Source organism: Salvelinus namaycush, chromosome 27 (assembly GCF_016432855.1).
Source record: "Salvelinus namaycush isolate Seneca chromosome 27, SaNama_1.0, whole genome shotgun sequence".
In the NCBI taxonomy this organism is placed as follows: domain Eukaryota; kingdom Metazoa; phylum Chordata; class Actinopteri; order Salmoniformes; family Salmonidae; genus Salvelinus; species Salvelinus namaycush.
The window spans coordinates 1,530,748-1,600,519 of NC_052333.1; the positions used below are offsets into that span (position 1 = coordinate 1,530,748).

A 69,772-nucleotide genomic window follows, 5' to 3' on the forward strand; every position below is an offset into this window, starting at 1 on the left:
TATTTGAGGTAGATATGTACATGAAGGCAGGGTAAAGTGACTAGGCATCAGGATAGATAATAATAAGGTATTTGAGGTAGATATGTACATGAAGGCAGGGTAAAGTGACTAGGCATCAGGATAGATAATAATAAGGTATTTGAGGTAGATATGTACATGAAGGCAGGGTAAAGTGACTAGTCATCAGGATAGATAATAATAAGGTATTAGAGGTAGATATGTACATGAAGGCAGGGTGAAGTGACTAGGCATCAGGATAGATAATAATAAGGTATTTGAGGTAGATATGTACATGAAGGCAGGGTAAAGTGACGAGGCATCAGGATAGATAATAATAAGGTATTTGAGGTAGATATGTACATGAAGGCAGGGTAAAGTGACTAGGCATCAGGATAGATAATAATAAGGTATTTGAGGTAGATATGTACATGAAGGCATCAGGATAGATAATAATAAGGTATTAGAGGTAGATATGTACATGAAGGCATCAGGATAGATAATAATAAGGTATTTGAGGTAGATATGTAAAAACCTTGGGACCCAAATGCATAATGAGTGCTCTGCCTCCCACTTGTGGTGGCCTGGAGCAATGACGCCAGTGACGCTGGGTACCTCTAAGTCCCGTGGTGCGAGCGCGCAACTTTTAAAGTAGGAACCACTGTATAATAATACGATTAATTTACTTCTTTACATTAAAAACCAAAGTCTATCAGAATTCCAGTTATTCCTATAAATGTTATACCCCTTGAACTTCAAGAATAGGACTTGGAAATATGGGAGTATAGATTTGCCAAATTGTTTTACGTGAGCATGACCCCAAAACGAAGGACTTATTAGCCAGTCTTACTCTGTTGTTTATGATTTAGTTGTCATGGAGGACTGATTGTGCTCATTGATTCCAGTTGAAAAATAAATGCTGTACTCATGGACTGGCATGCTTTGAGCACTACTGAAAAGTGCTATTTACATGTGATATATGAATGTCATATGCTGCATTTGCTATAGGCCTATTGTCTCCCTTTTAGTTGGTGACACTTTGATATCTTGATAATATGCAGCTGTTTAAAGGGCAAATCCACAGATGAAACCATAACAAAACGGCCGCCCCGTCTCTGTTTTGGTAAAAAAAAACTGAGGAATGGGCCTGGAGAAATGTAACCACTCTCAGATTTTCCGGATTGACTGACCTTCATGTCTTAAAGTAATGAGGGACTGTCGTTTCTCTTTGCCCTTTTGAGCTGTTCTTGCCATAATAAGGACTTGGTCTTTTACCAAATAGGGCTAATTCTGTATACCAACCCTACCTTGTCACAACACAACCGATTGGCTCAAACGCATTAAGAAGGAAATAAACTCTTCTTCCTACTCTGACTCACACATATAGACACACGCACACACAGACATAGCGCTTGAGGGAGGGAGGGAGGGAGGGAGAGAGAGAGAGAGAGAGAGAGAGAGAGAGAGAGAGAGAGAGAGGGAGAGAGGGAGGGAGGGAGAGAGAGGGAGAGAGGGAGAGAGAGAGAGAGAGAGAGAGAGAGAGAGAGAGAGAGAGAGAGAGAGAGAGAGAGAGAGAGAGAGAGAGAGAGAATGCATTTTCAAAAACTGATAAGATGGTGGACAGAGCTTCTCCAGGGAGAACGTCTAGACCACAATGCCATCAGAAATGTTGCCATGGCATTAAACCTCTGAAAGTCTAAGCCGTTGTGTGGGGTAATAAGCAGACATATGGAATTGTTTTAAGATGGTCATACCATGGATTATTTAGCTATTTGATTTTACATTTTAGGTGTGGTTTCTATTTATTTATTTATTTTGAGAAAATATTACATTTGGCCTTTACTGTTGGCCAAAAAAATACAAAGAATAAATCTCAAGGATACATTTATTTCCTTTATCTAGAGTTATAGGATATACAGTACCGGTAAAAGTTTGGACACATGTACTCATTCAAGGGTTTTTCTTTATTTTTTACTATTTTCTACATTGTAGAATAATAGTGAAGACATCAAAACTATGAAATAACACATATGGAATCATGTAGTAATCAAAAAAGTTTTAAGCAAATAAAAATAATTTGAATATTTTAGTTTCTTCAAAGTAGCCTTTGCCTTGATGACAGCTATTGACATTATCTCAATTAACAGGTGTGCCTTGTTATAAGTTCATTTGTGGGATTTCTTTCCTTCTTAATGCGTTTGAGACAATCAGTTGTGTTGTGACAAGGTAGGGGGGGTATACAGAAGATAGCCCTATTTGGTAACAGACCAAGTCCATATTATGGCAAGAACAGCTCAAATAAGCAAAGAGAAATGACAGTCCATAATTTTTTTTTTATTTTTTATTTTATTTTTTTTTCTTGGGGTGGATCAGCTTAATATTGCGGAAAGAATGTTGCTTCCAATGTAATTGTCTGCATCATTTCCAATCCCCCATATTTTTTTGGGTAAATATATATATCCATACACGCATGCATACATATATACATATATACATACACATACCTATATAGACATACATACTTTTTTAAAGAATATACCTTTATTATTATTCCCCGCAACCCTACCACCGCTCCCCCAATTGGAGTAAACTAATAAACACTTCTGCTTTTACCTTCAATTTATACATCTTATACCTATTTTACAGACACAGACTACTTTATAATAGTTCTCTCGTTTGTTCTTAGTCCTTCCTCTATTTCTGTTGTCCATCCAATTTTATTTCCACTTGTAACTGTGCTATTTCACAAAAGCTCGTAGGTAACAGACCAAGTCCATATTATGGCAAGAACAGCTCAAATAAGCAAAGAGAAATGACAGTCCATCATTACTTTAAGACATGAAGGTCAGTCAATCCGGAAAATTTCAAGAACATTGAAAGTTTCATCAAGTGCAGTCGCAAAAACCATCAAGTGCTATGATGAAACTGTCTCTCATGAGGACCGCCACAGGAATGGAAGACCCAGAGTTACCTCTGCTGCAGAGGATAAGTTCATTAGAGGTAACTACACCTCAGATTGCAGCCCAAATAAATGCTTCACAGAGTTCAAGTAACAGACACATCTCAACATCAACTGTTCAGAGGAGACTGCTTGAATCAGGCCTTCATGGTCAAATTGCTGCAAAGAAACCACTACTAAAGGAGGACACCAATAAGAAGAAGAGATTTGCTTGGGCCAAGAAACACGAGCAATGAACATTAGACCGTTGGAAATCTGTCCTTTGGTCTGATGGGTCCAAATTTGAGATTTTTGGTTCCGACCGCTGTGTCTTTGTGAGACGCAGAGTAGGTGAACGGATGATCTCCGCATGTGTGGTTCCCACCGTGAAGCATGGAGGAGGTGGTGTGATGGTGTGGGGGTGCTTTGCTGGTGACACTGTCTGTGATTTATTTAGAATTCAAGGCACACTTAACCAGCATGGCTACCACAGCATTCTGCAGCGATATGCCATCCCATCTGGTTTGAGCTTAGTGGGACTATCAATTGTTTTTCAACAGGACAATGACCCAAAACACACCTCCAGGCTGTGTAAGGGCTATTTGACCAAGAAGGAGAGTGATGGAGTCCTGCATCACATGACCTGGCCTCCACAATCACCCGACCTCAACCCAATTGAGATGGTTTGGATGAGTTGGACAGCAGAGTGAAGGAAAAGCAGCCAACAAGCGATCAGCAGATTTGGGAACTCCTTCAAGACTGTTGGAAAAGCATTCCAGGTGAAGCTGGTTGAGAGAATACCAATAGTGTGCAAAGCTGTCTTCAAGGCAAAGGGTGTCTACTTTGAAGAATCTAAAATAAAATACATATTTTGATTTGTTTAACACTTTTTTGGTTACTACATGATTCCATATGGGTTATTTCATAGTTCTGATGTCTTCACTATTATTCTACAATGTAGAATAATAGTAAAAAAAAAAAAAAAAAAAAAAATGGAATGAGTAGGTGTGTACAAACTGTTGACTGGTACTGTATTTATTTTTAGTTTGACACATATTTAACCCCTTATTTTTAACCCCACTCGTTGGTATGGGTTACCTTCAGTCGAGTCCCGTGACACCATAGAGTGGTCATAATAGTTTTGTAGGACAAACCACTCGGAAGCTACAGACTGTTTCCGTGATGTCTCACGGTCTGAAAAAACACCGCCGCGGCTCGGCCACCTGCTTCTCACGTCAACACGGGCACGGTTTGTTATCTCAGCTGATGGGTGTCAAAGTCCGTCAGTCCTGTCAATGTGTCCCGGGGTCGTTGAGACACAGATCGTCCTACACTACAGGTACGGTCTGTCTGACACTGATGACATCACTGACACACAGTGAAACCCAGTTTAACAAAATTACACCATCAGAGCAATGTTCCATCACAGAAGGTGTGACTTTAGACTGCTCTAGAGGTCAAAGTTCAATCCCAGAAGGTGTGACTTTAGACTGCTTTAGAGGTCAAAGTTCAATCCCAGAAGGTGTGACTTTAGACTGCTTTAGAGGTCAAAGTTCAATCCCAGAAGGTGTGACTTTAGACTGCTTTAGAGGTCAAAGTTCAATCCCAGAAGGTGTGACTTTAGACTGCTTTAGAGGTCAATGTTCAACCCCAGAAGGTGTGACTTTAGACTGCTCTAGAGGTCAAGGTTCAACCCCAGAAGGTGTGATTTTAGACTGCTTTAGAGGTCAAGGTTCAACCCCAGAAGGTGTGACTTTAGACTGCTTTAGAGGTCAATGTTCAACCCCAGAAGGTGTGACTTTAGACTGCTCCAGAGGTCAAGGTTCAACCCCAGAAGGTGTGACTTTAGACTGCTTTAGAGGTCAATGTTCAACCCCAGAAGGTGTGACTTTAGACTGCTTTAGAGGTCAATGTTCAACCCCAGAAGGTGTGACTTTAGACTGCTCCAGAGGTCAAGGTTCAACCCCAGAAGGTGTGACTTTAGACTGCTTTAGAGGTCAATGTTCAACCCCAGAAGGTGTGACTTTAGACTGCTTTAGAGGTCAATGTTCAACCCCAGAAGGTGTGACTTTAGACTGCTTTAGAGGTCAATGTTCAACCCCAGAAGGTGTGACTTTAGACTGCTTTAGAGGTCAAGGTTCAACCCCAGAAGGTGTGATTTTAGACTGCTTTAGAGGCCAAGGTTCAACCCCAGAAGGTGTGATTTTAGACTGCTTTAGAGGCCAAGGTTCAACCCCAGAAGGTGTGACTTTAGACTGCTTTAGAGGTCAAGGTGGAAGGTTCATGTAAGGTTTTGAGACACAGTAAAAAACATCAAATATCACATTGAGCAATAAACAATTATTAAACTATCACATGGTGTGTTTATATTACCCAGCCAACACTCAAATATAATATGTTATCATAATGCCACATCTGTCATGTCCGTCTGAATGGGGAAAGAGGTATTCTGGAAGGTAGGAAAGGGCGACACAATAGGCGGAGGTGGTGGATTGAGACACAGCCCATGTAACAACAAAAATTATATCTCTAGTATAAATTAACAGATATTTATGGGGATTTTGTATTGTGTTACTTAGATTGAAACATGGGTGCATCAATAGACTCTTAAGGATTTTAAGAGACAGAGATCCAAAGAGCAGAAGGAGGCCAATCCAGAATATGGTGTGTTAACATCTGTAGGGCAGGGCAGGGTGAGGTGCAGTCACTGGGATCACCAGGTTCAAATTACCATCAACAATTAAATCCAGCATGCAATATTGTGTACAGTCCCAGCACTGTGTGTGTGTGTGTGTGTGTGTGTGTGTGTGTGTGTGTGTGTGTGTGTGTGTGTGTGTGTGCGTGCGTGCGTGCGTGCGTGCGTGCGTGCGTGCGTGCGTGCGTGCGTGCGTGCGTGCGTGCGTGCGTGCGTGCGTGCGTGCGTGCGTGTGTGTGTGTGTTTTTTGTTAGCTTGTGTGTTTGATGGTTATGTGATATTTTAGTCTTCCCCTTTCCTACCTCCCAAAACACCTCTTTCCCCATTCCCTCCCATTCAGACTGATATTACAGACTTTCCTACCTCCCAAAACACCTCTTTCCCCATTCCCTCCCATTCAGACTGATATTACAGACTTTCCTACCTCCCAAAACACCTCTTTCCCCATTCCCTCCCATTCAGACTGATATTACAGACTTTCCTACCTCCCAAAACACCTCTTTCCCCATTCCCTCCCATTCAGACTGATATTACAGACTTTCCTACCTCCCAAAACACCTCTTTCCCCATTCCCTCCCATTCAGACTGATATTACAGACTTTCCTACCTCCCAAAACACCTCTTTCCCCATTCCCTCCCATTCAGACTGATATTACAGACTTTCCTACCTCCCAAAACACCTCTTTCCCCATTCCCTCCCATTCAGACTGATATTACAGACTTTCCTACCTCCCAAAACACCTCTTTCCCCATTCCCTCCCATTCAGACTGATATTACAGACTTCCCTACCTCCCAAAACACCTCTTTCCCCATTCCCTCCCATTCAGACTGATATTACAGACTTTCCTACCTCCCAAAACACCTCTTTCCCCATTCCCTCCCATTCAGACTGATATTACAGACTTTCCTACCTCCCAAAATAACTCTTCTCCCATTCAGACGGACATGACAGATGTGGCATTATGATAACAGATTATATATGAGTGTTGGCTGGGTAATCTCTATGGTCATGGCGTGACAGTACCCCCCCACCCCCAAAGGTGCGGACTCCGGCCGCAAAACCTGAAACCAAAGGTGGGTTAGGGGGGGGGGGGGTGTCTAGTGTCGGTGGCGGCTCTGGTGCGGGGCGAAGAACCCGCTCAGCTCGTGGATCCAGCCATGGACCCGGGCTGAACACTGTACCTGGACTGGACATCGGTGTCAAGGCTTGACTTGTTCCACTGCTTCAGCTCCTGTTCCTCCAGTAAAATATTGTGGAGTTACTAAATATAAACAGTACCGGCACCTATTTCAGTCCAAGACAAGCACTTCACGTACGCACACTATCACGTCACCACCTGCTTAAATGTCACATTCAATTAGTTATAGGATTCTTATCATGATCAACTTCCAAAGCAGTCTAAAATCACACCCTCTGGGATTGAACCTTGACCTCTAGAGCAGTCTAAAATCACACCTTCTGGGGTTGAACCTTGACCTCTAAAGCAGTCTAAAATCACACCTTCTGGGGTTGAACCTTGACCTCTAGAGCAGTCTAAAGTCACACCTTCTGGGGTTGAACATTGACCTCTAAAGCAGTCTAAAGTCACACCTTCTGGGATTGAACCTTGACCTCTAAAGCAGTCTAAAGTCACACCTTCTGGGGTTGAACCTTGGCCTCTAAAGCAGTCTAAAGTCACACCTTCTGGGGTTGAACCTTGACCTCTAAAGCAGTCTAAAATCACACCTTCTGGGGTTGAACATTGCTCTGGTGGTGTAATTGTGTCTGTCACTGTGTGTCAGTGATGTCGTCAGTGTCAGACAGACCGTACCTGTAGTGTAGGGTGATCTGTGTCTCAACGACCCCGGGACACATTGACAGGACTGACGGACTTTGACACTCATCAGCTGAGATTACTAAACATGCTGCATATGTGTCTGCTTAGCAGCCACTGGGTGTGTGTGTGTGTGTGTGTGTGTGTGTGTGTGTGTGTGTGTGTGTGTGTGTGTGTGTGTGTGTGTGTGTGTGTGTGTGTGTGTGTGTGTGTGTGTGTGTGTGTGTGTGTGTGTGTGTGTGTATGAATGTAAACACAGGATGCAGGTACAGTAATAACATCTCTCTCAGCTATGTTAACCTTTCTAGGACACACCTTCCGCTAGCGGAACCCCCCCACAACATTCCGCTGAAAAGGCAGCGCGGGAAATTCCAAAATATTTTTTTGAAATATGTAACTTTCACACATTAACAAGTCCAATACAGCAAATGAAAGATAAACATCTTGTTAATCTACCCATCGTGTCCGATTTAAAAAATGCTTTACAGCGAAAACACAACATATGATTATGTTAGATCACCACCAAGTTCAAAAAACACACAGCCATTTTCCCAGCCAAAGATAGGAGTCAAAAAACAGAAATAGAGATAAAATTAATCACTAACCTTTGATGATCTTCATCAGATGACACTCATAGGACATCATGTTACACAAAACATGTATTTTTTGTTCGATAATGTGCATATTTATATCCAAAAATCTTAGTTTACATTGGCGCCATGTTCAGAAATGCCTCCAAAATATCAGGAGAAATTGCAGAGCCACGTCAAATAACAGGAATACTCATCATACACTTTGATGAAAGATACATGTTTTAAATAGAATTAAAGATACACTTGTTCTTAATGCAACCGCTGTGTCAGATTTCAAAAAAACTTTACGGAAAAAGCACACCATGCAATAATCTGAGACGGCTCTCAAATATAAATTACATTTCTCCGCCATGTTGGAGTCAACAGAAATACGAAATTACATTAAAAATATTCCCTTACCTTTGAATATCTTAATCAGAATGCATTCCCAGGAATCCTAGTTCGACAATAAATTGTTGTTTTGTTCGATAATGTCAATTATTTATGTCCAAATAGCTGCTTTTGCTAGCGCGTTTAGTACACATATCCAAACGCTCGTGCAAGTCCCGCATAACGTCGGAAGAAAACTTCTAAATGTTATATTAAAGGTCGAATAAACTGGTCAAACTTAGTAGAGAATCAATCTTCAGGATGTTGTTATCATATATATCTAATAACGTTCCAACCGGAGCATTCCTTCGTGTCTGTAGAAGTTATGGAACGCAAGGCGATATCATGAGGAATGCGCATGACCAGGAACTGGCAATCTGCCAGACCACTGACTGAAACACCTCCCATCCGGTCCCACATCACAGTAGAGGCTTCATTCAACGTTCTACAGACTGTTGATATCTAGTGGAAGGCGTAGGAAGTGCAAACAAATCCATATCTTCCTGGGATTTGTCCCTCGTGAGTTTCTATCCCACCTGTCGATGCATACCCCTCTGCTTGGCTGTTATGACACACAGGGCTTGAACTATCAGACGGCCTCAGAATACCCTGCATAGCATCCCCCCCCCCCCCCCCCCCACCACACACAGTGTTTGTCAACAAACACTCAAGGTCATGTGGCTTTGCTAACACACACACACACACAGACACACACACAGACACACACACACACACACACACACTGAGAACAAGAATACAGACCCTCCCACACATACAGTACTTGTCCTAAGATGGCTCAGGTGGGCTCATGTGTGTGAGCTTGTCTGTTTGTGTGTGTGTCCGTGCGGCATCGTGACCGATTGCATTTGTTTCCATAAGGCCAGCGTGAGGTATATGTTTCCATAAGGCCAGCATGAGGTATATGTTTCTATAAGGCCAGCGTGAGGTACATGTCTGCCCCAGCCTGATAGCTGTCAGTTCATAGAGATCATGTTGGTGTCTCCACAGTATGCCGGTAGAGAGATATGACAGAAAACAGAACCACCACAGAGAGGCAGAGTAAAAGGAGCCTCTGAGAAAGTTCTGTATTGTTGGGTCAAGGTAAGTCATGCTTTGTGAAACCTGTGTGAAAATTTTGTAGACTAGGTGTGAGCAAGATACAACCCAGCTCCTAGAGAACCTCACTGATTGGTCCAGCTCCTAGAGGACCTCACTGATTGGTCCAGCTCCCAGAGGACCTCACTGATTGTTCCAGCTCCTAGAGGACCTCACTGATTGTTCCAGCTCCCAGAGGACCTCACTGATTGTTCCAGCTCCTAGAGGACATCACTGATTGTTCCAGCTCCCAGAGGACCTCACTGATTGTTCCAGCTCCTAGAGGACCTCACTGATTGTTCCAGCTCCTAGAGGACCTCACTGATTGGTCCAGCTCCTAGAGGACCTCACTGATTGTTCCAGCTCCCAGAGGACCTCACTGATTGGTCCAGCTCCTAGAGGACCTCACTGATTGGTCCAGCTCCCAGAGGACCTCACTGATTGTTCCAGCTCCCAGAGGACCTCACTGATTGTTCCAGCTCCTAGAGGACCTCACTGATTGTTCCAGCTCCTAGAGGACCTCACTGATTGTTCCAGCTCCCAGAGGACCTCACTGATTGGTCCAGCTCCTAGAGGACCTCACTGATTGGTCCAGCTCCCAGAGGACCTCACTGATTGGTCCAGCTCCCAGAGGACCTCACTGATTGTTCCAGCTCCCAGAGGACCTCACTGATTGGTCCAGCTCCTAGAGGACCTCACTGATTGTTCCAGCTCCCAGAGGACCTCACTGATTGGTCCAGCTCCTAGAGGACATCACTGATTGTTCCAGCTCCCAGAGGACCTCACTGATTGGTCCAGCTCCCAGAGGACCTCACTGATTGTTCCAGCTCCCAGAGGACCTCACTGATTGTTCCAGCTCCCAGAGGACCTCACTGATTGGTCCAGCTCCCAGAGGACCTCACTGATTGTTCCAGCTCCTAGAGGACCTCACTGATTGTTCCAGCTCCCAGAGGACCTCACTGATTGGTCCAGCTCCTAGAGGACCTCACTGATTGTTGGGCTGAGTCCCAAATGGCTCCCTATAAAGTGAACGTTCGACCGGAGACCTATGGGAATAGGGTGCACTACTTTAGACCAGAGAGTGTGTTTGTGTGTGTGTATGTGTGTGTGTGTGTGTGTGTGTGTGTGTGTGTGTGTGTGAGAGAGAGAGAGAGAGAGAGAGAGAGAGTCTGTGTGTGTGTGTGTGTCTTTTTGTGAGAGAGAGGGAGGGAGCGAGGGCGAGAGAGAGAGAGAGTGTGTTAACACTGTTACATAATGTTACTGTCATCTCCATTTACTGACACCACAGCCAGCCAACTTATCTTCTCTTCTGTTGACACACATTGATCTGTGTGTCCAGTCTGACTCTAGTACCCAGACCTGGGTTCAAATCATATTTGAAATCATTTCAAATACTTCATCGGTGCTTGATCGAGCTTGCCTGGTTTAGCGGACCAATAGAATAGTCCCAACACTGTCAACCTCATCCGTTTGTAATTCCAGTCAGGCCAGAGCAAATGCTCAAAAGTATTTCAAAGATTTCAAATAGTATTTGAACCCATGGCCTGATATGATCTGAATCTGTCTGAACTTGACTGTAGAGTTGGAGTTCAGTGAAAAGTGGTTTAATAGAGCAAGGCTGTGTGTGTGTGTGTGTGTGTGTGTGTGTGTGTGTGTGTGTGTGTGTGTGTGTGTGTGTGTGTGTGTGTGTGTGTGTGTGTGTGTGTGTGTGTGTGTGTGTGTGTGCCCGTTAGCAAATAGAAGGTTTACCTATATACAAAATATCACAAGGCTGTATACATCCCACCTCTATTTCGTCTTCTGCAGATGTGGAACTTCCATGACAACGTCCATTGTGTTGTATACTGTAGCTTACTGGTTGGTCTCTATAGGTCAGATCAGGGTACGTAGCATCTCTGGTACATAGTGTAGTTGTGTGTTGTGTGTAGTGTAGTGGTACATAGTGTAGTTGTGTGTTGTGTGTAGTGTAGTGGTACATAGTGTAGTTGTGTGTTGTGTGTAGTGTAGTGGTACATAGTGTAGTTGTGTGTTGTGTGTAGTGTAGTGGTACATAGTGTAGTTGTGTGTTGTGTGTAGTGTAGTGGTACATAGTGTAGTTGTGTGTTGTGTGTAGTGTAGTGGTACATAGTGTAGTTGTGTGTTGTGTGTAGTGTAGTGGTACATAGTGTAGTTGTGTGTAGTGTATTGGTACATAGTGTAGTGGTACATAGTGTAGTTGTGTGTTGTGTATTGGTACATAGTGTAGTGGTACATAGTGTAGTTGTGTGTTGTGTGTAGTGTAGTTGTGTGTAGTTGTATTGGTACATAGTGTAGTTGTGTGTAGTGTATTGGTACATAGTGTAGTTGTGTGTAGTGTATTGGTACATAGTGTAGTTGTGTGTTGTGTGTAGTGTAGTTGTGTGTAGTTGTATTGGTACATAGTGTAGTTGTGTGTAGTGTAGTGGTACATAGTGTAGTTGTATGTTGTGTGTAGTGTAGTTGTGTGTAGTGTAGTTGTGTGTAGTGTATTGGTACATAGTGTAGTTGTGTGTAGTGTATTGGTACATAGTGTAGTTGTGTGTTGTGTGTAGTGTAGTTGTGTGTAGTGTAGTGGTACATAGTGTAGTTGTGTGTAGTGTATTGTACATAGTGTAGTTGTGTGTAGTTGTAGTGGTACATAGTGTAGTGGTAGTGTAGTGTAGTGGTACATAGTGTAGTTGTATGTAGTGTAGTTGTGTGTAGTGTATTGGTACATAGTGTAGTTGTGTGTAGTGTAGTGGTACATAGTGTAGTTGTATGTAGTGTAGTGGTACATAGTGTAGTTGTGTGTAGTGTAGTGGTACATAGTGTAGTGGTACATAGTGTAGTTGTGTGTAGTGTAGTGGTACATAGTGTAGTTGTGTGTAGTGTAGTGGTACATAGTGTAGTTGTGTGTAGTGTAGTGGTACATAGTGTAGTGGTACATAGTGTAGTTGTGTGTAGTGTAGTGGTACATAGTGTAGTTGTGTGTAGTGTAGTGGTACATAGTGTAGTGGTACATAGTGTAGTTGTGTGTAGTGTATTGGTACATAGTGTAGTTGTGTGTAGTGTAGTGGTACATAGTGTAGTTGTGTGTAGTGTATTGGTACATAGTGTAGTTGTGTGTTGTGTGTAGTGTAGTTGTGTGTAGTGTAGTGGTACATAGTGTAGTTGTGTGTAGTGTATTGGTACATAGTGTAGTGGTACATAGTGTAGTTGTGTGTTGTGTGTAGTGTAGTTGTGTGTAGTTGTATTGGTACATAGTGTAGTTGTGTGTAGTGTAGTGGTACATAGTGTAGTTGTGTGTTGTGTGTAGTGTAGTTGTGTGTAGTTGTATTGGTACATAGTGTAGTTGTGTGTTGTGTGTAGTGTAGTTGTGTGTAGTTGTAGTGGTACATAGTGTAGTTGTGTGTTGTGTGTAGTGTAGTTGTGTGTAGTTGTAGTGGTACATAGTGTAGTTGTGTGTAGTGTATTGGTACATAGTGTAGTGGTACATAGTGTAGTTGTGTGTAGTGTATTGGTACATAGTGTAGTTGTGTGTAGTGTAGTTGTGTGTAGTGTAGTGGTACATAGTGTAGTTGTGTGTAGTGTATTGGTACATAGTGTAGTTGTGTGTAGTGTAGTGGTACATAGTGTAGTTGTGTGTAGTGTAGTGGTACATAGTGTAGTTGTGTGTAGTGTAGTGGTACATAGTGTAGTTGTGTGTAGTTGTAGTGGTACATAGTGTAGTTGTGTGTAGTGTATTGGTACATAGTGTAGTTGTGTGTTGTGTGTAGTGTAGTTGTGTGTAGTGTAGTTGTGTGTAGTGTAGTGGTACATAGTGTAGTTGTGTGTAGTGTATTGGTACATAGTGTAGTTGTGTGTAGTGTAGTGGTACATAGTGTAGTTGTGTGTAGTGTAGTGGTACATAGTGTAGTTGTGTGTAGTGTAGTGGTACATAGTGTAGTTGTGTGTAGTGTATTGGTACATAGTGTAGTTGTGTGTAGTGTAGTGGTACATAGTGTAGTTGTGTGTAGTGTATTGGTACATAGTGTAGTTGTGTGTTGTGTGTAGTGTAGTTGTGTGTAGTGTAGTGGTACATAGTGTAGTTGTGTGTTGTGTATTGGTACATAGTGTAGTTGTGTGTTGTGTGTAGTGTAGTTGTGTGTAGTTGTAGTGGTACATAGTGTAGTTGTGTGTAGTGTAGTGGTACATAGTGTAGTTGTGTGTAGTGTAGTTGTGTGTAGTGTAGTGGTACATAGTGTAGTTGTGTGTTGTGTGTAGTGTAGTTGTGTGTAGTTGTAGTGGTACATAGTGTAGTTGTGTGTAGTGTAGTGGTACATAGTGTAGTTGTGTGTAGTGTATTGGTACATAGTGTAGTTGTGTGTAGTGTAGTGGTACATAGCGTAGTTGTGTGTAGTGTATTGGTACATAGTGTAGTTGTGTGTTGTGTGTAGTGTAGTTGTGTGTAGTGTAGTGGTACATAGTGTAGTTGTGTGTTGTGTGTAGTGTAGTTGTGTGTAGTGTAGTTGTGTGTAGTGTAGTGGTACATAGTGTAGTTGTGTGTAGTGTAGTTGTGTGTAGTGTAGTGGTACATAGTGTAGTTGTGTGTTGTGTTGTGTGTAGTTATGTGTAGTGTAGTGGTACATAGTGTAGTTGTGTGTAGTGTAGTTGTGTGTAGTGTAGTGGTACATAGTGTAGTTGTGTGTAGTGTATTGGTACATAGTGTAGTTGTGTGTAGTGTAGTGGTACATAGTGTAGTTGTAGTTTAGTGTAGTGGTACATAGTGTAGTTGTGTGTAGTGTATTGGTACATAGTGTAGTTGTGTGTAGTGTAGTGGTACATAGTGTAGTTGCAGTGTAGTGTAGTGGTACATAGTGTAGTTGTGTGTAGTGTATTGGTACATAGTGTAGTTGTGTGTAGTGTAGTGGTACATAGTGTAGTTGTGTGTAGTGTAGTGGTACATAGTGTAGTTGTGTGTAGTGTATTGGTACATAGTGTAGTTGTAGTGTAGTGTAGTGGTACATAGTGTAGTTGTGTGTAGTGTATGTTGTGTGTAGTGTAGTTGTGTGTAGTGTAGTTGTGTGTAGTTTAGTGGTACATAGTGTAGTTGTAGTGTAGTGTAGTGTAGTGTAGTTGTAGTGTAGTTGTAGTGTAGTGTAGTTGTAGTGTAGTGTAGTTGTAGTGTAGTGTAGTTGTAGTGTAGTGTAGTTGTAGTGTAGTTGTAGTGTAGTGTAGTTGTAGTGTAGTTGTAGTGTAGTGTAGTTGTAGTGTAGTTGTAGTGTAGTGTAGTTGTAGTGTAGTGTAGTGTAGTTGTGTGTAGTTGTATTGGTACATAGTGTAGTTGTGTGTAGTGTATTGGTACATAGTGTAGTTGTGTGTTGTGTGTAGTGTAGTTGTGTGTAGTTGTATTGGTACATAGTGTAGTTGTGTGTAGTGTATTGGTACATAGTGTAGTGGTACATAGTGTAGTTGTGTGTAGTGTAGTGGTACATAGTGTAGTTGTATGTTGTGTGTAGTGTAGTTGTGTGTAGTGTAGTGGTACATAGTGTAGTTGTGTGTAGTGTAGTTGTGTGTAGTGTATTGGTACATAGTGTAGTTGTGTGTAGTGTATTGGTACATAGTGTAGTTGTGTGTTGTGTGTAGTGTAGTTGTGTGTAGTGTAGTGGTACATAGTGTAGTTGTGTGTAGTGTATTGTACATAGTGTAGTTGTGTGTAGTTGTAGTGGTACATAGTGTAGTGGTAGTGTAGTGTAGTGGTACATAGTGTAGTTGTATGTAGTGTAGTTGTGTGTAGTGTATTGGTACATAGTGTAGTTGTGTGTAGTGTAGTGGTACATAGTGTAGTTGTATGTAGTGTAGTGGTACATAGTGTAGTTGCAGTGTAGTGTAGTGGTACATAGTGTAGTTGCAGTGTAGTGGTACATAGTGTAGTTGTGTGTAGTGTAGTTGTGTGTAGTGTAGTTGTGTGTAGTGTAGTGGTACATAGTGTAGTTGTGTGTAGTGTAGTGGTACATAGTGTAGTTGCAGTGTAGTGTAGTGGTACATAGTGTAGTTGCAGTGTAGTGGTACATAGTGTAGTTGTGTGTAGTGTAGTGGTACATAGTGTAGTTGTGTGTAGTGTAGTGGTACATAGTGTAGTTGTGTGTAGTGTATTGGTACATAGTGTAGTGGTACATAGTGTAGTTGTGTGTAGTGTAGTGGTACATAGTGTAGTTGTGTGTAGTGTAGTGGTACATAGTGTAGTTGTGTGTAGTGTAGTGGTACATAGTGTAGTTGTGTGTAGTGTAGTGGTACATAGTGTAGTTGCAGTGTAGTGTAGTGGTACATAGTGTAGTTGCAGTGTAGTGGTACATAGTGTAGTTGTGTGTAGTGTAGTGGTACATAGTGTAGTTGTGTGTAGTGTAGTGGTACATAGTGTAGTTGTGTGTAGTGTATTGGTACATAGTGTAGTTGTGTGTTGTGTGTAGTGTAGTTGTGTGTAGTGTAGTGGTACATAGTGTAGTTGTGTGTAGTGTATTGGTACATAGTGTAGTGGTACATAGTGTAGTTGTGTGTAGTGTAGTGGTACATAGTGTAGTTGTGTGTAGTGTAGTGGTACATAGTGTAGTTGTGTGTTGTGTGTAGTGTAGTTGTGTGTAGTTGTATTGGTACATAGTGTAGTTGTGTGTTGTGTGTAGTGTAGTTGTGTGTAGTTGTAGTGGTACATAGTGTAGTTGTGTGTAGTGTATTGGTACATAGTGTAGTGGTACATAGTGTAGTTGTGTGTAGTGTATTGGTACATAGTGTAGTTGTGTGTAGTGTAGTTGTGTGTAGTGTAGTGGTACATGGTGTAGTTGTTTGTAGTGTATTGGTACATAGTGTAGTTGTGTGTAGTGTAGTGGTACATAGTGTAGTTGTGTGTAGTGTAGTGGTACATAGTGTAGTTGTGTGTAGTGTAGTGGTACATAGTGTAGTTGTGTGTAGTTGTAGTGGTACATAGTGTAGTTGTGTGTAGTGTATTGGTACATAGTGTAGTTGTGTGTAGTGTAGTTGTGTGTAGTGTAGTGGTACATAGTGTAGTTGTGTGTAGTGTAGTTGTGTGTAGTGTAGTGGTACATAGTGTAGTTGTGTGTTGTGTGTAGTGTAGTTGTGTGTAGTTGTAGTGGTACATAGTGTAGTTGTGTGTAGTGTAGTGGTACATAGTGTAGTTGTGTGTAGTGTATTGGTACATAGTGTAGTTGTGTGTTGTGTGTAGTGTAGTTGTGTGTAGTGTAGTGGTACATAGTGTAGTTGTGTGTTGTGTGTAGTGTAGTTGTGTGTAGTGTAGTTGTGTGTAGTGTAGTGGTACATAGTGTAGTTGTGTGTAGTGTAGTTGTGTGTAGTGTAGTGGTACATAGTGTAGTTGTGTGTTGTGTTGTGTGTAGTTATGTGTAGTGTAGTGGTACATAGTGTAGTTGTGTGTAGTGTAGTGGTACATAGTGTAGTTGTGTGTAGTGTATTGGTACATAGTGTAGTTGTGTGTAGTGTATTGGTACATAGTGTAGTTGTGTGTAGTGGATTGGTACATAGTGTAGTTGTAGTGTGGTGTAGTGGTACATAGTGTAGTTGTGTGTAGTGTATTGGTACATAGTGTAGTTGTGTGTAGTGTAGTGGTACATAGTGTAGTTGTGTGTAGTGGATTGGTACATAGTGTAGTTGTAGTTTAGTGTAGTGGTACATATTGTAGTTGTGTGTAGTGTATTGGTACATAGTGTAGTTGTGTGTAGTGTAGTTGTGTGTTGTGTATTGGTACATAGTGTAGTTGTGTGTAGTGTATTGGTACATAGTGTAGTTGTGTGTAGTGTAGTGGTACATAGTGTAGTTGTAGTTTAGTGTAGTGGTACATAGTGTAGTTGTGTGTGGTGTATTGGTACATAGTGTAGTTGTGTGTAGTGTAGTGGTACATAGTGTAGTTGTGTGTAGTGTATTGGTACATAGTGTAGTTGTAGTGTAGTGTAGTGGTACATAGTGTAGTTGTGTGTAGTGTAGTTGTGTGTAGTGTAGTTGTGTGTAGTGTATTGGTACATAGTGTAGTTGTAGTGTAGTGTAGTGGTACATAGTGTAGTTGTGTGTAGTGTATGTTGTGTGTAGTGTAGTTGTGTGTAGTGTAGTTGTGTGTAGTGTAGTGGTACATAGTGTAGTTGTGTGTAGTGTAGTGGTACATAGTGTAGTTGTGTGTAGTGTATTGGTACATAGTGTAGTTGTGTGTAGTGTAGTGGTACATAGTGTAGTTGCAGTGTAGTGTAGTGGTACATAGTGTAGTTGTGTGTAGTGTATTGGTACATAGTGTAGTTGTGTGTAGTGTAGTTGTGTGTAGTGTAGTGGTACATAGTGTAGTTGCAGTGTAGTGGTACATAGTGTAGTTGTGTGTAGTGTATTGGTACATAGTGTAGTTGTAGTGTAGTGTAGTGGTACATAGTGTAGTTGTGTGTAGTGTAGTTGTGTGTAGTGTAGTTGTGTGTAGTGTATTGGTACATAGTGTAGTTGTAGTGTAGTGTAGTGGTACATAGTGTAGTTGTGTGTAGTGTATGTTGTGTGTAGTGTAGTTGTGTGTAGTGTAGTTGTGTGTAGTGTAGTGGTACATAGTGTAGTTGTGTGTAGTGTAGTGGTACATAGTGTAGTTGTAGTGTAGTGGTACATAGTGTAGTTGTGTGTAGTGTAGTTGTGTGTAGTGTAGTTGTGTGTAGTGTATTGGTACATAGTGTAGTTGTAGTGTAGTGTATTGGTACATAGTGTAGTTGTGTGTAGTGTAGTTGTGTGTAGTGTAGTTGTGTGTAGTGTAGTTGTACATAGTGTAGTTGTGTGTAGTGTAGTGGTACATAGTGTAGTTGTGTGTAGTGTAGTTGTGTGTAGTGTAGTTGTGTGTAGTGTATTGGTACATAGTGTAGTTGTAGTGTAGTGTAGTGGTACATAGTGTAGTTGTGTGTGGTGTAGTGGTACATAGTGTAGTTGTGTGTGGTGTAGTGGTACATAGTGTAGTTGTGTGTAGTGTAGTTGTGTGTAGTGTAGTGGTACATAGTGTAGTTGTGGGTGGTGTAGTTGTGTGTAGTGTAGTTGTGTGTAGTGTAGTGGTACATAGTGTAGTTGTGTGTAGTGTAGTGGTACATAGTGTAGTTGTGTGTAGTGTAGTTGTGTGTAGTGTAGTGGTACATAGTGTAGTTGTGTGTGGCGTAGTTGTGTGTAGTGTAGTTGTGTGTGGTGTAGTGGTACATAGTGTAGTTGTGTGTAGTGCTGTATAGTTCACCGTTTGGTCTGTATAGGTCAGACCAGGGTACATAGCATCTCTGGTACATAGTGTAGTTGTGTGTTGTGATCTTTTGAGATTGCATATATCTATATCTTCTATCATGTACATGTTTTACATAACCAGAATACATTTGAAATTGGACAATTGAAATGAAAATGCTTATATTGACATTATTGCAAAAATCGAGAATAAACCACTATGGTAGTTTTGGCACGACTAAACATCTGCAATGTAAAATGACTAATCCTATTTTAACAATACACTTCTATGGAACTCATTTGTGGATATTGTTATTCTGAAATAGGCCATAATGTCGTCAAGTTGTTGGCCTCTAATAGCCTGTAATGTTTTGTTTGGAAGCCGGTCAGCTCGTCGCTTTGTGGGCGGGGTTGACTGATAGTGAATGGTGGCCTGTTGAAAAGGGGCGGGATCTTACTACTACATCATGAATGACAGGTTCTTCGTCGTCACTTTTAAATTGTGTGTAGTCTGAACTCAACTCTAAAAGTTACGCCGGTTTACGAACAGATTTGTTTATATAATATTTATTGTTTTTCCAAAGGTTATTTATTCATAAAGTGATGGCAAAAGGAGAAGGAACCGAACAATATTCCAACAATAATTTATTAACGAATAAACCGGTCAACTCAGATGCGGTCAAATTAGCTGTGAAGGTAAGTTTGATTAATGTATACTTTTATCAACAATATTAGCAGAAAAGGTGTATACGTTCTGAACTAAACCGGAGAGGAAGACAGCTTCGATTAAATAGATTAGCCTAGTTATTTATTGGAACAAGTCTATATAATACGTTTTGTATTGATGATCAATTATATGGCCTATCATCAGTTTTTGATTTCCACGGGCTGTTATGACAGCAACCATCACGTTTCAATTACATTTTTTTTGCTTGGCGTAAAGTGAAAACGTAATTCGTTTTTTTTCTCCTTTCCTTTATTCATTTTCAAATTATTATCCGGTTCGTAACTAATGCTCTTCCCGTAGCGGTACTAGCCCTTTGTTTTGATAGACCTATTTTAAGAATAATGTATATAAGAAGTGATTAGAAATAACTATGCGTTTGAGGCCATTTAAAAATATATATATATTATATTATGGCGCTTTTTGTGGGGTTGGAATAATACGAATGAATACACGGTGCCAGAGGAGCGTCTCTCTACGTAACTCGCAGCAAGGCGACGTGTCATTTCACCGGGGCTGGAGCTGTGATCTCTTCTGAAATTGGAATGACCCCTTCCAAGCATGCTTGATCTGTGTATACGTTTTAAATATTTTACTATACCTAGTCATCAACAACATAGGTGTTCACCGAAAGCCATTCCCGATATTTTATCTCTAATAATCGATCATTTATATGCTTATTGATTGGCATTTTTTAGTGATCAGTTTCATTGTCCCTTTTGACATGATCTCACTTCCACCATAGTAAAGAGAGGAACGTAAAATGCCCATAGTCTTCCTGTGATGCCTCAGACAGACAACATAAACTGCACCTTATGCTAATTGTGCTAATTGTTATTCGCCTAAGTGTTTTCAATAATAAACGGACGTAGACCTATATGATGTCACTAAATGGACTATTGAACTAACTGCGTAGAAGGGGATGTAATGTGGCGATGTGTGGGACTTTGGTGTATTTTTGGATGGGGACAGTGGGTTGGCTCGTGTTCCATCCTGTCCTGGCTAACTGAAGGGGGGGGTTCTAATAATATACAAGGGGATATTGAACATAATTTAAGATAATTATCTTAGCAGTTTCCAATAAATTTCACTCCCTCTTCAAGTGTAGGCCCACATGCCAGACAGACAACTTTGATAGTATTTTATGAATTTAATCAGGCAAGTTAGTTAAGAACAAACTCTTATTTACAGTGATGGCTTACCAGGGAAACAGTGGGTTAACTGCCTTATACAGGGGCAGAACGACAGATTTCTTTACCTCGTCGGCTTAGGGATTCGATCCAGCAACCTTTCGGTTACTGGCCCAACGCTCTAGGCTACCTGCTCTAACCACTAGGCTACCTGCTCTAACCACTAGGCTACCTGTCTCTAACCACTAGGCTACCTGCTCTAACCACTAGGCTACCTGCTCTAACCACTAGGCTACCTGCTCTAACCACTAGGCTACCCGTCTCTAACCACTAGGCTACCTGCTCTAACCACTAGGCTACCTGCTCTAACCACTAGGCTACCCGCTCTAACCACTAGGCTACCTGCTCTAACCACTAGGCTACCCGCTCTAACCACTAGGCTACCTGCTCTAACCACTAGGCTACCCGTTCTAACCACTAGGCTAGCTGTTCTAACCACTAGGCTAGCTGCTCTAACCACTAGGCTAGCTGCTCTAACCACTAGGCTAGCTGCTCTAACCACTAGGCTACCCGCTCTAACCACTAGGCTACCCGCTCTAACCACTAGGCTACCTGCTCTAACCACTAGGCTACCTGCTCTAACCATTAGGCTACCTGCTCTAACCACTAGGCTAGCTGCTCTAACCACTAGGCTAGCTGCTCTAACCACTAGGCTACCTGCCTCTAACCACTAGGCTACCTGCCTCTAACCACTAGGCTAGCTGCTCTAACCACTAGGCTAGCTGCTCTAACCACTAGGCTACCTCCTCTAACCACCAGGCTACCTCCTCTAACCACTAGGCTACCTGCTCTAACCACTAGGCTACCTGCTCTAACCACTAGGCTACCCGCTCTAACCACTAGGCTACCCGCTCTAACCACTAGGCTACCCGCTCTAACCACTAGGCTACCCGCTCTAACCACTAGGCTACCTGCTCTAACCACTAGGCTACCTGCTCTAACCACTAGGCTACCTGCCGCCCCAATATGTAGCCCCGTTAAGCCTATGTTGGGGAAATGCAGCTCATAGGAACATGGTTTTGGTTTTAAAAAATAGAAATTCAACCCTGTCCAATACCACAGGTGTTTGACATGAATAAAAATAACTTCGTTCGTGATGTATTTTGCCAGTTGAGTCAGTCGACCGCTCGCTGAAAGATGTCTTATATCCCCCATGGTTATATCAGGCTTAAGAGAGAGTCATGTTTCAGTCAGAGTAACTTGATGCGTGAAACAAAGAATGTGTTGGTGCATCAACAGTCTTAAGTGACTCAGACATTTATGTTCACACGGGGGGGGATCATCTGTTTCACTAGATCTAAAGTACAAAACAATAATAGACACAGGTTCTCAAGGCAGGTGACGATTATATTTAGTGTAGAGTTGATTTAGATGGCACATGTTTTATGGCCTGGGAACTTGGCCTGTAAATCTGTCAGGTTTAGATGTCTTTGATAAGTATTGATTTGGGACTGGGCACAAACTCTTAGATGAACACTGGGTGCGAAGTACCAGGACACGTATGTGTGAATGAGGTGATGTCTCGGAGATCCCACCATTTAGGGTTCTCCTAAACCTGGGTGGCAGCCACAGAGAGCCCTTTTCATTGGCTTAGGCAGAGGGTGTGAGTGTGTGCCCCTGACTGCCCGTTAGATGGCCAAGTTCCATGACGGGGGACAGCCCTCATCCTCGCCAAATGGATTGTGACAACCCTGTGAAGGGTCACACTGACCGGTCTGTGGGCCTTGGCTGCGTAATGTTTCCCTGGCACGAGTGACCTGACAGACTGCTTCCCTGATGGCACCCTATTCCCTACAGCATTACCCTATAGATCCTGGTCTAAAGTAGTGCACTACTACCCTATAGACCCTGGTCTAAAGTAGTGCACTACTACCCTATAGGCTCTGGTCTAAAGTAGTGCACTACTACCCTATAGACCCTGGTCTAAAGTAGTGCACTACTACCCTATAGACCCTGGTCTAAAGTAGTGCACTACTACCCTATAGACCCTGGTCTAAAGTAGTGCACTACTACCCTATAGACCCTGGTCTAAAGTAGTGCACTACTACCCTATAGACCCTGGTCTAAAGTAGTGCACTACTACCCTATAGAACCTGGTCTAAAGTAGTGCACTACTACCCTATAGAACCTGGTCTAAAGTAGTGCACTACTACCCTATAGAACCTGGTGTAAAGTAGTGCACTACTACCCTATAGAACCTGGTCTAAAGTAGTGCACTACCACCCTATAGACCCTGGTCTAAAGTAATGCACTACTACCCTATAGACCCTGGTCTAAAGTAGTGCACAACTACCCTATAGACCCTGGTCTAAAGTAGTGCACTACTACCCTATAGACCCTGGTCTAAAGTAGTGCACTACTACCCTATAGACCCTGGTCTAAAGTAGTGCACTACCACCCTATAGACCCTGGTCTAAAGTAGTGCACTACCACCCTATAGACCCTGGTCTAAAGTAATGCACTACTACCCTATAGACCCTGGTCTAAAGTAGTGCACTACTACCCTATAGACCCTGGTCTAAAGTAGTGCACTACTACCCTATAGACCCTGGTCTAAAGTAGTGCACTACCACCCTATAGACCCTGGTCTAAAGTAGTGCACTACTACCCTATAGACCCTGGTCTAAAGTAATGCACTACTACCCTATAGACCCTGGTCTAAAGTAGTGCACTACTACCCTATAGACCCTGGTCTAAAGTAGTGCACTACTACCCTATAGACCCTGGTCTAAAGTAGTGCACTACTACCCTATAGACCCTGGTCTAAAGTAGTGCACTACTACCCTATAGACCCTGGTCTAAAGTAGTGCACTACTACCCTATAGACCCTGGTCTAAAGTAGTGCACTACTACCCTATAGACCCTGGTCTAAAGTAGTGCACTACTACCCTATAGACCCTGGTCTAAAGTAGTACACTATAAAGGGAATAGGGTACCATTTGGGAAGTAGCCTGGGTGATTGGTATCGGGGTGGGAAATGTCCCAGGTTCTGTTCACACTGTTGAAGTGAGTCTATCTGTCATGACAAAAACTCCTCTTCTCTCCCAGACTCCCAGCACTGGTGCTCACATTACTGTGGGTGGATTCTGTAGACAGATACCTCTCCTCCCAGCTGAGTTTAGAGACATACACACTGGTGCTCTCAGTCGGACTGCTGATCAGCCAAACAGAACTTTGTATCATCCGATTGTTCTTTGGTCCTTGAGAGGAAAGAGGAGAGCTGTGAGAGACTGGAGAGAGAGAGAGACTGGAGAGAGAGAGAGAGACTGGAGAGAGAGAGAGAGACTGGAGAGAGAGAGAGAGACTGGAGAGAGAGAGAGACTGGAGAGAGACTGGAGAGAGAGAGAGAGACTGGAGAGAGAGAGAGAGACTGGAGAGAGAGAGACTGGAGAGAGAGAGAGACTGGAGAGAGAGAGAGACTGGAGAGAGAGAGAGACTGGAGAGAGAGAGACTGGAGAGAGAGAGAGACTGGAGAGAGAGAGAGACTGGAGAGAGAGAGAGAGACTGGAGAGAGAGAGACTGGAGAGAGAGAGAGAGAGACTGGAGAGAGAGACTGGAGAGAGAGAGAGAGAGAGAGAGAGAGAGAGAGAGAGAGAGAGAGAGAGAGAGAGAGAGAGAGAGAGAGAGAGAGAGAGAGAGAGAGAGAGAGAGAGAGAGAGAGAGAGAGAGAGAGAGAGAGAGAGAGAGAGAGAGAGAGAGAGAGAGAGAGAGAGAGAGAGAGAGAGAGAGAGAGATTAATCCGTTTCACCTCGCAATACATTTTTCAGGTTGCACATTGTCCAGTTGTTCAGATATCTTTTGTAGACTAGCTTATATATATTGGATCACTTTGTTGATGTCCCTCTCACTCCGTTTGTTTATTAAGCGGTTACACTTTCCTGTCAGTTTTTTTACTTTCTCAGTTCATTTGTGACACTTCTGTAGGTCAGACTGCAACAAAGTTGGTTAATTTAAAAAAAAAAAAAGAGTAAACTTCTCATTTTAATGAATGAACCCCTTCTTTTGTCTCTCTTTCTCAGCGTGAACAGAAGAACAGGTTGTCCATATGCAACAAGCTGTGCTACGCGGTGGGAGGAGCGCCCTATCAGATCACAGGATGTGCTCTGGGCTTCTTCCTTCAGATATACCTACTGGATGTGGCCCAGGTGATTGATCAATCCGAGGCCCCGCCCCAGTCCCTGGGGGGACTTTCACTGTTCGAATAGTATCAGACATTTTTGTTGGATATTCTAAATACAAGTTGATGTTTTTTTGTTTTTTTTACTTACGTTTTTTAACCTGGGCGCTGCGTGAGTGAGTGTGCTCTAGTGAGTGAGGGTGCTCTAGTGCTCTAGTGAGTGAGGGTGCTCTAGTGAGTGAGGGTGCTCTAGTGAGTGAGTGAGGGTGCTCTAGTGAGTGAGTGAGGGTGCTCTAGTGAGTGAGTGAGGGTGCTCTAGTGAGTGAGTGAGGGTGCTCTAGTGAGTGAGTGAGGGTGCTCTAGTGAGTGAGGGTGCTCTAGTGAGTGAGTGAGGGTGCTCTAGTGAGTGAGTGAGGGTGCTCTAGTGAGTGAGTGAGGGTGCTCTAGTGAGTGAGTGAGGGTGCTCTAGTGAGTGAGGGTGTTCTAGTGAGGGTGTTCTAGTGAGTGAGGGTGTTCTAGTGAGTGAGGGTGCTCTAGTGAGGGTGTTCTAGTGAGTGAGGGTGCTCTAGTGAGTGAGTGAGGGTGCTCTAGTGAGTGAGGGTGTTCTAGTGAGGGTGTTCTAGTGAGTGAGGGTGTTCTAGTGAGTGAGGGTGCTGGTGAGATGGGAGTGAACAGATGATGCCGATGATTCACTCCCGAGTGGCGCAGCGGTTTATAGCACTGCATCTCAGTGCTAGAGGTGTCATTACAGACCCTGGTTCGATTCCAGGCTGTATCACAACCGGCCGTGATTGGAAGTCCAATAAGGCGGCGCACAATTGACCCAGCATCGTTAGGGTTTGGCCGGGGTAGGCTGTCATTGTCAATTTTAGAATTTGTTCTGAAATAAAGGTTAAATAAAACCTTGAAATGGCCCCGGGGAGAGAGATTCATTAACCGAGGCAACTCGGCTACAGCCAAGACTAGCTAACTTGTATTCAGCCACGATGTTATTCATCATCTCATGTTAAAGTGCCCCGTCTTGACTGGAGTAGCCTAGAGAAGCTAGCTAAGCTAAGGTAAATGAGGCGACATGCTGTGCTTTCTCCCGAACCCCATTCGGATAAAACAACCGTCTACCCTGTTTGGGTGTTCGTTGTAGTTTACTCCTTCTCATTTCGCTAAATTTTAAATTCTGTGATTTTTTTTTTTTTTTTTTAAATTTCATCTATCATTGCTTTAGTGAACTCTCATTCCATTTGCTACCACATTGAACCTCTCTGCTACTTTGATTGGTCAACATAAACAACAAGCTACGTACGTGAAAGCTACCGGTCTTTTTATGGGGCGCACGTCATAAAAAAAAACATTGACCCTTCATCCTAGCCCACCGCCCCTCAATAATTCACAGATCTGAAAGTAGACCTACTTGTCAAAAGATGTATGGAGAACACAGTGCTGCATGTCCTTCTAGCTTGACCTGCGGTATGTAGGCTGACATCTGTGGTACTTCAGACACGCGGCTGTACATTAGACCCCCCTTCCTCCCTCCCTCACAGGACGGTCTGACCGCTAGGCAGATTGACGTTGAGTCAAGGCAGAACTGAGTGCTTTTTTTCTTCTTCCCCCCTTTTTAGATAGGCCAGCTGCAAATTCAAAATTGGCCATATTGTGAAAGTTCATGAAACCAAAAAAATAGCTTTTTGGTCTTAATTTTAGGTTAGGCCGTTAGCAGTGTGGTTTTTTTTAAGGTTTGTGGCTGTGCCAACTAGTGACCACTGCAGAGCTGCCTCCAGAACAACATCCATAATGAAACGCTAACCTGTGACCGCTAGCCAGGGCCGCTAGCCAGGGCCGCTCGCCAGGGCCGCTCGCCAGGGCCGCTCGCCAGGGCCGCTCGTCAGGGCCGCTAGCCAGGGCCGCTAGCCAGTAGCCAGGGCCGCTAGCCAGTAGCCAGGGCCGCTAGCCAACAATGGAGACATTGACTCTGACTGACTGAAGAGGTGGACGAAGTTTGCGTCTCCAAATGCCACTTTATTCCCCTTTCTAGTGCACTACTTTTGACCAGGACCCATAGGGAGAACCATAGGACTCTGGTCCGGAGTAGTGCACTAAATGGGGAATATATCTAGCTGTTTTTCTTCATTTTCATACATCCACCCATCTATATCTCTAAACTCTTCTCTCTCTCTTCTGTCTCCTCTTCTCTTCTCTCTAGTTGGACCCGTTCTATGCGTCGATCATCCTGTTTGTGGGGAGGGCCTGGGACGCTATAACGGATCCCACCATAGGCTTCCTGGTCTCGCGCTCTCCCTGGACACGCTTCGGACGCATGTTGCCATGGTACGGCCACTTTATTGGTTCCCATATCTGTCAATCAAAATTGTAGGTGTATAGAGCTGTTTACAAACGGGTATTTCTCTCGTCCTTTTAGACTGCTTATCTAAAAGTGATCAGAACAATGGTCCTGAAGATAAGGACAAGGAGTGGGAGATTCAGGGGTAGTTGAACACAGAATGGGGATGGACAAGGAACGGGAGATTCAGGGGTAGTTGAACACAGAATGGGGATGGACAAGGAGTGGGAGATTCAGGGGTAGTTGAACACAGAATGGGGATGGACAAGGAATGGGAGATTCAGGGGTAGTTGAACACAGAATGGGGATGGACAAGGAACGGGAGATTCAGGGGTAGTTGAACACAGAATGGGGATGGACAAGGAATGGGAGATTCAGGGGTAGTTGAACACAGAATGGGGATGGACAAGGAACGGGAGATTCAGGGGTAGTTGAACACAGAATGGGGATGGACAAGGAACGGGAGATTCAGGGGTAGTTGAACACAGAATGGGGATGGACAAGGAACGGGAGATTCAGGGGTAGTTGAACACAGAATGGAGATGGACAAGGAACGGGAGATTCAGGGGTAGTTGAACACAGAATGGGGATGGACAAGGAACGGGAGATTCAGGGGTAGTTGAACACAGAATGGGGATGGACAAGGAACGGGAGATTCAGGGGTAGTTGAACACAGAATGGGGATGGACAAGGAGTGGGAGATTCAGGGGTAGTTGGTTTAGAATTCCTTCTCTTCTGTTGCGTTAACTAAATGCTACCTTGAATTGGCACTGAAAAAAATGCATATAAATATATAGGGAATTCAAATATTCAACAATCCCCTTTTGTTATTTTCCTGTTAGGATGTGACATGAGTTTTTGGTGTCTGTGTCTTCAGGAGTTTTTTTTTAAAGGGCAAGGCATGGATGTCAGGGGTGACATCCAAAAGGTTCACTGTCTGTCCATACCAAAATAGTTTAGTAATATATCTTGCGGGAATGTCTCTGTGTTAAACATTTCCCCATTGGTCCCCAGTCATAGAAAACCCCCTAGAATCGACGTCCGTGGCCCCTCGGAAATCGAATTAGCATAATCACAGAAATTGTCAGTCAGTTTATGAGGGATCTGTTTTTAAATCGTTTTTTGTTGCATTGGAGGCATCTCAATCCACCGCATTCGCCGATGTCACACTTCCACATCTGAGGTGAAAAGGTGAGAGTGTTAGACCGGTGTTTTGACGGACCATGAGACCTCCCCGAGAATCAGTCTTGTCGCAGTATCGTCCGAACGGTTTGACCTTCAAACTATTATGACCCCCCTCTATGGAAAGATAACTCTCACGAACACGATGGTGTTCTCCGTGATGCTCTACGACCCCCACAAGCGTTTTGGAACTCGTCTGAAGTCGGTACAGTCGATCTGCCAACGTCTGTCTGTAGCAGCCCAACAGTTTGGGCAACACCGTAACATGACCCCTCTGTGTAAAGGTGAGACTATCATAAACCTGTACATGTCGGTTGTTTTGCTCTAGGACGCCCCAGGCCTCACAAGACACATCTGAAGGTTGAAAATGTGAAAGGAAGGTTAGAGTGCATTCGGAAAGTATTCAGACCATTGACTTTTTCCACATTTTGTTATGTTACAGCCTTATTCTAAAATGTATAAAATATTTATTTTTTCCTCAGCAATCTACACACAATACCCATAATGACAAAGCAAAAACAGTTTTGTATAATTTTTTGAAAATGTATTAAAACCAAAAAACACCTTATTTACGTCAGTATTCAGACCCTTTGCTATGAGACTTGAAATTGGGCTCGGGTGTATCCTGTTTCCATCGATCATCCTTGAGATGTTTCTACAACTTGATTGGAGTCCACCTGTGGTGAATTCAATTGATTGGATATGATTTGGAAAGGCACACGTCTGTCTATATAAGGTCCCACAGGGAGGTGACCAAGAACCCGGTGGTCACTCTGACAGAGTTCCTCTGTAAAGGGACTGGGAGACTAGTCAGGATCGAGGCAAAGATGAACGGAGCAAAGTACAGAGATCCTTGATGAAATCCTGCTCAGGTCCTCAGACTGGGGTGAAGGTTCACCTTCCAACAGGACCATGACCCTAAGCACATAGCCAAGACAACGCAGGGGTGGCTTCGGTGGCCCAACCAGAGCCCGGACTTGAACCCGATCGAACATCTTTGGAGAGACCTGAAAATAGCTGTGCAGTGACGCTTCCTATCCAACCTGACAGAGCTTGAGAGGATCTGCAGAGAAGAATGGGAGAAACTCCCCAAATACAGGTGTGCCAAGCTTGTAGCGTCATACCCAAGAAGACTCTAGGCTGTAATCGTTGCCAAAGGTGCTTCAACAAAGTACTGAGTAAAGGGTCTGAATACTTATATAAATGTGATATTTCAGTTTACATTTCCCAAAATGTCTAAAAACCAGTTTTTTCTTTATCATTATGGGGTATTGTGTGAAGATTGAGGGGTGAAAAAAAACCTAACAATTTAATACATTTTAGAATAAGGCTGTAACGTAACAATGTGGGAAAAGTAAAGGTTTCTGAGTACTTTCCAAATGTACGAAATATGGAGACTGTTTAGGGCCAAAAATAAGAGGTTAAATGCATGTAAAAAACAAAAAACAAAAAAAACAACAGTTTCCTGATCTTTTATCTCTTAGATACAAGCTGACTTTAGGTTATAATTTTTTTTGGGGGGGGGAACTATCAGTTGTTCCATGTAGTTAATCTGTTATTCAATGCGTTTGTATGGGCTAGTAACAGTAAGGCCAAACATCATGTTTTTATATGTAATTGTTATACTTCAAGGGTTCTTCAAAATCAAATAGCAAAATGATCCTTGGTATGACCTTAAAACCATTCCATATAGCTTAGTACAATCCCTCCCCCAGATTACAGGGCTGATATGAGTTTAGACAGGTCCCTAGTCATTGGGGCGGCAGGTAGCCTAGTGGTTAGAGCGTTGGGCCAGTAACCGAAAGGACAGCTCGGAGATTCAATCTAGCAACAAGGTCAAAATCTGTCGTTCAGCCCCCTGAATTTGGCAATTAACCCACTGTTTTTTCTGACTTACCTAGTTAAAAAATAAAAAAAAGTAAGACATTTCCCCATTGGACTGACCACAAATGGGGCAGCGGTCTCGTGGTGCGACTGCATAAATTGTCATTCAAATTTCAGCTGCAGGCTCTGAAAGGGTTACTGCAGTTCATGCTGATGCAGTTCCGGCTCAAGAGTACTTCATCACACTCACTCACTCGCATACCACCCCACTGAAGATTTTATTGCTGCTTTCCCGTAAGAAGTCGTAAAGATTTCTTCAATCAAACATTCTCTTAAAAAATAAGCCACGAATTACCTGCAGGGCAAAAAAAGAAATGAAAACAATCAGGCCTTTTCTTTTGAGTCTTAGTTCGTTAATAAAGAGAATAGAGGTTTCCTGCTTGACTTGCAGTTTTCCAGAGAGAGTCCCTGACATGGTCTTGGTGAATCGGATTCCTTGCTGCTAGGTTACCTAGAACTCCTAGGTTACCTACTTTACAGTCGTCATACATGTCTCACCTTTTTTAAAAGGAGCGAGCGTTGTGCATCCGTCTTTTGGAATTTACCTTCAGTTAAAAACAAAACAAATGTTAGTTAGTTGATACCTTGGCCATCTATCATTAATGATTTCATTCATATCTAGGCTGGTAGGCCTATAGACGTGTGTATATATTTTTGTGCATACAAAAATTCACCTCCACTTCTGCCTTGTTCAATCATGTGAAATGATTCACCCCCCCCCGACCGGGTGTCCTTAATCCCACCCCTCAGCCCATCCTACCCAGCACCGTAGCACCCCTCCTAGCGCCGTAGCACCCCTCCTAGCGCCGTAGCGTCCCTCCTAGCGCCGTAGCGTCCCTCCTAGCACCGTAGCGTCCCTCCTAGCGCCGTAGCGTCCTACTTAGCGCCGTAGCGTCCTACTTAGCACAGTAGCGTTCTACTTAGCGCCGTAGCGTCCCTCCTAGCACCGTAGCGTCCCACCTAGCGCCGTAGCGTCCCACCTAGTGCCGTAGCGTCCTACCTAGCGCCGTAGCGTCCTACCTAGCGCCGTAGCGTCCTACCTAGCGCCGTAGCGTCCTACCTAGCGCCGTAGCGTCCCTCCTAGCACCGTAGCGTCCTACCTAACACCGTAGCGTCCCGCCTTTTAGTATCCGAGTGCCCTTCATAAACACACATGTACACCGAGAGGGCAGGGGACAGGAGTACTTCATTTGTTTGTCAACTTTATATTTAACCCCGTGTGAATAAAGGTGTGTCAGTCTGGTAATGTCCTCATGGAACCAAGTACACTGTAGGAATGTCTGCCTTTATTTCCAATAAAATTTCAATCAATGAAATGTATTTATAAAGCCCTTCTTACATCAGCTGATGTCACAAAGTGCTGTACAGAAACCCAGCCTAAAACCCCCAAACAGCAAGCAATGCAGGTGTAGAAGCACGGTGGCTAGGAAAAACTCCCTAGAAAGGCCAAAAACCTAAGAAGAAACCTAGAGAGGAACCAGGCTATGAGGGGTGGCCAGTCCTCTTCTGGCTGTGCCGGGTGGAGATTATAACAGAACATGGCCAAGATGTTCAAAATGTTCATAAATGACCAGCATGGTCAAATAATAATAACTCAACTATGGGGGAAGGGTGAGAAGTGACACCACCTGACATGGAGGCCCCAGCTGGTAAAGGAATGAGTTCCTGCTCTCGTTTCCCCTGGGGGGGACAATTAAGTGTTGTGCATCCCTGAATAATATTGGTTTCCCTGTCCGCCTGCAAATGTTAACTTTTCTTCCATTTGTCATAGCGAAGTTGCTCATGGAAATGGTTTTAACCGATGTCTGTGGTTTCCTTTCCAGTCATTGTCTGTGGTAGCTAGGTCTGTAACGATGACGTGTGTTGGTAATGTCTATAGTGGTTATCAATGGGCTCTCAGACAAAGTACTAGTGTATTGACATAGACTATCTGACATGTATCTCAACTAAAATAACTGTCAAACAAGGAACCGATTTTCTGTCAACAAATCAGAAGTGGAAATGTCAGACTGAGATAAGACGAGGCAAACACACAAAACCAGTGTGGAAAAACGTGAAATCAACAGTCCCCATTGAAGGGCACAGGGATCCCGACAGTCCCCATTGAAGGGCACAGGGATCCCGACAGTCCCCATTGAAGGGCACAGGGATCCCGACAGTCCCCATTGAAGGGCACAGGGATCCCGACAGTCCCCATTGAAGGGCACAGGGATCCCGACAGTCCCCATTGAAGGGCACAGGGATCCCGACAGTCCCCATTGAAGGGAACAACAAAGCCAGTGTGAAAAATGTTCAAGAAGCTGAGCCCATCTATTGCCTCAGTCATGCAAACCGACAGTACCAGTCAAACGTTTGACACCTACTCATTCCAGGGTTTCTTTATTTGTACTATTTTCTACATCGTAGAATAATAGCGAATACATCAAAACTATGAAATAACACATGTGGAATCATGTAGTAACCAAAAAGTATTAAACAAATCAAAATATATTTGAGATTCTTTAAATAGCCACCCTTTAACTTGATGACAGCTTTGAACACTCTTTGCATTCTCTCAACCAGCTTCACCTGGAATGCTTTTCCGACAGTCTTGAAGGAGATACCACATATGCTGAGCACTTTTTTTGCTGCTTTGTGAGACGTTCACCAACTCTGTGTCTCACAGCTATTTCATAGTTTCGATGTCTTCACTATTATTCTACGATGTAGAAAATAGTAAAAATAAAAACCCCTTGAATGAGTAGGTGTGTCCAAACGTTTGACTGGTACTGTAGATTTTAAACGATGCAATGGAATTTAGCAGGCTGCAGCTTGATAATCTATTTCTTACTTCTAAAGTATTCTGAGAGGAGCGGGAGGAAGAATGTAGGATTAAGATTCACGTTCAGTCAGTCAAGATGTGTTTTGCCCTAGGTGTTGAGAGAATCTGTCCCTTACACTTTGACTGAGAGGAGAAAGAGGATATGTTTGGGGGTAGAGGAGTGACTACTGTAGTCAAACGAGTCTTTGGTTCGGAACAAGCATGAATCTTGAGGTGACATGCTTAATTGGTGCCTAGGGGCTGGGAGGAAGAGCGACCGAGAGGGAGGAGGGGGGGGAGGGGGCAGAACACTTCAGTCTCTTCATAGTGTTTCGGATGGTAGGAGAGCTCTGATTGGCTGAAACTGGTGGTGTGTTGTGGGCTGGACCAATAAGAGAGGTATGTATATAATTTTTAACGGGTGGCTGAGGAATCTGAAGGGGTTACTGCAGTTCAACAGACGTGGAGAAGCTAGAGAGGAAATGGAGAGTTGGAGGCACTGTGTCAATGACTTCCCAGTGTAACTGCGACTACGGGACCAGGGTCGAGCGACGCTTCCCAGAGTGCTCCACATCTTAGATTTTACTTTTAGCTTGACCCATCCGAGTGGCCCGCAGGATTATACCGTTTCAGTTCTGATGTATACATGTTTCATAACACCTAATAGCTTTTAATAACTAGGCCTTCACTGCTGTGTAAAATGTAATTACTAGAAGTCCTAGTTTTTTTTTCTTTTTTTTTGCGTGCTCTTATCTATTTTTTTCACTGTTTACCGTCACTGGTTTCATAAGTTGGTTACTTCAACATCTTGATCGTCAACGTTACTTTTTAAGATAAGCCATGTTTCCACTTCTCTTGCCAGCTATGATTTAAATAAAATAAATGTAATTTGTAATTTTAACTGATCCAATAACTGTATATAATGCCATAATGAGATAGTCACTGAATAGGAAGGAAGAATTACTTGAAAACTACGTTGGCTAGGGGTTTCCTACTACTGTGTTTGCATACAGCTCGTCACCCACATGACACACCATACTTATACTGCTCTGTTGTCATAATTACCGGAGGTCATAAATGTCTGTAGAATCTCTCTGTTTCTCTCTGTCTCTCTGTCTCTCTGTTTCTCTGTTTCTCTGTCTCTCTGTCTCTCTGTCTCTCTGTCTCTCTGTCTCTCTGTTTCTCTGTTTCTCTGTCTCTCTGTCTCTCTGTCTCTCTGTCTCTCTGTCTCTCTGTTTCTCTGTCTCTCTGTCTCTGTCTCTCTGTCTCTCTCTGTCTCTCTCTCTCTCTGTGTCTCTCTGTCTGTCTCTCTCTCTCTCTCTGTGTCTCTCTCTCTCTCTCTGTGTCTCTCTCTTTCTCTCTCTGTCTCTCTCTTTCTCTCTTTCTCTCTCTCTCTCTCTCTTTCTTTCTTTCTTTCTTTCTTTCTTTCTTTCTTTCTTTCTTTCTTTCTTTCTTTCTTTCTCTCTCTCAACAAGGTGAACAACCTTCCCTTTTATTAAGATGTTTGCTAAGCCAACTCCTAATAGTTGTTTAACTTTAAATAAACTTCACTCTAACCCTCCCCTCAGTCTGCTGTTTTAGCGGATTGAGGAAGTAATGACTCCCGAGATAGGTGCCTGTCCGAGGTAGGTGCCTGTCCTAGGTAGGCGCCTGTCCTAGGTAGGTGCCTTTCCTAGGTAGGCGCCTGTCCTAGGTAGGTGCCTGTCCTAGGTAGGCGCCTGTCCTAGATAGGTGCCTGTCCTAGGTAGGTGCCTGTCCTATGCTTCTGGTTATGACCTAGCCCAAGGCTCCAACTCTCTTCCTGGAGCTGTAGGGTTTTACTCCAACACCCAGTTGTAACTAACCTGATTCAGCTTATCAACCAGGTAATTGTTAGAATCGGGTATGTTAGGGTTGGAGCAAAAAAAACTACAGGACGGTAGCTCGCAGGCTAAAAGGTTGGGCAGGCCAGGGCTAGGCTATACTGTGCGGTGGGTGTAGGGGGCAAAGACTCATCACATGCACACTAGACTATTCTAGTCAGGCTTGGTAGTTGGCACAGCAACCAGACTTTAAAATGTCCACATCAGATGGGTTTCGCTCCATCTGGGAGACGTTAGGTTAGGCTCCGTCTGGGAGACGTTAGGTTAGGCTCCGTCTGGGAGACGTTAGGTTAGGCTCCGTCTGGGAGACGTTAGGTTAGGCTCCGTCTGGGAGACGTTAGGTTAGGCTCCGTCTGGGAGACGTTAGGTTTCGCTCCGTCTGGGAGACGTTAGGTTTCGCTCCGTCTGGGAGACGTTAGGTTTCGCTCCGTCTGGGAGACGTTAGGTTTCGCTCCGTCTGGGAGACGTTAGGTTTCGCTCCGTCTGGGAGACGTTAGGTTTCGCTCCGTCTGGGAGACGTTAGGTTTCGCTCCGTCTGGGAGACGTTAGGTTAGGCTCCGTCTGGGAGACGTTAGGTTAGGCTCCGTCTGGGAGACGTTAGGTTAGGCTCCGTCTGGGAGACGTTAGGTTAGGCTCCGTCTGGGAGACGTTAGGTTAGGCTCCGTCTGGGAGACGGTAGGTTAGGCTCCATCTGGGAGACGTTAGGTTAGGCTCCGTCTGGGAGACGGTAGGTTAGGCTCCGTCTGGGAGACGGTAGGTTAGGCTCCGTCTGGGAGACGGTAGGTTAGGCTCCATCTGGGAGACGGTAGGTTAGGCTCCATCTGGGAGACGGTAGGTTAGGCTCCATCTGGGAGACGGTAGGTTAGGCTCCATCTGGGAGACGGTAGGTTAGGCTCCATCTGGGAGACGGTAGGTTAGACTCCATCTGGGAGACGGTAGGTTAGGCATGGGGTATAGCAAGGCACTCCCACATAGGATCTTTTTTTGGAGCTGCTTTTATATTCATGTCATGTCACAGGCAAACCGACAAGAGATTGGAGACAAATTTGGATAAAAGAACAGTTCTTTAAAAAAAAAAAAGTGAAGTCTGTTAACAGCAGTTCAGAACAACCCAATGTCCCATTTTGATGACATCTGTGTGAAATGATATACTATGTTTTTAGAATTGTATTTAAAAAATCATTCAGGTCATTTGGATAATAAAAATGCAGCATTAGTCAATAAACGACAATAAACACATACAGGCAGATATTCAACAGGACCTTTGCTACAATGAACATTGGACTGACACCCAGACAGCTCAGGGCCTTCGTTTTGGGACGTGGCAGAGCCAAGTGATCTTTGACGTTGCACTGAGAGTGAACGAAAGGCTGAGCCAGGCTCCCGACATGATGTAACATTCCTGATGGGTCGGTCACACCTCTCCCTATATGTAACACAACATTTGCTCTCTGCTCTGAGATCAGAGTTCTCTCTCTCTGTCTCTCTCTGTCTCTCTCTGTCTCTCTCTGTCTCTCTCTGTCAATTCAATTCAATTCAATTCAAGGGGCTTTATTGGCATGGGAAACATGTGTTAACATTGCCAAAGCAAGTGAGGTAGATATTATACAAAAGTGAAATAAACAATACAAATTAACAGTAAACATTACACATACAGAAGTTTCAAAACAATAAAGACATTACAAATGTTATATTATATATATACAGTGTTGTAACAATGTACAAATGGTTAAAGCACACAAGTTAAAATAAATAAGCATACTGTCTCTCTCTGTCTGTCTCTCTCTGTCTCTCTGTCTCTCTGTCTCTGTCTCTGTGTCTCTGTCTCTGTCTCTGTGTCTCTCTGTCTCTGTCTCTCTCTCTCTCTCTCTCTCTGTCTCTCTGTCTCTGTCTCTGTCTCTCTCTCTCTCTCTCTCTCTCTCTCTCTCTCTCTCTCTCCTCAGTCCTGTACTGTACCCGGTATGGGCGGCTGCATCTCAATACTCAATACTGATCTGAGAACACACTGATGTGGTGAAAAGTAACTCCTATTACCAAATTCAGCTTCCACCTGCCCATAGCTTTTACCAAAACAAGGAGACAAAGCTATTGTTTGAAGTGGAAGTAGGTCCCAGAACAGGTTTAATTTGTTTTTATTAGTGCTGATGAAACAAAGGAGACAAGACAAGGAAACGTTTTTGCACTTTTGATAAACCCCTTTTTAGGGCATCTCCACCAACAGGCTGATCCTGAAGTAGCCAAACAAATAATCAAGTTCTGAAGGAATGTCTTAATCTTTTATTTTGGAGTGTTCTACTCCACCGTGTCAAACTCACGACTGAACTGTTGTCATAAACACTGGGGAGATTAGCTTGCACATGATGGCGTCTTGTGGTCCGATATGACATTTCCTGTCCTTGTGCGATAATCTAGTGGCTCACCTGATGATGATGATGTGGCTGGCTTGCACCATATCCTCCTTAGCCAATCAATGACCGGATGTGATGTGGCCACTTCCTGCTGAGGAAACCTAACTCTTTTTCTCCTTGATGCGGATCCACGGCCCTCTCTGTTGGAGCGCGTCGATCAGGCCACAGGAAGTCCGTAACTGGGACAGGGAGTGACCATATACATTCTGTCTGACCCACTGTTCTCACACAGTCGCTACTTTACACATGACATTTACAGTAACATCATTTCTTACTGGCAGTGCTGGAAAAAACAGAGTTGAGTGACAGCTGATTGTTGCTAAGGAACCTGTAGAACTGCCTTTCTCTGTACTGGCGGGGAATAACAGACAGAGTTGAGTGACAGCTGATTGTTGCTAAGGAACCGGTAGAACTGCCTTTCTCTGTACTGGCGGGGAATAACAGACAGAGTTGAGTGACAGCTCAGTAGTCATGGCTTTCTGTCCTTTTTATCCTTTTATCAGATGGGTGATAATGAAGGAGAGGAGATGAGGATGCCTCTTTTAGACTATTGAAACGCACCCATTCTCACAAGGCCAATCTCACCAAGGTTATCTTTACTTTTACGAAGAAGAAATAAAATTGTTTATTTTTGAATGTGTCACAGCTATCAAGGTCTATTTTTTATTTTTATTTTTTTTTGCCTACAGAAAGTTATTAGTGTCCTCTTGACTACTTGGGTCTTTTGACTCTCCAGTCATCACTTGGCCTTAGCCTGTCATTACAGACTCCCCAAGTGAAATGTCATGCAGTGGAAATAGCTGTTTATTTAGTAAGAGGCTGTTCACTCAGTCATTTGACAGCTTGGTTACAGCGACTTCATTAGATAACCACAGTGTCTGTGAAGAGGACATAGACATTATGTGACAATGTAGGATGCTTGATTTACTGTTTTTCTGTCTCTGTCTCTGTCTCTGTCTCTCTCTCTGTCTCTCTCTCTCTCTCTGTCTCTCTCTCTCTGTCTCTCTTTCTCTCTGTCTCGGTTTAGGATCCTGTTCTCCACTCCTCTAGCCGTGGTCAGTTACTTCCTCATCTGGTACGTTCCTGTGTTTGAGGATGGGAGGGTCATCTGGTACCTGGTCTTCTACTGCCTCTTCCAGACCCTTCAGACGGTGAGTTAAAGGAATCCTACACGTCCACATGTATAAAGAAACACGAACCCGGGTGCAATCCAATCATTTCAATATCTCTCTCTCTCTCTCTGTCTCTCTCTCTCTGTCTCTCTCTCTCTCTCTCTCTCCAGTGTTTCCATGTGCCCTACTCGGCTCTCACCATGTTCATCAGTGAAGACCAGAAGGAGAGGGACTCTGCCACTGCTTACAGTACGTCTTATACCTGGACTCTTACGTCACTACCCGACGTCACTGCCCGACGTCACTACTACGTCGGGCAATAATATTGCAACTGTGTTTTGTTTTTCTGTTAATTTCCAAGGCTTTGTGAAGTCCAGACAACTGCTTGTCGATTGTCCATTGGGCCAAGGGGTGAATGGTCTCGGGGTCTTAACCTACCTAACCAGTTTGAACACAATGAGAAGCGTTGACCTATCAGCGGGCAATTAAGGATAACTACAGGAACGTGTCATATACACTCAGTGGACAGTTTATTAGGTACACCACCCCGTTCACCAAAATGCTTCGCTCCTACAGACACGTGAGTCACGTGGTCGTGGCTTGTTATATAAAGCAGACAGGCATCCAGGGATTCAGTTACTGTTCATTTTGAACGTTTTAGAATGAAGGGGGGGGGGAAACGAGTGACCTCAGAGACTGAGTGTGGTGTGATCGTCGGTGCCGTCAGTATCTTAGAAACGGCCAGCCTCCTGGGGTTTTTTCACAGACGACAGTGTCTAGGGTTTTTTTCCCAAGAATGGTGGGACAATCAAAACAAACATCCAGTCCTGTGGGCGTTGATGACAGAGGTCAAAGGTAACAGAGGGCGTTGATGACAGAGGTCAAAGGTAACAGAGGGCGTTGATGACAGAGGTCAAAGGTAACAGAGGGCGTTGATGACAGAGGTCAAAGGTAACAGAGGGCGTTGATGACAGAGGCCAAAGGTAACAGAGGGCGTTGATGACAGAGGCCAAAGGTAACAGAGGGCGTTGATGACAGAGGCCAAAGGTAACAGAGGGCGTTGATGACAGAGGCCAAAGGTAACAGAGGGCGTTGATGACAGAGGCCAAAGGTAACAGAGGGCGTTGATGACAGAGGCCAAAGGTAACAGAGGGCGTTGATGACAGAGGCCAAAGGTAACAGAGGGCGTTGATGACAGAGGTCAAAGGTAACAGAGGGCGTTGATGACATAGGTCAAAGGTAACAGAGGGCATTGATGACAGAGGTCAAAGGTAACAGAGGGCATTGATGACAGAGGTCAAAGGTAACAGAGGGCGTTGATGACAGAGGTCAAAGGAGAATGGCAAGAGTCGTACAAGCTAACAGAAGGGCCACAAACAGACAAATAACGGCGCAGAACGGCATCTCGGGACGCACAGCTCGTCGATCTTCGTCACGGATTGGCTATTTGCAGCAGACGACCACACCGGGGTTCCACTTCTATCAGCTAAAAAACACAAAGCGGCTCCAATGGGCACGCCATCACCAACACTGGAGAATTGAGTGGTATAAACATTGCTTGGTCTGACATGCCGATTCATGTTGTGCCATGCTGATGGCAGAGTCATGATTTGGCGTAAGCAGCATGAGTCCATGGCCCCATCCTGCCTGGCTGGTGGTGTAATGGTGTGGAGAATGTTTTCCTGGCACACGTTAGGTCTTGTGATAGCAATTGAGCAACGTTTGAATGCCACACCTTGTACAACCCATGCCCCGAAGAATTCAGGCAGTTCTGGAGGCAAAGGGGGGGGGGGGGGTCTGAACAAGTACTAGATGGGTGTACCTAATAAACTGGCCACTGAGTGTCTAGTGTAGGTTAACCTCGAGGATAAACCGATATAATGTCTTACTTATATCAATTTGAAACAATATCGATTTCACATTAAGTTATTGATAATGGTGCCTACTACTAATATTCTACACGTTTGGATATTAGGACACAATAAATAACCTTTTATTTAACTTTTTATTTAACTAGGCGTGTCAGTTAAGAACAAATTCTTATTTACAATGACGGCCAAACCCGGACCAAACCCGGACCAAACCCGGGCCAAACCCGGGCCAAACCCGAGCCAAACCCGGGCCAAACCCGGACAATTGTGCGCCGCCCTTTGGGGCTCCCAATCACGGTCGGATGTGACGCAGCCACAGGCACCTCAATCAATAATATAAATAATTATATAATTATATATACATTAATAATCATTTATATATTAATAATAATATAAGCCATTTTAGCAGACGGTTTTATCCAAAGCTAGTCCTGCGTGGGTATGTTTTACTTATGTGTGGTCCCGGGAATCGAACCCACTATCCTGGGTTTCCAAACGCCACACTCTATCAACTGAGCTACAGAGGACCTCCAAGAGGATCATTGTTTTTTTTGTTTTTTCAGACTGAATGGAAAGATGATCATTGGTCGGTTTGTCTCATCTGTATGCTTCTCTCGTCCAATCAGGAATGACGGTAGAGGTTCTGGGTACTGTGATTGGCACAGCCGTCCAGGGTCAGATTGTGGGCATGGCCAACGCCCCCTGTATCCCGACGCCCGGTGATAATGTCACGGCCGACGGGTTAAACTCCTCCCTGCTGCTGGGACAGGAAGTCAACGCCACGATCACCACTGTCATCACCCTGGACCAAACGGTACGCGCCCACCCAGACACACTCGCATTACACCGATACACACACACACACACACACACACACACACACACACACACACACACACACACACACACACACACACACCTCAGACCGAGCGTACAGGCTCGCTGGCTGAAGACTCTAAAACTTTTTGGCCCCCCCTCAGGTTCTCTGGCAGGCTATTCCAGAGGCTGGGGGCATAGTAACTAAAGGCTGGGGGCATAGTAACTAAAGGCTGGGGGCATAGTAACTAAAGGCTGGGGGCATAGTAACTAAAGGCTGGGGGCATAGTAACTAAAGGCTGGGGGCATAGTAACTAAAGGCTGGGGGCATAGTAACTAAAGGCTGGGGGCATAGTAACTAAAGGCTGGGGGCATAGTAACTAAAGGCTGGGGGCATAGTAACTAAAGGCTGGGGACATAGTAACTACAGGCTGGGGACATAGTAACTACAGGCTGGGGGCATAGTAACTAAAGGCTGGGGGCATAGTAACTAAAGGCTGGGGGCATAGTAACTAAAGGCTGGGGACATAGTAACTAAAGGCTGCCTCTCCAGGGCTCTTGGTCCCTAGGATTTGAGGTAGTTTAAATTAATTCTAAAACTCACAGGCAGCCAGTACAGAGACCTTAAAACCGGTGTAATGTGTTCTCTGTCTGGTCTTGGTCAGTACCCTGCAGCATTCTGTATGTTTTACAGTACAGAGACCTTAAAACCGGTGTAATGTGTTCTCCATCTGGTCTTGGTCAGTACCCTGCAGCATTCTGTATGTTTTACAGTTGACCAATGACTTTCTTGGGTTGACCAGACAGGAGAGCATTACAGTAGTCAAGCCTGCTTGTAATAAAAGCATGAATGAGTCTCTCTGTATCAGCCTGAGAGTCTAAAAACCATCCGGAAATACCAGATATAGTAGCTTTAACACATGTTCTACTACATGTGACTAATACTAGGCCTATCAGGTTACTGTAGTCTACTGACCTCCTATTGGCTGTTCTCTCTGTTTACTGTTCTATAGTCTACTGACCTGCTATCCCTCCCTCCTATTGGCTGTTCTCTGTGTTTACTGTCCTATAGTCTACTGACCTGCTATCCCTCTCTCCTATTGGCTGTTCTCTGTGTTTACTGTCCTATAGTCTACTGACCTGCTGTCCCTCTCTCCTATTGGCTGTTCTCTGTGTTTACTGTCCTATAGTCTACTAACCTGCTATCCCTCTCTCCTATTGGCTGTTCTCTGTGTTTACTGTCCTATAGTCTACTGACCTGCTGTCCCTCCCTCCTATTGGCTGTTCTCTGTGTTTACTGTCCTATAGTCTACTGACCTGCTGTCCCTCCCTCCTATTGGCTGTTCTCTGTGTTTACTGTCCTATAGTCTACTGACCTGCTATCCCTCCCTCCTATTGGCTGTTCTCTGTGTTTACTGTCCTATAGTCTACTAACCTGCTGTCCCTCTCTCCTATTGGCTGTTCTCTGTGTTTACTGTCCTATAGTCTACTAACCTGCTGTCCCTCTCTCCTATTGGCTGTTCTCTGTGTTTACTGTCCTATAGTCTACTGACCTGCTGTCCCTCTCTCCTATTGGCTGTTTACTGTCCTATAGTCTACTAACCTGCTGTCCCTCTCTCCTATTGGCTGTTCTCTGTGTTTACTGTCCTATAGTCTACTGACCTGCTATCCCTCCCTCCTATTGGCTGTTTACTGTTCTATAGTCTACTGACCTGCTGTCCCTCCCTCCTATTGGCTGTTCTCTGTGTTTACTGTCCTATAGTCTACTGACCTGCTGTCCCTCTCTCCTATTGGCTGTTCTCTCTGTTTACTGTTCTATAGTCTACTGACCTGCTGTCCCTCCCTCCTATTGGCTGTTTACTGTTCTATAGTCTACTGACCTGCTGTCCCTCTCTCCTATTGGCTGTTCTCTCTGTTTACTGTTCTATAGTCTACTGACCTGCTGTCCCTCCCTCCTATTGGCTGTTTACTGTTCTATAGTCTACTAACCTGCTGTCCCTCCCTCCTATTGGCTGTTTACTGTCCTATAGTCTACTGACCTGCTGTCTCTCCAGGAAATGTTTGCCACAAAGCTAGTCTTTTGCATATTGTTTTGTTTGTTTTTTTACGACTACGGTTACTACAGTCCACTAAGCTGCTGTCCCTCTCTACTGTCACAGAAAACGGCCTACAACGTCGCCTCCGGAGCCATCTGTTCCATCTACGTGCTCTGTGCTGTGGTGCTGTTCTTCGGAGTCAAGGAGAAGAAAGGTAAAGGCAGGGGGGACCATTTTGTCTCTCCAGCCCTCAAATCAACAAACCCCTTTTGATATTTAATGTGTTAACTTTGTGTCATTAACTTTCCCTGTTGCTATTATAAAACGATGAGCTCGTGGGGAATTCCCCAAATGGCCTGACGTCCTTCTAAACAAGCCCACTCTCTTTATGTGGATGTTATTGAGACCGACAGTGTGGTGTGATGACGCAGTACACCGTTTATCTGTCTCACGTGACTATGGCCTGATGGGCTGTGTCCATGGTGACCTGATGGGCTGTGTCCATGGTGACTTGATGCTGTAACAGATGGGCTGTGTCCACGGTGGCCTGATGCTCTAACAGATGGGCTGTGTCCACGGTGGATTGATGCTGTAACAGATGGGCTGTGTCCACGGTGGCTTGATGCTGTAACAGATGGGCTGTGTCCACGGTGGCTTGATGCTCTAACAGATGGGCTGTGTCCACGGTGGCTTGATGCTCTAACAGATGGGCTGTGTCCACGGTGGATTGATGCTCTAACAGATGGGCTGTGTCCACGGTGGATTGATGCTCTAACAGATGGGCTGTGTCCACGGTGGCTTGATGCTCTAACAGATGGGCTGTGTCCACGGTGGCTTGATGCTCTAACAGATGGGCTGTGTCCGCGGTGGCTTGATGCTCTAACAGATGGGCTGTGTCCACGGTGGATTGATGCTCTAACAGATGGGCTGTGTCCACGGTGGCTTGATGCTCTAACAGATGGGCTGTGTCCGCGGTGGCTTGATGCTCTAACAGATGGGCTGTGTCCACGGTGGCTTGATGCTCTAACAGATGGGCTGTGTCCACGGTGGCCTGATGCTCTAACAGATGGGCTGTGTCCACGGTGGCTTGATGCTCTAACAGATGGGCTGTGTCCACGGTGGCTTGATGCTCTAACAGATGGGCTGTGTCCACGGTGGCTTGATGCTCTAACAGATGGGCTGTGTCCACGGTGGCTTGATGCTCTAACAGATGGGCTGTGTCCACGGTGGCTTGATGCTCTAACAGATGGGCTGTGTCCACGGTGGCTTGATGCTCTAACAGATGGGCTGTGTCCACGGTGGCTTGATGCTCTAACAGATGGGCTGTGTCCACGGTGGATTGATGCTCTAACAGATGGGCTGTGTCCACGGTGGATTGATGCTCTAACAGATGGGCTGTGTCCACGGTGGATTGATGCTCTAACAGATGGGCTGTGTCCACGGTGGCTTGATGCTCTAACAGATGGGCTGTGTCCGCGGTGGCTTGATGCTCTAACAGATGGGCTGTGTCCACGGTGGCTTGATGCTCTAACAGATGGGCTGTGTCCACGGTGGCCTGATGCTCTAACAGATGGGCTGTGTCCACGGTGGCTTGATGCTGTAACAGATGGGCTGTGTCCACGGTGGCTTGATGCTCTAACAGATGGGCTGTGTCCACGGTGGCTTGATGCTCTAACAGATGGGCTGTGTCCACGGTGGCTTGATGCTCTAACAGATGGGCTGTGTCCACGGTGGCTTGATGCTGTAACAGATGGGCTGTGTCCACGGTGGCTTGATGCTCTAACAGATGGGCTGTGTCCACGGTGGCTTGATGCTCTAACAGATGGGCTGTGTCCACGGTGGCTTGATGCTGTAACAGATGGGCTGTGTCCACGGTGGCCTGATGCTCTAACAGATGGGCTGTGTCCACGGTGGATTGATGCTCTAACAGATGGGCTGTGTCCGCGGTGGCTTGATGCTGTAACAGATGGGCTGTGTCCACGGTGGCTTGATGCTCTAACAGATGGGCTGTGTCCACGGTGGCTTGATGCTCTAACAGATGGGCTGTGTCCACGGTGGCTTGATGCTCTAACAGATGGGCTGTGTCCACGGTGGCTTGATGCTGTAACAGATGGGCTGTGTCCGCGGTGGCCTGATGCTCTAACAGATGGGCTGTGTCCACGGTGGCTTGATGCTGTAACAGATGGGCTGTGTCCACGGTGGCTTGATGCTCTAACAGATGGGCTGTGTCCGCGGTGGCTTGATGCTCTAACAGATGGGCTGTGTCCACGGTGGCTTGATGCTGTAACAGATGGGCTGTGTCCACGGTGGCTTGATGCTGTAACAGATGGGCTGTGTCCACGGTGGCTTGATGCTCTAACAGATGGGCTGTGTCCGCGGTGGCTTGATGCTCTAACAGATGGGCTGTGTCCACGGTGGCTTGATGCTCTAACAGATGAGCTAGTCGGAAACATACTTGTCAACTGCTGATTTGACCTCCGTTATGAGAAGTTCTGAAATAACTGAATCTGTTGTGTGTGTGTGTGTGTGTGTGTGTGTGTGTGTGTGTGTGTGTGTGTGTGTGTGTGTGTGTGTGTGTGTGTATGTGTGTGTGTCATTCATCCTCCTTCATCTGAATCTCCTAACATTTGTTGAAATTATTTTTTGAGATTTATATTATCATCGTCATTAAATTCAACTCTCACCTTCTCTCATGAGATGGAGGGGTAATCCTGAAGTTTAAACACATTTGACACGTATAGGTAAACTGTATTTTTTTCTCACAACATAATCTCTCTCTCTCCCTCTCCCTCTCCCTCTCTCTCTCCCTCTCCCTCTCCCTCTCCCTCTCCCTCTCCCTCTCCCTCCCTCCCTCCCTCCAGAGTCGTCTCGGCCTCGGTCAGAACCCATGTCGTTCTGGCAGGGTATCAGGCTGGTGATGGGCCATGGACCTTACGTCAAGCTGGTGATGGGCTTCCTCTTCACTTCACTGGCTTTCATGGTGACTATATATATCGACGTCTCTTATTTATTTATATAGAAGGCTGATTTACACCTGTCAGCAACGGGTGTGGCCGAAGTAGCCAGATCCACTCGTGTCTTGTTTTTAAATATCATCTGGTGTTTAATAATATCCTAGTCTGTGACCATAATGGCTTCTACCCGTAAAGTTAGCCCAACCATAAAGCTAACATTCAATATACTCTAATGCTTGGAAAGGCTGTCTGCCACCATTCAGCTCTGTGTGTTTATTTATATGGTCTCTGGGGTACGCCGCTCCTCGTGTTAAAGTTTTAGAGTCTTCAGCCAGCGAGCCTGTACGCTCGGTCTGAGGTGTGTGTGTGTGTGTGTGTGTGTGTGTGTGTGTGTGTGTGTGTGTGTGTGTGTGTGTGTGTGTGTGTGTGTGTGTGTGTGTGTAGGGTCTAATTGAGCGTGTCTCTCTCTCTCTCGATCTGAGGTGTGTGTGTGTGTGTGTGTGTGTGTGTGGGGTCTAACTGAGCGTGTCTCTCTCTCTCGGTCTGAGGTGTGTGTGTGTGTGTGTGTGTGTGTGTGTGTGTGTGTGTGTGTGTGTGTGTGTAGGGTCTAACTGAGCGTGTCTCTCTCTCTCGGTCTCTCTCAGCTCCTGGAAGGGAACTTTGCTCTGTTCTGCTGCTACACTCTGGGCTTAAGGAACGACTTCCAGAACATTCTACTGGTCATCATGGTGAGGAGACACACACACACACACACACACACACACACACACACACACACACACAAACACTGCCTATTGACTCCGAGTGTGAATGGCCTTGTTCTTTATAGATGATACAGCCAGATTGAGACTCTCTTCCTACGTCACTTACTGACCTTTTCATTGGATAGTGTAACCTTGACAACCGCTAGAGAGACAGTCAGGAGGTCTCTATGGTAGCCAGTGACTTGTAGCTGCTCATTACTTTGATGTGTGATCACATTCACTGACCTGGTTTGAATACCAACCTGTTCCCCTCCCACAGACCATTTACCACTGCTGTAAAGACCTCTCTCTCTCTCTCCCTCTCTTAGAAATATACAGCAACGCGGGAAATTAGCTTTGCTGACATGCTTTTATCCCTCTCTTCTCAGTCATATGATTTTAAAATGACTTAATGAACTATTTAAATCCTAACAGGAATGTAACTTACTGCTGTACAGTGCAGTAGGCATATGAACAATGGGGGAAACTCACCCACTGGTCAGAGAGTTTGAAAAGCTTAGTGCTAATTCAATCAATTAAAAGGGGGAAAAGATGACTGTCTTAATATCCTTTATGTACCATATTAGTCCTGGTCCTTGTAGAATTACTGTTAGGAGTTACAGTTAATGAAGGCAAACGAGACCTTGACCCGGGCGGGGGGGCAAACGAGACCTTGACCCCCAAGGCAGAGGGAGGGGGGGGCAAACAAGACCTTGACCCCTAAGGCAGAGGGAGGGGGGGCAAACGAGACGTTGATCCCCAAGACAGAGGGAGGTGGGGGGCAAATGAGAGGGGGGGGGGGGGGGGGGGGGGCATTTGAGACGTTGATCCCCAAGGCAGGGGGGGGGTGGTGGCAAACGAGACCTTGACCCCGAGTGGGGTGGGGGGGGGGAGTATTTCATCAGTAGGCAACAAGACAAAAGACATTGTAGGGCTCTGGTCTAAAGTAGTGCACTATATAGGGAATAGGGTTCCATAGGGCTCTGGTCTAAAGTAGTGCACTATATAGGGAATAGGGTTCCATAGGGCTCTGGTCTAAAGTAGTGCACTATATAGGGAATAGGGTTCCGGTCTAAAGTAGTGCACTATATAGGGAATAGGGTTCTATAGGGTTCTGGTCTAAAGTAGTGCACTATAGAGGGAATAGGGTTCCATAGGGCTCTGGTCTAAAGTAGTGCACTATATAGGGAATAGGGTTCCATTTGGGACTCGGTGTCTTTGTTCTTGTCAAGCAGCATGTTGTGGAGCGAGACTAGCCAGTAGTTGTCCATGTTGTAAGTGGTTGTGTTGCTAATCGAGTGGTGAACACAGACAGGACAACAGTAACCTGTTGCAGGTTCGCACCAGTTGCTTAAAGAATTTGAAATTCAAGTAGTGGAATACCTTGAAAATCACACATTTTCTCAAGTTGGAAAAAGGAAATGTTGCAAATTCATTTCCTAGTTTCATTTCCTCACATGCTTCCTCACTGTGGTTGCCAGGCGAGCTCGCTCATTCCACTCACACTGCCACTCAGCCAAGCAGTCAGATCTGACCAACGTCACATTGAAAATGCCGGGCAAATGTAGATTCAATCTTGCCTTTTGTGCATATGGAAAATGTTTTTTTATTTTATTTCAGCTCATGAAACATGGGACTAAAACTTTACAAGTTGCGTTTTTATATTTTTGTTCAGTTTAGTTTTACCCACCTTTTTATTTATAACTGCCCAACCGACCCACACCATGTAAGGTACAAAAATGCATCAGACTTTGACATTGCAGCGTGGGAGAATGACCCTTCATGTGGCTCTTCAGGGACACAAGACACACAACGCTGCATCCTACGCTGGTGCTAGTTCAGACATTTTCTCTGTAACAACCTGCAGAGCTTTTTTTGCCAATCGCCTCATTTAACGGGGCGCTCGCGATGTTCCTGCCGTTCTGGTGGCCGTTTTCCTCACACAGCCCACCCGCCCTTCTCCCGACTGGCAACATTAAAGCTGCCAGTCTGAAGTAAGATGTTTTTTTCCGTAGCTATTAAGTAGTAAATTCCCAAATGCTCAATAAAAAATACAATACAGGCATTAAGCTGGAATTGTATAGTAATATGAATAGATGTTCACCAGTAGGTGTGTCCCCTAACTCTGCTCATCACTACTCAAATTACACCATCACTACTGACTTGTATGTATGTATGTAGGAAATAAGTAGTGAATCAACAAATTATTGAGTAGAACTTGTGAGGTTGTAATGAATAGTAAGTTAGTCGTTTTGAGGTTGTGGCGATATACTGCCATCTGGTGGCGACTACAAACAATTGCATAATAGGAACTATTTACAAATTGATGGTCCTTGAACATAAATATTAGTGCTTGAAAAAGTACTTGGAAATACCTTGAATTGGACTTGCCACTGTCTGTACGAACCCTTCACTCATAAAGGAGCCTGGGTGCCAGTCTGTTTGTGCTATTATTCCACTACTTGCCACTGTCTGTACGAACCCTTCACTCATAAAGGAGCCTGGGTGCCAGTCTGTTTGTGCTATTATTCCACTACTTGCCACTGTCTGTACGAACCCTTTACTCATAAAGGAGCCTGGGTGCCAGTCTGTTTGTGCTATTATTCCACTACTTGCCACTGTCTGTACGAACCCTGCTGTTGTGTTCAGAACGTGATCTATTCACACAGTTTTTTGTAGACTATGCAAATGTTTGTGATGCTGGAAGGAGAGAGATTTGACAGGCAGAGTGAGGTGCAGACAGTTCAGGGGAAAGATGACCTTGATGTTGTATTGCCAGGAAGCAGAACAAGCATTGTGAGGATGTTTAGCAGATGCAGATGACCTTGATGTGGTATTGCCAGGAAGCAGAACAAGCATTGTGAAGATTTTTAGCAGATACAGTCCACACACACACACACACACACACACACACACACACACACACACACACACAGAGAGAGAGATGATGCACGAGAAAGAGGACACAGACAAAGTGAAGTTACTCTTGAGATTGCTGGATTTACTAGAGCAGGTTGAGGGGAAATGTACCTCTATGCTTAGTACTTTCTTTGCAGTATTAACTCCTACAACACACACAATGTTAATTTATTCTTATACAAACACATCCAAAAAGAAGGGAAAACTACTGGCATCCCAGTGGCGCCCATAGGGGTCAACGTTTGACCTCTTATTGACTAAACCATAAAGTCAGAGGTCAATCTGATCTGTCCCAGGCCACACCCTGTCTAGGGTCAGATGGTGACCCTTGTGGAATGCAGGAATGTCCCTATTAATGTCCACTGTAATGTGTTGTGAAGCATCCTGCAATTCCTGCCGTATTCCCGCTGCTGTGTTGTGATGGGTTGCCTGGCTACCCGGCCCGAACGCTACTCCACGCCCACAGATGTTAGTTTATTTTCCGCTATGTGGCTGGATCTGAGTACCTCCCCGCTGATTTCAAGACTGCAAACCCATTCTAATTGTTCTGATTTGTCCCATGAACTGAACTGGTGGGTTGGGTCAGAGCCAGAACGTGGGTAAAGGGTCATTTTTATAAAATGTGTTATTGACTTTGATACTGATTTGGTTATCCAATCGCTGATGACTTTGTTTTGTAGCTACAACAACACACATTTTGACGTCAACAAAAACAACTTCAACGATGGCGGAAAAATTCCGATTGAGTCGTCAGGCATGTGATAGGTGGATTAGAGAGGTTGAGAATGTCTTCATTAGGAAGACTGGTAAATCCCAAAACACAAACCAGACAGCACTGCTGTTTTTTGGAGGGGGTTTTTGTAGTCTGCCACATAACATGTTCCAGAGACTGAAGATGGCATAACGGCTGCTTCTCAAAATGGCACCCTATTCCTTTTATGCTCACTGGTCGAAAGCTGTGCCCCATCTAGCGAATAGGGTTCCATTTGAGACTCTGCCCTTCTCTTGGCACGTTGGCTAAAGTAGAAACGGACTGGAACTCTAGCCAGGTCATTGCAGAAAATATGGCAACAGAAACATGCTAACTAAACTAGAACAAACACAACCATTTCTATATTAAGTCTTGAGTAAACCCCATTTTTTTTGTCTTGTTTTCTCTCCAGCTCGCTGCGACGCTCACCATCCCCTTCTGGCAGTGGTTCCTCACCAAGTTTGGCAAGAAGACAGCTGTGTACATCGGCACCTCTGTAAGACTTAGCATACCATCAGAATGATCACACACAAAATGCCTTAGTCCATGGAGGCATGCTTTATTGGGCCAGGGCCTTGGATGAGGAGACACTGAAGGCAACTTCTTTCATGCAAAGCCTGACAGTGGAAAGGCACCATGCCTTAAGGTGTCAACATGCTTCAGATTGGCTGTCGGCTAGCCGAACTCAGCTTGCCGAACTCAGCTAGCCGAACTCAGCTAGCCGAACTCAGCTAGCCGAACTCAGCTAGCCGATCTCAGCTAGCCGATCTCAGCTAGCCGAACTCAGCTAGCCGAACTCAGCTAGCCGAACTCAGCTAGCCGATCTCAGCTAGCCGATCTCAGCTAGCCGAACTCAGCTAGCCGAACTCAGCTAGCCGATCTCAGCTAGCCGATCTCAGCTAGCCGAACTCAGCTAGCCGAACTCAGCTAGCCGATCTCAGCTAGCCGATCTCAGCTAGCCGAACTCAGCTAGCCGATCTCAGCTAGCCGATCTCAGCTAGCCGATCTCAGCTAGCCGAACTCAGCTAGCCGAACTCAGCTAGCCGAACTCAGCTAGCCGAACTCAGCTAGCCGATCCGAACGAGTGTGCTTGCATACTCCCTTAAAAGACCTTTGCTTGAAAAACAAGAAAAAAGCGACAATGGTACTCTTTGTCCCTTTTGAGACACAGTAGCCAGTATACACTTCCTAAACAATTGTCAGAATGAATCTAACTCAAGAAATCTGACATTAATTTGTACGGTTTTTGCCGAGATCTTAATCGTGCAATTTTTTACATCTATCTAAACGAGTCGTCTCTTGTTAAATGACAACTGAAGAATCCCTACTGTTTCACCAATCACAGAGAAAGTGGCGTAGACTTGGGCTCTGAAAAATCCCGAAGTCCAAAACCGTCACAAAATGTTGTCATAATAAATGCACAAACCCGTTTCTGGCTGGGAAGCATGCGGATGCCTTTCTTACTCAATGAAGACCAACCATCTCCAGGTCATTTGTATCTCAAGGACCACGTTTAAATGGATACTTCAGGATTTTGGCAATTTAAAAAAAAACATTTTATTTAACTAGACAAGTCAATTAAGAACAAATTCTTTGAAGGCCTACCCCGGCCAAACCATAACCCGAACGACGCTGGGCCAATTGTGCGCCGCCCTATGGGACTCCCAATCACGGCCGGTTGTGATACAGCCTGGAATCGAACCAGGGTCTGTAGTAACGCCTCTAGCACTGAGATGCAGTGCCTTAGACTGCTGTGCCACTCGGGAACCCAATGAAGTCCTTTATCTACTTTCCCATAGTCAGATGAACTCGTGAATAACAGTTTTATGTCGCTATGTGCAGTTTGAAGGAAGGTTGCTAACTAGCATTAGAGCATTGACTGGAAGTATGGTAACTGCTAGCATGCTAGTAGATAGCACAATGACTGGACGTCTATGGTAACACTAGTTAGCATTGCTCGCAAAACTACCTCTAACTTCCTTCATACTGGATGCAGAGACCTAATGGTATCCACAAGTTCATCTGACTCTGGAAAACCTTCCTAATATTGAGTTGCACCCCCTTTGCCCTCAGAACAGCCTCAATACGTCGGGGCATGTACTCTACAAGATGTCAAGCGTTCCACACGGATGCTGGCTCATATTGACTCCAATGCTTCCCACAGTTGTCAAGTTGGCTGGATGTCCTTTCGGGTGGTGGACCGTTCTTGATACACACGGGGAACTGCTGAGCGTGGAAAAACCCAGTAGCGTTGCTGTTTTTGACGCACTCAAACCGGTGCACCTGGACCCTAGTAGCATACCCCACTTAAAGCCATGAGGTCGAAGGAATTGTTCGTGGAGCTCCAAGACAGGATTGTGTCGAGGCACAGACCTAGGGAAGGGTACGAAAAAATGTCTGCAGCATTGAAGGTCCTCAAGAACACAGTGGCCTCCATCATTCTTAAATGGAAGAAGTTTGGAACCACCAAGACTCTTCCTAGAGCTGGCTGCCTGGCCAAACTGAGCAATTGGGGGAGAAAGGCCTTGGTCAGGGAGGTGACCAATAACTCTATGGACACTGACAGAGCTCCAGAGTTGCTCTGTGGAGATGGGAGAACCTTCCAGAAGGACAAACACCTCTGCAGCACTCCCTCAATCAGGCCGTTATGGTAGAATGGCCTGACGGAAGCCACTCCTCAGTAAAAGGCACATGACAACCCGCTTGGAGTTTGCCAAAAGGCACCTAAAGGACTCAGACCATGAGAAACAAGATTCTCTGGTCTGATGAAACCAAGATTGAACTCTTTGGTCTGAATGACAAGCATCACGTCTGGAGTAAACCTGGCACCATCCCTACGGTGAAGCATGGTGGGGGCAGCATCATGCTGTGTGGATGTTTTTCAGCGGCAGGGACTGGGAGACTAGTCAGGATCGAGGCAAAGATGGCAGATCGAGGCAGAGAAGAATGGGAGAAACTCCCCAAATACAGATGTGCCAAGCTTGTAACTTCATACCCAAGAAGACACGAGGCTGTAATCGCCGCCAAAGGTGCTTCAACAAAGTACTGCGTAAAGGTTCTGAATACTTTTTATTGAACTTTTATTTAACTAGGCAAGTCAGTTAAGAAGACATTTTTAATTTACAATGACAGCCTACACCGGCCAAAGCTGGACGACGCTGGGCCAATGGTGCACCGCCCGATGGGACTTCCAATCACGACCGGTTGTAATACAGCCTGGATACTTATGTAAATGTGATTTCTGTTATTTTTAAATATAAATTTGCAAAACAAAACTAAAAACCTGTTTTTGCTTTGTCATTATGGGGTATTGTGTGTAGATTGATGAAGGAGAAGAAAAAAAATGAATCAATTTTAGAGTAAGGCTGTAAGGTAACATTCTGTGTACATCATTGGTGATAAATGTTTTCTCTCCTCTCTGCAGTCTGTGATCCCCTTCATGATCCTGCTGGTGTGTGTGAAGAGTAATCTCATCATTACCTACATCGTGTCGTTCGCTGCCGGGATCGGAGTCGCTGCTGCCTTCCTGTTGCCATGGTGAGTTGAAGTAGCTGTCTGTCCCTCATCTTTTCTGTTTCACTGTTTTCCCTCTTTTTATATCACTGACTGGTTTCTCTCTCTCCGTCTCTAGGTCCATGTTGCCAGACGTGGTGGATGTCTCTGACTCTCTGTCTCTGTCTCTAGGTCCATGTTGCCAGACGTGGTGGATGTTACTGACTCTCTGTCTCTAGGTCCATGTTGCCAGACGTGGTGGATGTCTCTGACTCTCTGTCTCTGTCTCTAGGTCCATGTTGCCAGACGTGGTGGATGTTACTGACTCTCTGTCTCTGTCTCTAGGTCCATGTTGCCAGACGTGGTGGATGTCTCTGTCTCTCTGTCTCTGTCTCTAGGTCCATGTTGCCAGATGTGGTGGATGTCTCTGACTCTCTGTCTCTGTCTCTAGGTCCATGTTGCCAGACGTGGTTGATGTCTCTGTCTCTCTGTCTCTGTCTCTAGGTCCATGTTGCCAGACGTGGTGGATGTTACTGTCTCTCTGTCTCTGTCTCTAGGTCCATGTTGCCAGACGTGGTGGATGTTACTGTCTCTCTGTCTCTGTCTCTAGGTCCATGTTGCCAGACGTGGTGGATGTCACTGACTCTCTGTCTCTGTCTCTAGGTCCATGTTGCCAGACGTGGTGGATGTCTCTGACTCTCTGTCTCTGTCTCTAGGTCCATGTCTCTGACTCTCTGTCTCTGTCTCTAGGTCCATGTCTCTGACTCTCTGTCTCTGTCTCTAGGTCCATGTTGCCAGACGTGGTGGATGACTTCCAGGTCCAGAACCCAGACTCTCAGGGTCACGAAGCCATCTTTTATTCCTTCTATGTCTTCTTCACCAAGTTTGCCTCTGGAATCTCCCTGGGGATCTCCACTCTCAGCTTGGAGTAAGTTTACCCTTCACAGATGGACACTTTGGCCCTTGGCCTCTTGCGGCCCCTTCGTGCTGTACATATTCATTTAGACATCATCAGTCAGGAAGTCTTACTTTCCCAGTCTGGCCAAGTAAAAAAAAAAAAACACGAGGATAAGCCAAATCCCACTTCAAAGCACAGGATTGTTTCTCCATCTGAATTAGTAATGTGTGTCACATGAACTTCTTTGATCAAAGTCCTGTGGTTAAATTCCTTTCTCATGATTTCCTTGTTCTCCTTCCCTCCATCTGTAGTTTTGCAGGGTATATGACTCGAGGTTGCACCCAGCCTGAGAACGTGGATATAACCCTGTGTCTCTGTCTCTGTGTGTAGTTTTGCTGGGTATATGACTCGAGGTTGCACCCAGCCTGAGAACGTGGATATAACCCTGAAGGTTCTGGTCTCCGCGGCACCCATAGGACTCATTCTGATTGGCCTGGTCATATTCCGCTCTTATCCAATCGACGAAGAGAGGAGGCAGGGCAACAGGAAGCTGCTGCAGGAGCAACGGTAAGACTTGCATGTCTGACTGGGAAACTCGGGCCTCGTACACCAAGCATTTCCTTTGTATATGGAAATATTGCCAAATTGTTTACCATTTATAAGATCACTTATTGCTTTCAGAAGTACTCATATTTGGCACTCTAAAATTAAAGTACTGGAATACCTTGAAAATCTGACATTTCTCAAGTTGGTACCTGAAAAATACTTAATGAATATCAATTATCAAATATGTTTATGGAATATATAAGAACAATTTATTGGTCTTGTAAATGTCCAGGCAGACAAGTTGTATTTCCTCATGTGTTTTGTGCTCTGGGTGCCAGGTGAGCTCGCTCATTCCACCCACTCTACTACTCAGACAGGCTGGTACATATCTGACTGATTAGGCGCCGCCAAACGTCACATCGATAGCTAAAATGCCGGGCCAATGTAGATTCCATCCTGCCTTTTTGTGCCTATGGAACATTTCTGCAATCTTTTTATTTCAGCTCATGAAACATGGGGACCAACATTTTAGATTTTTATTCATTATAGTTTACCCACCTTTTATTTACCGCTACATGACTGGACCGTTTAATAAGGTGCAAAAAAATACATCAGACCATGACATTGTGAGCATGGATGAATCAGCCCTGAAGAGCTGCATGAAGGGGGGAGGGGGTAAGACACAACGCTGAATCCTGCGATCGCGCCCGTTCTAAATAATGTAACTTTTCCCCCGCCAATCTCCTCATTCACGTGGTGCCTGTGTAACAGTTCAGCTTCCGTCCCTCTCGAACCAGGAACAACTACTTCAAGGTCTCAGAGCGAGTGACGTCACCGATTTGAAACGCTATTAGCGCGCACCACCGCTAACTAGCTAGCCATTTCACATCGGTTACACCTGCTTCAGCAGTTCTGTTGGCCCGTTACTCACACAGCCCACCCGCCATTCTCCCGACCCGGCATCACTAAGGGTGCGTTCGTAAATTCACTTCTGGCTATCTACTCCGATTTCAGAGCACTCTCGTCAGAGCGCAGAATAACTGACAAATTTACGAACGCTCAACACCCATTGAATATGGTCAGTGTCAGTAAACGTAGGCAAAAAAAGCGTTATTAAATTGTTGCCAGCAGCACAGTTACAGTCACCAACGCTCTGGATAACATGAAAAACAGCCCAACCAGCTCTGGTAGGGGGAGTAAAATGGTCAGAGTGGGGTGTTCTCTCATTATGTGTCTGGAAGTAGCTAGCAACAACCTGGCCAACATTAGCCAGTTAGCTTGGGTGCTTGACTGCCGTTAGTCAGAACGCGTCAGAACAACCTTATTCCTCGGCCAGAGCTCACGCCGAACACTCTGAGAGCGAAACACTCTGAATTTACTAAGGACCCTGAGTGTACTCTGACACGCTGGAGGCAATTTACGAACTCACCCTGAAGCTGCCAGTCGGAAGCAAGATGCTTTTTTTTGTAGCTATTAAGTAGTAAATTCCCAAATGCCCAATAAAAAATACAATACAGGCATTAAGCTGGAATTGTGTAGTAATATGAATAGATGTTCACCAGTAGGTGTGTCCCCTAACTCTGCTCATCACTACTCAAATTACACCATCACTACTGACTTACCACTCATGTATGTAGGAAATAAGTAGTGAATCAACAAATTATTGAGTAGAACTTGTGAGGTTGTAATGAATAGTAAGTTAGTCGTTTTGAGGTTGTGGCGATATACTGCCATCTGGTGGCGACTACAAACAATTGCATAATAGGAACTATTTACAAATTGATGGTCCTTGAATATAAATATTAGTGCTTGAAAAAGTACTTGGAAAGACCTTGAATTGGACTTGCCACTGTCTGTACGAACCCTTCACTCATAAAGGAGCCTGGGTGCCAGTCTGTTTGTGCTATTATTCCACTACTTGCCACTCCTTGCCATGCCTGGTACCCAGGCTATTCATCAAGTACATTTGTTGTGAACTGTTCAGGTATAATGGACTGCTTGTCTGTCGTGTGTAACCCCCAGGTCTCTCTGTTCTGTTCTCACAGGGAAAATGAGGCAGACTCCAAAACCGACTCCACAGAACTGACCAACATGGTGTAGGTTCTAGAACACTCATGGATCAATGGGGTGACTGATTGTTGCTTGCACTAAGGTGGGGCTAATGAGGGGGCTGGACCTATCACGAAGGAGATACTGCTTCCATCCAATCACACTGCTGCTTCAGGTCTCTGAACTTCAAAGGATCACTAACATAAGGCCAAAACCAGAAAATGTTTCTAAAACTGCAGCTCCGTATGGCAAGGAAGGACAACATATCTTACCCCCCCCCCATGATATGACTGACGGCCTTCCTGGTTTAAGTCCCGCCCACTTCAGCTATGACACATTTTCCCAACAGACGTCACCCGCTCTGTCGTCAGTGTTGTTTTTGGGGTCAAATCTAAAATGGCAACCCATTTCCTAGTGCACTATATGGGGATGTGACGGCGTAATGGGGACTCTTTACGGTGTCATTTGAGACCCTTTTTTGATGTCAAATTAATGTTGCACAGAACCTTAATGTTATGGGTACAATGCGTAGTACTGTTGTGTACCATTTGTTGATGTATATTGCCATAACTTTATCTATTGTAGGTATAACTTGAACATCTCTAATGACTTTAGACACTAGAACAATTTATTACAACCCTCATTTTCTAGGGTGAAGAAGACTGTCCAAAGCTAAATAAGAGCCTTTTTACTTATTTTTTTTTTTTTTTTTTACTGGTATCGATTACAAAAGTCAGACTTTTACATTTTTGATAGAATATTTCTACAACAACTTTGAATATCAAATGTTTCTACTAAGTGTGTATATAGACTTCAGTTTGGTACTGTGTTGACTGGTAGGGCTACTGTACTGTCTTGACTGGTAGGGCTACTGTACTGTCTTGACTGGTAGGGCTACTGTACTGTCTTGACTGGTAGGGCTACTGTACTGTCTTGACTGGTAGGGCTACTGTACTGTCTTGACTGGTAGGACTACTGTACTGTCTTGACTGGTAGGGCTACTGTACTGTCTTGACTGGTAGGGCTACTGTACTGTCTTGACTGGTAGGGCTACTGTACTGTCTTGACTGGTAGGGCTACTGTACTGTCTTGACTGGTAGGACTACTGTACTGTCTTGACTGGTAGGACTACTGTACTGTCTTGACTGGTAGGACTACTGTACTGTCTTGACTGGTAGGGCTACTGTACTGTCTTGACTGGTAGGGCTACTGTACTGTCTTGACTGGTAGGGCTACTGTACTGTCTTGACTGGTAGGGCTACTGTACTGCCTTGACTGGTAGGGCTACTGTACTGCCTTGACTGGTAGGGCTACTGTACTGTCTTGACTGGTAGGGCTACTGTACTGTCTTGACTGGTAGGGCTACTGTACTGTCTTGACTGGTAGGGCTACTGTACTGTCTTGACTGGTAGGGCTACTGTACTGTCTTGACTGGTAGGGCTACTGTACTGTCTTGACTGGTAGGGCTACTGTACTGTCTTGACTGGTAGGGCTACTGTACTGTCTTGACTGGTAGGACTACTGTACTGTCTTGACTGGTAGGGCTACTGTACTGTCTTGACTGGTAGGGCTACTGTACTGTCTTGACTGGTAGGGCTACTGTACTGTCTTGACTGGTAGGGCTACTGTACTGTCTTGACTGGTAGGGCTACTGTACTGCCTTGACTGGTAGGGCTACTGTACTGTCTTGACTGGTAGGGCTACTGTACTGTCTTGACTGGTAGGGCTACTGTACTGTCTTGACTGGTAGGGCTACTGTACTGTCTTGACTGGTAGGGCTACTGTACTGTCTTGACTGGTAGGGCTACTTTACTGTCTTGACTGGTAGGGCTCTGACTACTGTACTGTCTTGACTGGTAGGACTCTGACTACTGTACTGTCTTAATCCAGCATCAGCTGCTTCTGATCTGTAATATATTGTCGACCTGTTAGTCCCAGTATCTGCATACTGTTAATTCAACACTTTTCCCCCCTCCTTTGTTTGTTGTGTTTATGTACATATTTAGCAATGTCTGGAATAAGTTAGATTTGTATCATTTAGTTCCTTTTTTTAAGACCTTGTCTACTATTTGACACACTTTACAAGGAAGTGAGATCTCTTATCGATTTATTGTTTTACAAGTCGTGTGTTTCATACAGTTTGAAACCAACTCAAATGTTTCCTTCCCCACTTTTCTATGGGCGGGTTTGTTTTGTATGGTCCAGTACCCCTGGTGGGTGGAGATTTCACTTTAAGGACCAATGCAATGCTCTAAAATGTACAAACACTGCCTACCCAGGGCACCGGGCCATACAAAACAAACTTGACCATAAGCATATTCAACAGGGGTGTATTCACTAGGAAAGCAAACAGGGAGGAACCTACCTGAATTCGTGCAATATAAACGTTCGCACAAATGAATACACCCCAGTGTGGCCCAGAAGAGATTTGTGTCCAACTTTATAACTCTATAGACTGGAGGTAAAAGCTGTGCTCTTCACAGCACTTTCCTCACCATTAAACCAGAACCACTATAGCACAACTGTGAACCAAGCTATTTTACACAGCCTATACAATCTATAGTATCTCTACTACGTCGTTACTAGTTAACGACGTAGTGTTGTGCAAAACCATAATGACAGCTCGTACTAATCTAGAAAGAGTACATTTTGAAGTATTTGAGTGACATCTGCAGCGTGGACTTTTGAAAAATATCCTGCTTTATATTCTAGATTTATCCTATTTTTAAAAATATAATATATTTTTTAAGGCTGCGGTTGCAACTGAAATTAGTTCTGAATGCGTATGACAAAGTTCTCACTTCCATGTGTATTGGGCTCAAAACCTTTTTATTTGGAAAGTTAACAATTTTTATTTATTTTTTAATTTTATTTTTTTAATGGTAAATCCTCAGTCTTATCTTTTTGTGTAGCTGTGTTTTTTTTTTGGGGGGGGGGGGGGGGGGGGGGCGAAAAGGCAAGCAAGTCAAAGTATTGGAAAATGGGGGGGGGGGGGGTTAAGAAGTTTGTGTGTTATTGTATTGAAAGAGTCCACAGGATGTCAGTTGAAATTGATTTACAGACGAAAAACACTGGGCTAGGCCTTATACATCAGTCCCATGGACAATATCATCTTACATTGAAATATACACTGAAAAAAAAACTTTTTCAACGATTTTACTGAGTTATATGAACTGTAAGGAAATCAAGTCAAGTGAAATAAATGTATTAGGCCCTAATCTATGGATTTCACATGACTGCATATACAGATATGCATCTGTTGGTCACATATCAACAACAACAAAAAAGGTAGAGGCGTGGATCAGGAAACCAGTCAGTATTCGGTGTGACCACCATTTGCTTCATGCAGCGCGACTCATCTCCTTCAGATAAAGTTGATCGGGCTGTTGATCGTGGCCTGTGGAATGTTGTCCCACTCCTCTTCAATGGCTGTCCGAAGTTTCTGGATATTGTCGGGAACTGGAACACGCTGTCGTACACGTCTATCCAGAGCATCCCAAACATGATCAATGGGTGACATGTCTGGTGTGTATGCAGCCCATGGAAGAACTGGGACATTTTCAACTTCTAGGAATTGTGTACGGATCCTTGCGACACGAGGCCGTGCATTATCATGCTGAAACATGAGGTGATGGCGGCGGATGAATGACACGTCAATGGACCTCAGGATCTCGTCACGGTATCTCTGTGCATTCAGATTTGTCATCGATAAAATGCAATTGTGTTTGTTGTCTGTAGCTTATGCCTGCCCACACCATAACCCCACCGCCACCATGGGGCACTCTGTTCACAACGTTGACATCAGCAAACCGCTCGCCCACATAACGCCATTCACGCTGTCTGCCATCTGCAATTTAAACCTGGACTCATCCATGAAGAACACACTTCTCCAGCGTGCCAGTGGCCATCGAAAGTGAGCATTTGCCCACTGAAGTCGGTTACGACGCCGAACTGCAGTCAGGGCCAACACCCTGGTGATGATGACGAGCAGGCAGATGAGCTACCCTGAGATTGTTTCTGACAGTTTGTGCCGAAATGATTTGGTTGTGCAAATCCACAGTTTCATCAGCTGTCCGGATGGTTGGTCTCAGACAATCCTGTAGGCGAAGAAGACGGATGTAGAGGTCCTGGGCCTGCTTGGTCTGCGGTTGTGAGGCCGGTTGGACGTACTGCCAAATTCTCTAAAGCTTATGGTAGAGAAATTAACATTTAAATTATCTGGCAACAGCTCTGGTGGACATTCCTGCAGTCAACATGCCAATTGCACACTCCCTCAACTTGAGACATCTGTGGCATTGTGTTGTGACAAAACTGCACATTTTATTGTCTCCAGCACAAGGTGCACCTGTGTAGCGATCATGCTGTTTAATCAGTTTCTTGATATGCCACACCTGTCAGGTGGATGGATTATATTGGCAGAGGAGAAATGCTCACTAACAAGGATGTAAACACATTTGTGCACAATGAGAGGGGAAAAAAAAGCTTTTTGTGCAAATGGAAAGTTTGTGGGATCTTCAATTTCAGATCAACACTTTACATGTTGCAATTATATTTTTGTTCAGTATTTTAACAAAGTTATGTTATAGATACGGTTATATATTTACAGACAATTATAATACCTGTTGATCAGTGCCTTCATAATGAACTAAATGTTTAAGTGGTCACTCTAGTGGTCACCTAGCTCTAGTCCTAGTTAGAGGAACGGTCTAGTGCCCTGGACCAGAGCTAGTGGACATCTTGTGTGCCAAAAAGTGGGAGAGAGAAGGCTAATCCAACTTCGGTTACCAGATTTTCTCCATTTCTACCTGATCAGTCTCATACAATGGGGAAAACTTGTCATTGTCCCACACAATGAAATCCGTGAGGGGAGTGTGGATCTGTCTCCGTCCATTTCTCACACGCTATCTGACAGCACTCTGGGACAATTTGTGGATTGAACTTGGGTGAATGATGCCTCTTGCCATAGAGATCTGACATTTTACAAAAATTATACTGATTGGCTCAAGACAGGAGCTATGGTAATTAACTGAGATGTTGTTAGTCACACGCGACATCCCTATTGGCCCAAGGGGGAGTGGCGCTGCATCATTCATGTTTACTGTTATCTTGTTTATTTTTCTTGTTGTTTTTTGTTTTGATGAATATGTTTGGCGATGACCTTCCTGTTTGACTCAAGGCGGTAGAAGGCCAACGTGTTTAGGCTCTAAAACCAGAATTGTTTTAATATATCTTACTTCCACACAGAGCTGTGTGGATGTAGGTAAAAGTTGTATATCTTTTGATATCCGTGCCAGAAAGTGATCTGAACGGGTGTTCGAAGTAGTTATTTAATAAATGTTATACTAATTGATGCAGTATTGTGCTTTTGTCTGTCAGAATTCATTAAGGAAATACATTTCCTATCAACGTTGATGTACAGCTGATGTAACGAAAGGGTCATCCCCCCTCTGCCCTAGAGTAATGAGACTACCATACAGCCAGCCCTCTCTGCCCTAGAGTAATGAGACTACAATACAGCCAGCCCTCTACCCTAGAGTAATGAGACTACCATACAGCCAGCCCTCTCTGCCCTAGAGTAATGAAACAGACTACCATACAGCTAACCAGTCATCCCTAGAGTAATGAAAGACTACCATACAGCCAGCCCTCTCTGCCCTAGAGTAATGAAAGACTACCATACAGCTAACCAGTCATCCCTAGAGTAATGAAAGACTACCATACAGCTAACCAGTCATCCCTAGAGTAATGAAAGACTACCATACAGCTAACCAGTCATCCCTAGACTAATGAAAGACTACCATACAGCTAACCAGTCATCCCTAGACTAATGAAAGACTACCATACAGCTAACCAGTCATCCCTAGACTAATGAAAGACTACCATACAGCTAACCAGTCATCCCTAGAGTAATGAAAGACTACCATACAGCTAACCAGTCATCCCTAGACTAATGAAAGACTACCATACAGCTAACCAGTCATCCCTAGACTAATGAAAGACTACCATACAGCTAACCAGTCATCCCTAGACTAATGAAAGACTACCATACAGCTAACCAGTCATCCCTAGAGTAATGAAAGACTACCATACAGCTAACCAGTCATCCCTAGACTAATGAAAGACTACCATACAGCTAACCAGTCATCCCTAGACTAATGAAAGACTACCATACAGCTAACCAGTCATCCCTAGACTAATGAAAGACTACCATACAGCTAACCAGTCATCCCTAGAGTAATGAAAGACTACCAGCTAGGAAATGTACTTGTAGACTTGCTGCTGCCTTTATGAGAGGCTCCACAAATCAGTGGGAGAGATTGGATGTCTCGAGCCCATACCAGCGGCATATTGCAGATTATACAGGGCAACATTTATTTACATTTATTACGTCTTTATGTAATACATGCATCACTAGCCACTTTAAACTATGCCACTTTATGTTTACATACCCTACATTACTCATCTCATATGTATATACTGTACTCGATACCATCTACTGCATCTTGCCATCTTTATGTAATACATGCATCACTAGCCACTTTAAACTATGCCACTTTATGTTTACATACCCTACATTACTCATCTCATATGTATATACTGTACTCGATACCATCTACTGCATCTTGCCATCTTTATGTAATACATGCATCACTAGCCACTTTAAACTATGCCACTTTATGTTTACATACCCTACATTACTCATCTCATATGTATATACTGTACTCGATACCATCTACTGCATCTTGCCATCTTTATGTAATACATGCATCACTAGCCACTTTAAACTATGCCACTTTATGTTTACATACCCTACATTACTCATCTCATATGTATATACTGTACTCTATACCATCTACTGCATCTTGCCATCTTTATGTAATACATGCATCACTAGCCACTTTAAACTATGCCACTTTATGTTTACATACCCTACATTACTCATCTCATATGTATATACTGTACTCGATACCATCTACTGCATCTTGCCTATGCCGTTCTGTACCATCACTCATTCATATATCTTTATGTACATATTCTTTATCCCTTTACACTTGTGTGTATAAGGTAGTAGTTGTGGAATTGTTAGGTTAGATTACTCGTTGGTTATTACTGCATTGTCGGGAACTAGAAGCACAAGCATTTCGCTACACTCGCATTAACATCTGCTAACCATGTGTATGTGACAAATAACATTTGATTTGATTAGATTTTTGAAAGGGGCCTAAATGGCCAAATTGAGTGTGCGATGCTGTGTAACTATTAGAACAAGTGGACTGTATAAGGATGTTGATGGGTTCAGAGTTCAAAGTGACAACATGATGCATGAATAAGAAAGCAGATGAAATGAGATGAAGCAGGAAATCCACAGTTGTTTTTTTTTATTACACAAAATACAGGAACACATGGGGAAAGGTTGTGTTTTACTAGGGGGGGGGGGGGGGGAATACAAGGAGGAAGTTAAACATGTTATTAACATACAAGCATGACTGACGAATGCAAAAAAAATAAAAAATAAATGTAGAATCAAAAACCAACTGTGGATATATCTTACATACTGGACTGGCGGGATACTGCACTAAATATGGCAGCAGCACATACAATGGTTATTTTAATACTATCATTTTATACATTTACTACAATCATGAAAAGTACTCGTCAGTCACGCACAACATGGAAAGGAAACATAAGTTAGCCACCCCGTGCAATCACCAACAGACATAAGGAAGACTGGAGGGAGAAACTGCTGCTTAAATAGTCAAGGTGCTAATGAGCAGAGTAGGGACAGGGGCAGGGCAAGGGAGGAGGGTGGTCAGAGTAGAGACAGGGGCAGGGCAAGGGAGGGGGGTGGTCAGAGTAGGGACAGGGGCAGGGCAAGGGAGGGGAGTGGTCAGAGTAGAGACAGGGGCAGGGCAAGGGAGGGGGGTGGTCAGAGTAGGGACAGGGGCAGGGCAAGGGAGGGGAGTGGTCAGAGTAGGGACAGGGGCAGGGCAAGGGAGGGGAGTGGTCAGAGTAGGGACAGGGGCAGGGCAAGGGAGGAGGGTGGTCAGAGTAGAGACAGGGGCAGGGCAAGGGAGGGGAGTGGTCAGAGTAGACAGGGGCAGGGCAAGGGAGGGGAGTGGTCAGAGTAGGGACAGGGGCAGGGCAAGGGAGGGGAGTGGTCAGAGTAGGGACAGGGGCAGGGCAAGGGATGGGGTGGTCAGAGTAGAGACAGGGGCAGGGCAAGGGGGGGGGTGGTCAGAGTAGACAGGAGCAGGGCAAGGGAGGGGGGTGGTCAGAGTAGGGACAGGGGCAGGGCAAGGGAGGGGGGTGGTCATAGTAGGGACAGGGGCAAGGCAAGGGAGGGGGGTGGTCAGAGTAGGGACAGGGGCAGGGCAAGAGAGGGGGGTGGTCAGAGTAGACAGGGGCAGGGCAAGGGAGGGGAGTGGTCAGAGTAGACAGGGGCAGGGCAAGGGAGGGGAGTGGTCAGAGTAGGGACAGGGGCAGGGCAAGGGAGGGGAGTGGTCAGAGTAGGGACAGGGGCAGGGCAAGAGCGGGGGGTGGTCAGAGTAGGGACAGGGGCAGGGCAAGGGTGGGGAGTGGTCAGAGTAGAGACAGGGGCAGGGCAAGGGAGGGGAGTGGTCAGAGTAGGGACAGGGGCAGGGCAAGAGAGGGGGGTGGTCAGAGTAGGGACAGGGGCAGGGCAAGGGAGGGGAGTGGTCAGAGTAGAGACAGGAGCAGGGCAAGGGAGGGGAGTGGTCAGAGTAGGGACAGGGGCAGGGCAAGAGAGGGTGGTGGTCAGACTAGGGACAGGGCAAGGGAGGGGAGTGGCAAGAGAGGTGTGGTCAGAGTAGAGAGGGGCAGAGGTGACTCGAGTCACAAATATGACTTGCAACTCGACTTTGACTTTAACACCAATGATTCGTGACTTGACTTGGACTTGAGCCTTATGACTCGACCTGACTTGATACCCTCCCCAACCTGACTTGATACCCTCCCCGACCTGACTTGATACCCTCCCCGACCTGACTTGATACCCTCCCCAACCTGTCTTGATACCCTCCCCGACCTGACACCCTCCCGACCTGACTTGATACCCTCCCCAAACTGACTTGATACCCTCCCCAACCTGACTTGATACCCTCCCCAACCTGACTTGATACCCTCCCTGACCTGATACCCTCCCCAACCTGACTTGATACCCTCCCCGACCTGACACCCTCCCCAACCTGACTTGATACCCTCCCCGACCTGACTTGATACCCTCCCCAACCTGACTTGATACCCTCCCCAACCTGACTTGATACCCTCCCCAACCTGACTTGATACCCTCCCCAACCTGACTTGATACCCTCCCCAAGCTGACTTGATACCCTCCCCAAGCTGACTTGATACCCTCCCCGACCTGACACCCTCCCCAACCTGACTTGATACCCTCCCCAACCTGACTTGATACCCTCCCCAACCTGACTTGATACCCTCCCCAACCTGACTTGATACCCTCCTCAACCTGACTTGATACCCTCCTCAACCTGACTTGATACCCTCCCCAACCTGACTTGATACCCTCCCCAACCTGACTTGATACCCTCCCCAACCTGACTTGATACCCTCCTCAACCTGACTTGATACCCTCCTCAACCTGACTTGATACCCTCCCCAAACTGACTTGATACCCTCCCCAACCTGACTTGATACCCTCCCCAAACTGACTTGATACCCTCCCCAACCTGACTTGATACCCTCCTCAACCTGACTTGATACCCTCCCCAAACTGACTTGATACCCTCCCCAACCTGACTTGATACCCTCCCCAAACTGACTTGATACCCTCCCCAAACTGACTTGATACCCTCCCCAACCTGACTTGATACCCTCCCCAAACTGACTTGATACCCTCCCCGACCTGACTTGATACCCTCCCCGACCTGACTTGATACCCTCCCCAAACTGACTTGATACCCTCCCCAAACTGACTTGATACCCTCCCCAACCTGACTTGATACCCTCCCCAAACTGACTTGATACCCTCCCCAACCTGACTTGATACCCTCCCCAACCTGACTTGATACCCTCCCCAACCTGACTTGATACCCTCCTCAACCTGACTTGAAACCCTCCCCAACCTGACTTGATACCCTCCCCAACCTGACTTGATACCCTCCCCAACCTGACTTGATACCCTCCCCCACCTGACTTGATACCCTCCTCCACCTGACTTGATACCCTCCTCCACCTGACTTGATACCCTCCCCAACCTGACTTGATACCCTCCTCGACCAGACTTGATACCCTCCCCGACCAGACTTGATACCCTCCCCGACCAGACTTGATACCCTCCCCGACCTGACTTGATACCCTCCCCGACCTGACTTGATACCCTCCCCAACCTGACTTGATACCCTCCCCAACCTGACTTGATACCCTCCCCAACCTGACTTGATACCCTCCCCAACCTGACTTGATACCCTCCCAAACCTGACTTGATACCCTCCCCAAACCTGACTTGATACCCTCCCCAAACCTGACTTGATACCCTCCCCAACCTGACTTGATACCCTCCCCAACCTGACTTGATCCCCTCCCCAACCTGACTTGATCCCCTCCCCAACCAGACTTGATACCCTCCCCAACCTGACTTGATACCCTCCTCCACCTGACTTGATACCCTCCCCAAACTGACTTGATACCCTCCCCGACCTGACTTGATACCCTCCCCGACCTGACTTGACACCCTCCCCGACCTGACTTGACACCCTCCCCAACCTGACTTGATCCCCTCCCCAACCAGACTTGATACCCTCCCCGACCTGATACCCTCCCCAAACTGACTTGATACCCTCCCCAACCTGACTTGATACCCTCCCCGACCTGACTTGACACCCTCCCCGACCTGACTTGATCCCCTCCCCAACCAGACTTGATACCCTCCCCGACCAGACTTGATACCCTCCCCAACCTGACTTGATACCCTTCCCGACCTGATACCCTCCCCAAACTGACTTGATACCCTCCCCGACCTGACTTGATACCCTCCCCGACCTGACTTGATACCCTCCCCAAGCCCAAATATTAAAAATGATGCTATTTAAAAAAAGTTTGCAGCGCATCAACTCTTCATTTAACGGATTTACAGTTTGAATCAGAAAAAGTTGTTCCTGGCCGTGTAGAGGAACGTCGGCGGGTGAATTCAGACGGAGCCCTTGGAAAGATGATACCCAAAAGTATTATTTTCGAATATAAAGACGACGCTTTACCAACAAAAAACGGATTGCAACTTGCAAAACATGCGGAAAGAAAATTACAGACGGAGGGGCAACAATTTCCAACTTTGTTCGACATTTGAAGCTGCACAAACAACGGTAAGTCGTGGCTAATATAGCCGACAGCTATATATTTTATTACTTTACTAGTGTATCATGTAGGCTAGCGTAAAGTTAAATCAATGAGCCTCCACACAGTCAGTCAGTGCGGGAACGTGATCAGTGCACCCAAGATTGAGCTACAACTGGCTAGGCAGTTGGTAACCTAAATCCTGCCTGATGTTACTGCTGTTCCTAAAACAAGATTGAGCTACAACTGGCTAGGCAGTTGGTAGCCTAAATCCTGCCTGATGTTACTGCTGTTCCTAAAACCATTGACATACGTTAGCCTACTGTAACCACACAGAGAGAGTGTGTGTGTGTGTGTGTGTGTTAAGGTTGGGCGATTGTGTACAAGCCTACATCGCCCGATTGCGCCCCATAGCGATCCTCGATAGTCGACCACTATTGGGGGAGGGGGGGGGGGGGGGGGGTCTTTCTCATGGCTACCCATGTATTTACATGGAAATATAACGTTTATTTGGAAAGTAATAAATATATAGATATTTTTAAAAGCATTCACGATTTGCGTAAATGTATTATACTATTACTCTTGTTAAAAATATGAAATGGTATTACATTTGGTGAAGAGCACATTAGGACTTGAGACTTGACTTGATGGTCTTGTCTTGACTTGGGACTTGAGTGCTAAGACTTGAGACTTACTTGGACTGGGCTGTCTTGGGACTTGAGTGCTAAGACTTGAGACCTTCTTGTGACCTGTAAAACAATGACTTGGTCCCACCTCTGGAGAGGGGTGTGGCCAGAATGGGAATAAATGAGTCATAGAGGGCAGAAATAGCAAGGAGGGGGGCAGAGCCATGTAGGAGCTATGTGTAACCTTTATTTAACTAGGCAAGTCAGTTAAGAACAAATTCCTATTTACAATAACGGCCAAACCCGGACGACGCTGGGCCAGTTGTGCGGCACCTTATGGGACTCCCAATCACGACCGAAGTCCAAAACGAACAAAAACATCACAAGATGTCACCATAATATATGCACAAACTCTAACGAACT

General features: G+C 45.0%; 1 protein-coding gene across 1 annotated transcript; it reads left to right on the forward strand.

Moving 5' to 3' along the window:
* The first annotated feature begins 19,239 nt into the window (after nt 1-19,239).
* mfsd2ab (major facilitator superfamily domain containing 2ab) lies at nt 19,240-60,312 on the forward strand. Its single transcript, XM_038966149.1, has 14 exons — nt 19,240-19,420; nt 24,658-24,783; nt 26,953-27,077; nt 38,254-38,377; nt 38,509-38,587; nt 40,836-41,023; nt 43,185-43,275; nt 45,923-46,041; nt 46,660-46,743; nt 50,841-50,924; nt 53,853-53,965; nt 54,705-54,848; nt 55,209-55,385; nt 57,410-60,312. Exons 1-14 carry the CDS (start codon nt 19,328-19,330, stop codon nt 57,462-57,464), a joined length of 1,602 nt encoding a protein of 533 aa, XP_038822077.1. The 5' UTR covers nt 19,240-19,327; the 3' UTR covers nt 57,465-60,312.
* The last annotated feature ends 9,460 nt before the right edge of the window (nt 60,313-69,772 follow it).

Excerpts from the sequence above, each read along its gene's own strand:
- mfsd2ab (XM_038966149.1), top strand. The coding sequence starts at position 19,328 with ATGGCAAAAGGAGAAGGAACCGAACAATATTCCAACAATAATTTATTA. Across the intron at positions 19,421-24,657 it reads CGGTCAAATTAGCTGTGAAG|CGTGAACAGAAGAACAGGTT; the intron begins GTAAGTTTGATT and ends TCTCTTTCTCAG. Across the intron at positions 54,849-55,208 it reads ATCTCCACTCTCAGCTTGGA|TTTTGCTGGGTATATGACTC; the intron begins GTAAGTTTACCC and ends CTCTGTGTGTAG.